Source organism: Pituophis catenifer, unplaced genomic scaffold (assembly GCF_029215685.1).
Source record: "Pituophis catenifer annectens isolate HBS135680 unplaced genomic scaffold, rPitCat1.0.hap2 SCAF_1, whole genome shotgun sequence".
NCBI lineage: Eukaryota > Metazoa > Chordata > Lepidosauria > Squamata > Colubridae > Pituophis > Pituophis catenifer.
Window position 1 is genome coordinate 151277195 of NW_027256881.1, and position 72089 is coordinate 151349283.

Sequence of the window (72089 nt, forward strand, 5' to 3'; positions counted from 1 at the left end):
TTTATACTCAATAAAAATTATTAAAAAAAAAAAGAAGCAAAAGGATCTAGAAGCAGAAAGAGAAATGTGAATGAGAGAGCTGTGAAAAAAGTGCCCTGACCCTAACACATTTCCTGTCCTTAGACATTCCTCCCCCAAATGGAGGGGGAATCTTGTGAATCTCCACAGAATTGTGGAGGTGAAAGGGATCCCAAGGACCATCTATTCTAGTCGAACCTTCTGCAACATATAAGAAAACCATTTTAAACTTTCCCTGAGAAGTGGCTGTCAAGCCTCCTTTTCCAGTCTTCCAGAGATGGAGACCCTGTAATCTTTCATCCTTCTATGGGATGAAATTGTTCAAAGCTTTCATTATTGATGGTGTGGAAATAGCAGCAACTTTTTTTCCCCATCTAATGAATGAATGTTATGTCTCAGTCTGTCTTAGGCAACAGTGAACCTCCTTTCTCTTCCCTATATAGCCCTTTTTCAACCCAAGTGGGAACTCTGGGTGTTGCAGCTTCAACACCGTTAAAGAGCTAATGAAGAAAAGCTGTTTTGCCTCCCAAAAAACAGGCCTCGCAGACGGTTGTCCACTGACTTGGTCTAGTTTTTATTTATCTCTTCTTTCATGATGGAGAGGCAATAAATATAACCCAAGTCTAACAGGGTTCATTTCGGAATCTATTACCCATGAATATTAATCACACCGGGAAAGATCCTCCTACAGGTATTTTCCATATTATGCACAGGAAAGAATTATGGACTGTACTACTTCAGACTGCAGACAGGAAAGGTGCCAAACTTTCAATGCCGCCATGTAAGAAATTCCATGTATATAGTAAACTAGCAGGCAGAGGGGAAAGGACGCCATATAAACATATCTATTCACACATCATAAAGTAGTAGAATCTGGATGAAACAACTTTACCATTTAGGACTTTCTACCACGAAGGCTCCCTTGTTCAGGATACTGTGTGTACAACTCAGTCAAAGGCATGTTTACTTAGAAGACTAAAATCCTGGCTACTCCCTTCTAACGATGCTGCACCCACTGCAGATCTCTGCGATTTAAAAATCCAGTGGGCTGGCTGTTGACTGGGAAAAGATCACCCAACCACTATCACAGAGGGCCACTGGGAACATCTGGTGAAATGAAAATTGAACTCGGAGTAAGGCAGCTTTCCACATCCCACTCCTAAACCGGGTGATTCACAACAAATCCGTTTTAATGTATTCCTCCATTTTAAACTGCAGTGGGTACAGGTTGCAGCCAGGAAGAATCAGCTAAATTGAAGCCGAGACTTTAACCAGTTCTCTTTGCTTTGCCTGTTTGTTTTTGCAAAGAAAGGGGCACAGCTCTCTGAAACAATGCTCTCTGATCCACTGCTTTGTGTCAATGAACTCATCTTGTGTGCTGCTTTTGATTCCAAGTCAAAAGTCATCCTGTGTGGGCTTTCCCATAGACAACAGAGCAAGACTGTACAGTTTATACTGTCTCCTGTCCTTTTCCATTTCTACTCAATCACCCTTGCAATGCCACTGGCATTGAATCTATACAAGGGAAGCTTTTTTGTAAAGCGATGTCAGCTCAGACATTTTTCCTATAATAAGAGAATGTCATTTCTAACTGCCAATATTAGTGTTTTACAGCCCTTTACTATCATTGCACAACATCTTGACACATAAAAGTTAACAGTGTATCCCGAAATGCATGCCAAATACAAGCTTGACTTAGATGGATTAAATATGTTTTTTTGATTCATAGGATCTCGTGAATTTACATTACCCAGAAACCAGCTGCAGATCTTATGTGCAAGAAATTCTTTTCACCACACTGTCCCTTAATCTGGTATATATTATGATATTTCCATCATCCTAGCCATCAATTTGTAGCCTTTAAATAAATCGTAACATACTCAACATTTCTCCAACATTTCACATGTACCCAGAGATCATAGATCAAACTTGAATGTTCCAGAGAAGGATTCACCAAGATTTTCTTCATGGGGATCATCTACACATTCCCCCACACACACACTGGGCTTCAGTGGGGCCTCATTTTGTTTTAAGGATGTACCACTATGCACATGTTTGGTCTCATCCATAAATCATAGCTGAGGCCACCTATGCATATTTAGTAGATTGATAAAAATGGTGTTTCCCATCTTTTCTCAACACAAGTCTTCCTCTAAACACAATATGTCCTGGTTCGTTATGGCAGAACAGGGATTGGAGTCTACTCAGATCTTTTTAGCTTCAGAGCACAGCCCTTCCTCTCCAATCCCTGGTGAATTCCCTCCATGGCATTTTAGCAACAGGAACACCAGAAACTGGATACAAAATGCTGGCAAGATATTTAATGGGCCTCTCATTAACCCAGCTAGATCAAACTGTCCGATCAAGCAACTTGCAGAGTAGAGTAGGAGAATTTGCCCATCAGGGTCTCCCAACATCCCTGCCAAAAAAGCAACAGATCAAAAAGTGATGCAGTCAGCAAAAGAGAAAAAGAAAAACAAGACAGAAAGAGCACTGAGTGTATGAGACAGATGAGCAAAAGAGGTGAGAGCCTGGGAGAGATGAGGCTTGCAACAGAGTGAAAAAGCAATTGAGTAGGTAATGGAGCCACAGGGCTGATGGAGAAAGGGATGATGTGAGAGATTTTTTTCCCCTGGCTTTATGGAGAGGAAGAAAGCATATTAAATCTAATGTCTGTGTCCTTGGTATGAGCATTTTAAGGATAAAGGATACTGTTTGATCAGTACTTGAGTGGGAAATGATGAGGGCCACCTAGAGCTACAGCTTTGACCGGGTAATCAAGCAAAACTCCAAGATGGCAATAGCAAATTTTCCATGCTGTTGTTAGTTGTATTGATAGATGTACTGTCAACAACACTGTAAGGCAGGGGTGGTATTCACTTACCTTCGCTACCGGTTTGCAAATGTGAGCGCCCAGGACCTTCCACCCATGTGCAGAGCATCAAAAACAGGACATGATTACATCCGGGCGGGTGAGTGGAGCCTTCCGCTGCCACCGCTACCAGTTCACCTGAACCGGATAGAACCAGGTGAATGCCACCACTGCTGTCAGGTATGTTGGGCTAAGAGAGGGAGTGAGTGGTCCAGTCATCCTAGAAACTCTGAGGGTAAGGAAGGTCTTGACCGCCTGTCTTCCTAGGGCAAGTCCAAACCCTTAGCCAAGAAAACTTCACCACCAGGAGATCAACTGAATTCAAAGGAGATTGCATTTGTTATTGTGCTCCTTCACAAAATTGGTTGGTGCTTTATGACAAGGATTATCACAGCTCAATTTATTACATAATTGCTCTTATCTGTAAAGCACATACAGCATACAGCACCTTACATATGTTTTGGATTACAACTCCAACTCCTATGAGCCTCAGCCAGAATTGCCAACAGATTTTCTTTAAGGAATTGTGCATTACTGAAATTCTTGTCCATCATTTCTGGAATGAGCAGATTGTTTCTCCTTAAGACTTACCGGTATATCCAATAGGGATCTTTCTACTAGCAGAAGAGACGTTGCTGACAAATTGGGAATCCTCTGGGGTGTATGTGAACTATAAGTACTTGCATATATTGGACTTTACCTCTTAAGTCTGGATCATTGCTCCCTGAATGGGAAATGACTTTTAATTGCATTGCCATTTTTTTCAGTTGTCCCTGACATTTTAACTATTGCTTTCTGTCCTTAAAAGTGGCTTTAAAATATTTTACGTTAAAAATTAAGTAAAATTTGACAACCATAAATTTGGATAGCTCACAAATGCACTCAGAAGTCTGACTTTTTGCACAAATATTTCTTGGAGAAGCTGAGGTTGACTGATTTCCCAGAAATAAAAACAGAAGGAATATCTTGTAACATTCCAGGGAGCATGGAAAAATTTCATCTGATTCAGTTATGAAAAGTACCCAGTTCTGCTTGACTATAGTTCACTGTCAACAATGTTCACTATTGCTAGTTCACAAACATACATCTGTGGTGTTACATTACATATTATTAGCCATGAAATAGATTTTTAAAAATTATCCATATCAAAGTCCTCAAAAGAATTCATATATGCTGTGTTCAGCATGGTTTATAGATTTTAAGCAGCATGGCACATTGTATTTTACTGCTGGGCTAGGAATCTTGTTAATATTTGCTCAGAATTAAAATCTGCTGATTTATATGGTATTTGTTTTCAGATAGGTAGGCTGCACCCATTTCTCAGCGGTACAGCAGGGGAAAATGCATGGGACACTCTGCAGGAAGATAAACCAGGCAATATTGTAAAAATTATTGGACTCCTTCTTCGTTTTTACATAAATGAATATAACAGACAGGCAATTAGTGCAACCCTGCCTATTGCACCTAAGACTGCTGTTTGGAAATGCAAATATTAAGAGGGTTCTAGCTCATGCATACTTCGGGCCCCCAAAATGATGTTCAGTATCTAGTGTAGGAGTGGTCAACTGTGGCCCATTTACAACCTGTGGATTTCAACTCCCAGAATTCCTGAACCAGCATGGTGGGCTTGGGAATTCTGGGAGTTGAAATCCACAGGTCAAAAGGGGGCCATAGTTGCCCAATCCTGATCTACGGTCTTCAGCTAAAGCTGTGGGAGAAGATCTGGAGAATCAATCCAAGTACCAATTTTACTTAGTAAAGTAACTTTACCATCTTTGTAACCTGCCCATTCCCCAAAGTCTTGTACTATGAAATGCACAGAAAATATAAAGAGCTAAATCAGATGAAAGGCCTATTTAGTTCAATCCTTCTGTTTTCACTGCATCCATTCAGATGGTAATAAGAAATCTACAGGCAGTTTAGGGACCTCTGGTTCTTTCACAGAACCTACATACATTGTGTACCTCCTGATTCGTGTTTTAAACAAATCTGTAATGTACTTTCTGCTGATAATATCATCCATATATAAGATGGAAACAAACAATATGGGATTAAGAGCCTGTCTTCAACAGTACTGAGCAAAGTGGATGGAAAACACAACTAAAGAATTAACCTGGGGAAGGAATTGTCTTTGCCTTTGGTGTAGAATTTCCTTCCCTTAAGGAGGAAAAATCTGTTGAGTATCCAATGGGGAGTGTTGGCTCCATTCGAGAGGGACTGCAGGAGCCACAAGGGACTATATTAAAAATGCAAGGGAGCTAGCAGCACGGTTCCTGCTGATCTCCTGGCTTGTAACTCTCCAGGTTGGCAGCGAGGGGCAAACAAGAAGTTAGCCACAGGGAATAAAACGCGAGGGGAGGGGAGAAAAGAGCTGCTGTGATGAGATCAGAAGGAAGAAAACTTTAAAAGGAGGGGAGGGAGAAGGGGGGGGACAACAGCTCAGCAGAGAAGGGAAAGAGCCTCGTATAAAAGCATGAGACACACGCAAGGAGAAAACCAGGCTGGACTGAGAAGGGGAGCCCGCCTTTCAGCGCGGGCACCAGCGCTGCTCCCTCTCTTCGTCATCCCAGCACCAGCGGGTCAAGGGAACTGGCTGGGCTCGAGTCCCCGTCCCCCTCAGGCGCCCAGCCAAAGACTTCGACTGTCCCTTCAGACTGGATTTCCCTCTCGGCTGTGGATCATACCCGCGGGGACGAAGAGGCTGAGAGGAGCCGCGGCAGCTCTGCCTGGGAACTAAGCCTCGGGTCGGCCACGGCCGTAAGAAGAAGCAGGGAAGGGAAGACCGGGGGAGATCCGAGGGGGTGAAAATTTGGTCCGGGAGAAAATAAAAGGAGGCTCGCGATTCGCCCTCGAACGGAGCCGGGAAAACTTCGCGCGGGGGCTCCCAACTGACACACGAGCCGAGCCTGCACTGACAGCCAGCCGCTCTCGGGGCTTAATGGGCTGAGGAGAAAAGCGCCCCGCGAGACTCAAAGCGCACCCGAGTTGAAGGGGCAGCGCAAAGGCTTCCGAAGGCTGCTGAGGGTGTGTGTGTGGGGGGAGGCACTCTGAAGGACCCGGGTGGCGGGTCTGGTTCTCCTGAGAGACATTGGGGCGAATTCATCCCGGAGGCGAGGCGGGGAAGAGCAGAAATAGCCCCTTCTGGCGCGGACAGCAAGCGATAGGACTTCGCGGGAGGGGGACCGACTCCTCCAAGCGGGGCTCTCTCCCACTCGCCGCCAGCAGGGGCGGACGCTGCCCGCCCCCTTTCACGGTGCCTCCGCAGACAGGCCGGGCATCTACAACACCGGAGCCCCGATTTCTCCCGAGGCGAACCAGCCCAGCGGTTCTCTCTCTCCTGTGTATCTCTCCCCCCCGCTCCAACCCGAGGGCTGCCCGGCCACGTCTCTTGGGTCGCGCGGGGCGCGCTCGGAGGCGGGGGGGAGAGAGAAAGAGAGAGAGAGAGAGAGAGAAGTCCACGGCAGCTCACCCCCCACCCCCGGCGTGCGGCCACTTTTCGCAAGGCGGGCAAAGACCCCATGAGAGCGCCGGGCTGCGAGCGCAGCAGCAGCGACCCCTGCAGCCCGCCCCGTCGCCGTCGGACGAGCGTCCTCAGTCGTCCTTCTCCGCCGCCTCGGAAACCTCCTCCCATCCCGAAGTGGCTCCGCCGTGGTGGTGGCGGTGGCGCGGCGGCAGCGGCGGCGCTGCCTGCGACGACGCTTCCTCCCCTGCTGGCCCGGACGATCCCGAGAGCGGCGCTGCTGGCGCGGGAACTCCTGCTCTCGACTCCTTAGCGGCCGGGCGGGCGGCGGCGGCGGCGGCGGCGGCTGCTGCTATTCCTCCTCCTCCTCCTCCTCCTCCTCCTCCTGCTGCTGCTGCTCAGTTGCCGCCGCCGCCACCGCCACCGCCGCGGAGCCCTAAAGCCGTCCTCTGCAGGAGGATGGTGCGTCTCGTGGCCGAGCTGCTGCTGCTGCTGGGGCTCCTCCTGCTCACCTTGCACATCACGGTGCTGCGAAGCAGCGATCCCGAAGCGCCGCCGGGCAACCACAGCCAGCGTCAGCAGGTGAGAGCGCGGGACGAGGCTGGGCTGTACGTAAAAGCCAAAAGGCTCTTCCCCCCCCCTCCCGCCACTCTTCCCCACCCCCACTTTTCCCTTGGAGCTATCCCGCCATCGGCAGAAATCCCCGGGCGTCCAGCTGGCGAAAAAGCATTCGTAAAGCGCGCCTTCTTGAGGGAAGCCGCCTTCGACCCACTTCGTTGCAGTTCCTCCGGCGAGCACGCCCGGAGCGGCTGGCTCGCTTCGGGATAGCTTTTCTCACCTTGGGCGCCCCAGAATTCCCAGCCATCAAGAGCCGTGTGGGTTGGGAAATTTGGAAGCTTAGACCCAACTTTCTCTTAAGAGTCCCCCCCCCCCACACTCCATTCTCTCTTATGGCTCTGTTGAATTGGGATTGTCAAGAATTGAAGGCAAGTTTTTTTCCCCCCACCTACTGTTTGTGCAGATTAGAAAGAATTGAGGTTGAAGTCTAAACTGGCAAAAGATTCCCCTAGAATCTTTTCCCATCTTCTTTTGTGCCATTAAACTGCGAGTTTTAAGGATTGTTCCTTACTATTTTTGTCTGCAAAGCATATAGGATGGTCCACCTCTGAACTGTACACCAGCCCTGTGCACAAAAACTTAACAATATACTTCTCTTTTCTTACATTAGTTTGTCACCTATATTTCAGTTGGTTCACCCTTGCATTGAATGCTCATTGTTTCTTGGTCCTGTATCTGACCTCCACATGCTCATTTCAAAGTCAAGATATGGACCTTTCTTGGGATAGAGAATTGGCACTTCTGACATGCTGTTAGCCCATTTACTGCGTTTCCCTGAAAATAAGACCCCATCTTATATTTTTTTGAACCCTGAAATAAGCACTTGGCCTTATTGCGCTCAATGGGCTTATTATCGATTGGGCTTATTATCGGGATGTCTTATTTTGGGGGAAACAGGGTAGAATGGCCAAAAGAGAGGTGCTGGGATTTTTGGTCTGGCAACAAAGCCATCATTTTCTCTTGTTACTGTTCTCGTTACTGCTGCATACTTAGGCTGCCTATGTTCTTGCCTCCTTCAAATTTTCCTGATTTTAAAACCAATTTGCCTGAGATTTCTTTCACCCATTGAAGGTATGTGTGTGAGTGTGTGTGTGTTTTAAAGCATCTTTTGATTAATCCTTTTTATTCATTGCAGTATAAACAAATTACATTCTTTATGAATAAACAGCATTAGTAATCCAGTATAGACCAAATGACCTAATGAAATAATGGCCAAATTCACATTTAACAATAAGCCAAAAAGAGTATTTTTATTAGAACATGAATGAGCATGGAGGTTATTTGTACCATCAGACGAGGAAACCAGGCAGGCAAAACTTTGCTTGATGCACAAACACGAGGTCATGATTTATTATGGTTAGCTATGCTACTATGAAGGTATCAAGAATATTCCCTGGTTTGAAGCTGTGACAGGGGGTTGTTTGGGCACATAAGAAACTATAAATTTAGATGTCTTATCATGCCATGTCATACTTGTCTGTTTACTTGCTTCCTTGTTTATATTAGTGTTCTCAAAGCTTCCAGGTTGTTGGGGTTAAAGGTTACAGAATTCCAAGGGAGACCTGTTTTGACCTCTTCTGGTTGGGAATTCTGGCAATTGTAGTTCCAGTCAACCATTTTTTTAATTTTATTTTTTTATGATTGTAATCCACCCAGAGGTATCTTGAGGTGAGATGGGTGGTCAATACATTTCATAAATACATAAATAAATACTTAAACAAACAAACAAATACATAAATCTTGGGGGCATCTGGCTGGGAAAAAGTGGGTCTGCAATTTGATTTAATAACAGAGAAGTCATGTCATATCATTATGGGGGGTGCGGACCTGGCAGGTATTACAGAGACCTGGTTGGGCCAAGAGGGGGGGGTCCCCCTCGTTGAAATGTGCCCACCAGGTTTCCGTGCATTTCATCAGCCAAGGGCCCAGGGGAGGGGTGGGGGAGTGGCGGTGATTATTAGGGAGAGTCTTTGTCCGAGGGAGACCACTGTTCCTCAGATAGCCGGATGTGAGTCCCTCTTTGTGAAGTGGGGCCGTGGGGTGCAGATGGGTTTGCTGACTGCGTACCTGGCTCCCTGCCACGTGGCAGCGACCCTGCCCGAGCTACTCGACGTCATTGCCGGGGTGGCGGTTGACACCCCCAGACTTATTGTCATGGGGGATTTCAACCTTCCGTCTGCGGGTGAGGCGTCAGAGGCGGCTCGGGAGTTCATGGCTTCCATGACGGCCATGGACCTGACCCAGTTAGTTCAAGGCCCAACTCACATAGGGGGACACACTCTGGACCTGATTTTTGTCTTTGGTCAGTGGTTGAATGATCTTGGTAGAGGGGATCTAGACATCAAACCCTTGTCATGGACAGATCATTCGCTCCTTCACTTAGACTTTCCTACCGCTTTCCCCCGCCGCAGGGAGACGGAACCGACCAAATGGTTCCATCCCAGGCGCCTGATGGACCCCGAAAGGTTCCTGATGGAGCTTGGGCCGTTTCCTGAGACTCTGGCACACGACTCGACTGAAGAGCTGGTGGCCGCCTGGGAGAGTGCGGCCGCCGGAGCTTTGGACCGCGTCGTGCCTTTGCGGCCTCTGACCCGATGCCGATCTCAATTGGCTCCTTGGTTCTCTGAGGAGCTGAGAGAGATGAAGCGTCGGAAAAGACGCCTAGAGAGCATTTGGAGGACTAGTCAATCCGATTCCGACCGGACACAGGTGAGGTCTTATATCAAGACCTACCTAGTGGCGATAAAAGTGGCGAAATCTAACCATTTCTCTGCTCTTATCGCATCTGCAGAGAACCGCCCAGCCGCCCTGTTTAGGGTGACCCACTCCCTTCTTCCGGGGGGAGTGTGGGAAGATCCCTTGCAAGGCCGCGCTGAGGATTTTGTGCAATTCCTGCATGATAAAGTCGCTCGGATTCGGGATGGCTTGGACTCCGATTGGATGAGTCCAGGGGAGGAGACAGGGGCAGGCCTTGAGAATATTATCTGGGAGGAGTTTGATCCTGTGGCTCCCGAGGATGTGGACAGGGTTCTGGGTAGGATTAGTGCCGCCACATGTTTATTGGACCCGTGTCCCTCCTGGTTGGTACTGGCCTCCCGGGAGGTTACACGAGGCTGGCTCCAGGGGATTATAACTGCTTCTCTGAGTGAGGGTGCCTTTCCCGCCACCTTGAAAGAGGCGGTGGTGAGGCCCCTCCTCAAGAAGCCTTCCCTGGACCCGGCTGAATTAGCTAACTACCGTCCGGTCTCCAACCTTCGTTTTGTGGCGAAGGTTGTTGAGAGTGTGGTGGCACGACAACTGCCCGGGCACCTGGATGAAGCTATCTATCTAGACCCGTGCCAGTCGGGCTTCAGGCAGGGGCACAGCACAGAAACGGCATTGGTCGCGTTGGTGGATGATCTCTGGAGGGCTCGGGACAGGGGTTGCTCCTCTGTCCTAGTCCTATTAGATCTCTCAGCGGCTTTTGATACCATCGACCATGGTATCATGCTGCGGCGGTTAAGAGGGTTAGGAATAGGGGGCACCGTTCTGCGGTGGTTCTCCTCCTTCCTCTCCGACCGCTCGCAGTTCGTGTTGGCAGGGGGGCAGAGGTCGACCTCGAGGCATCTCGCATGGGGAGTGCAACAAGGGTCGGTCCTCTCGCCCCTTCTGTTCAACATTTATGTGAAGCCACTGGGTGAGATCATCCGTGGTTTTGGGGTGAAATGTCATCTGTACGCTGATGATACTCAGCTGTACATTTCCACCCCAGACCACCCCAACGATGCCCTTGATGTGATGTCTCGCTGCCTGGAGGCCGTGCGGGTCTGGATGGGGAGGAACAGGCTCAGACTCAACCCGTCCAAGACCGAGTGGCTGTGGCTGCCGGCGTCCCGATATAGTCAGCAGGTGCCATCGCTGATTATTGGGGGTGAATCTTTGCCCCCCACAGAGAGGGCTCGCAATCTGGGTGTCCTCCTGGACGCACGGCTGTCTTTAGAAGAGCATATGACGGCCGTTGCCAGGGGGGCCTTTTATCAGGTTCGCCTGATCCGCCAGTTGCAGCCCTTTCTGGACCGGGACGCCTTGCACACGGTCACTCATGCCCTTGTCACCTCCCGGCTGGACTATTGTAATGCTCTCTACATGGGGCTCCCCTTGAAGAGCACTCGGAGGCTCCAACTGGTCCAGAATGCGGCCGCGCGGGTGGTTATGGGCGCAACTTGTTGTGCCCACGTGACACCCCTCCTGCGCGAGCTGCACTGGCTCCCAGTGGTCTTCCGGGTGCGATTCAAGGTGTTGGTTACCACCTTTAAAGCGCTCCATGGCATAGGACCCGGGTACCTTCGAGACCGTCTTCTGCCACCAATAGCCTCCGACCGACCAGTCCACTCCCACAGAGAGGGTCTCCTCAGGGTGCCATCAGCCAAGTTATGTCGGCTGGCGACACCCAGGGGGAGGGCCTTCTCTGTGGGAGCCCCAGCCCTGTGGAATGAACTGCCCCCGGAAATACGCAAGATCTCCGACCTCCGGGTGTTTTGTTGCGCATTGAAGACCCTGTTGTTCCGCCAGGCCGGGCTATCAACTTAATAATTTTAAATTGGGGTATTTTAAATTTTTGGGGTTTTAAATCGGCCAAATCTATTTAATTATTTTAATTTTTAATTATTGTTGTGTCTTGTGTTTTTAAATTGGCTGTACACCGCCCTGAGTCCTTCGGGAGAAGGGCGGTATAGAAATAAAATTATTATTTATTATTATTATTATTATTATTATTATTATTATTATTATTATTATTATTATTATTATTATTATTATTATATGCGACTGATGCTAATACATCCACAAGGCTAAAAAAGAAAATAAACCCAAGGGTTTTTTTTTCTTCTATGCCTATACTATGCTGGGTTAGGAACTGCTTCCTCTCAAATATATAATCCCTGGACAAATGACCTTCTATATTCTTTCATAGACTTTTACCCTTGTTATCTCTGCTAAGCACAGAGCAGGTGAATAGTTGGTATCGGTCTTTGTTCCAGTTATAACATATTCAAAAATCACACATTTAATCTGGTGACATTATAAATAAATTTGAGAAGAGAAAAAGTTCTTTTCCAGATTTTAGATTGCAGTAGTTCTATGTTATTGACTTATGGCCAAGAAACGAACCCAGGAGACAGTGTCCAAATTCAACTATAATATAAAATTAAGAAAAGGAAAAGTGCTAGAAACTCCCCATTGTGCAGTGAACATGAGCTTTTCTTACCTGTTCAGTATCTCTTAGAGCTGTACAGCACTTTGGATTTGAAGTCCAATAGTTACTTCAGAGCATGCAGGAGTTCAGAGAGCAGCTACACAATCAAGGGAAAAGACATAACTCTTGAAAGAGTTGCAAATATGTCAGAATGTCAGGCACTCTGGAACATCTTTGTGCCTCTGACAGCAAAGCACAGCATTGCTGGAACATCCATGGATGATAGATGGGCAACAAGCAGTGGCATCTGTGGGTGGGACAAAGTCGAGGGTGTCAAAAGTCTATAGTTAGGACCGTCAAATGACGGTCTAGATCTAGAGCCCTGTAGATGTGTGAGATGATGATTATCCACAAAATACATGAGGCTTTGGTCATATAGATGGGACCACTAAATTGACTTTTTAAAACGTGTTCCCCGATGGATGCATAGGGCACTGGACACTTATGGAAATGACATCTCCTCAACTTTCCTACATTCATTAGGACATCCAATGAATGCTCTTATGAGTATGTTAACAAATCACTTCTTTCCTTGACACACATTACTTTCTCATTAAGTTCTGAATAATTCAGTGAGTAATCATCTTTTGTAAATGCAAAGAATTCTTATACCAATCCAGCTTAAGTTACATTCTGCATCAGGTTTTCTGGATAGCTGATATTAGTGGATAAAATCAGTGGTGAAATCCAAATTTTTTTACCACCAGTTCGGTGGGCGTGGCTTGGTGGGCGTGGCAGGGGAAGGATACTGCAAAATCTCCATTCCCACCCAACTCCAGGGGAAGGACACTGCAAAATCCCCATTCCCTCCCCACTCTGGGGCCAGCCAGAGGTGGTATTTGCCAGTTCTCCGAACTACTCAAAATTTCCGCTACCGGTTCTCCAGAACCTGTCAGAACCTGCTGGATTTCACCCCTGGGTAAAATGTATGAGATGCCCATGAGAGTGACTGACATATTGGGGAGCTGAGCTTCAGGAGCCCAACCAACACTTAGCAAATTCCTAGGCTATAATTCAAGCCATGAAAGCAAACTTGCTGACCTCCATGGACGTTTTAATTTTTATGATGTAAAAGGAATATATGGGTGCCTTTTCTGTGCATCAGTACAACAGAACTTCTCTTCTCCTGTGTAAACTACGTAACCAGAAAATGTTATCTGCATATTTAAGACAGATCTTTGGCTACTTAAACACATAGACAAATTTAGAGCTGTAAATTAATATGAATAAAAATGAATTACTTTTTTCCTACCTTGTTCCAGATAATCTTACAGCATTGTTTCCATAAGAGAAACAAAGAACAAGGAGTGTGAACTGAGGGGGTGGGGGGGGTGTCCATAGGCAAAAGATAGCAATAGCAATAGCAATAGCACTTAGACTTATATACCGCTTTACAGCCCTCTCTAAGCGGTTTACAGAGTCAGCCTATTGCCACCAACTATCTGGATCCTCATTTTACTGACCTCAGAAGGATGGAAGGCCGATGGGACCTTGAGCCACTGGGACTTGAATTACCAAACTGCTGGCAGTCAGCAGTCAGTAGAAGTAGCCTGCAGTACTGCACTCTAACCACTGAGCCACCACAGCTCATCCATCTTTTATTACCTGTGACTTTCCAGGTGTCTTGGTTGAAAGCTTCCGTAATTTCAAACCACTGACCATGATGGGTGAGTGTGTGAAATTGATAAACCCAAAATTCTAAAAAAAAAACCCAAGATCAAAGAATGCTTTTTCAAAACTCTTTGTTGTGTATAGAAGATGATGAGCAGAGGAAAGGGAATCTACCAATTATGTGCATTCATAGAAGGCAAAGTAAAAATCCACTCCCAATAAATTGTTTAGGCAGACTGAAGAAATGTCTATGGCGATTCTTAATCATCCAGGTCCCAAAGATGCTTTTTCAAGAGGCAACTGGACTTTTTTGTTTTTCTTTGAAGATGTTTTGCTTCTCATCCAAAAAGCTTCTTCAGGTCTGGATGAGAAGCGAAACGTCTTTAAAGAAAATCCAGAAAGTCCAGTTGCCTCTTTAAAAAGCACTTTGGGACAGACTGAAGAAAGTAGCTAGAAAGTTTTTAATTATTAAGTATATTTATATGGACCCAAATCTAAAACATCTCAGTGACTCATGTTGAAAAATACAATATAAAACAAACCCCATCTCAGCCTCCCTCGGACCATGATCACAAACACTCAAGGAATATGCTTGACTCAGAAAGCGGAGTATCTTGGTTTAATTCGTGACATCAGCTCTTTACGGAAGCCGGAATGCAAAGCAAACCAAGACGCGGCTACCGGGAGCTAAACTTAGGGTTCTTTTATAGGGTTGTTTCTAAGCGCAGTGAAGATTCATACTTCCTGCCGCTTTAATCCGTGCGCACAGCGGTGATGTCATCCACGCTGTCCTCGTTGGAGCTGTTTGCCCGCAGTTCGTTCCACTATTCCCACGCGACCCCCATAAACACCCGTGCGCCATAAACTCCTAGCCGTTAGACCTAACCCCATCACCAACACCCGTGTGGACCACCTCCCCCCCGGCAGGTATGTTATCCATGGCTCAGCGTTCGTGGTCATGGTGTCGAGTGCTTCTTGATGCTCGACACCCCATACAAAATAAAAAATATTTCTTATTTTTGATTGATTTAAGAGAAATTCTTAATACATACATACATACATACATACATACATACATACATACATACATACTGCAATTTTCTTTATGGAGACTAGGCTATTCAACAAAGTTTATCATATTTTTAACAGACCAGGCATTTGATTCCTAAATTATATAAAAAAGGGCATTTATGGAGAAAAACTGAGAAGCACCTGCTTAATTTGGAGTGACTTTATTAGATTTACTTCTTGCAAAATCTGGAACTGTTCCATTATGCATGATCTTTAATTCAGAAATAGAGTTTTCTGTCCTCTTAGTAGCCTTAGAACATTTCCTTTACCCCATGATTGAATTTTAAGATGTGCTTACTTCCTGGATAGGAATATTGAGCAACAACCATTTGAAGGACTTCTTGCCATTGTGAAGCACTGTATCATCATTCCTGATTTAAGAATTTTCCATCCTGTGATGCTTCCTTCCTTCCTTCCTTCCTTCCTTCCTCCCTCCCTCCCTCCCTCCCTCCCTCCCTCCCTTCCTTCCTTCCTTTATTATATTTATGAATGTTTATAAAAATAAATTAAAGATGATTGTGCATTGTTTTAATAAGGCATTTGGGATATTTCTGAATTTTTCTTTCTTAATGGAGAGAAATAACTGAGGTAATGAAAAGTCCAAATGAAGTTACTTCCTGAAATAATTGCTTATAAATATCAACAAGAGAAGCTTAGAAAAACTGATTATCTAGTTCTAAAGGCAGATTCTGTTTTAACACAAGGATGTATACACAGATTTCTGACTTCATGAAATCACTCCACTTTCTCATAACAGTTTCTATTAAATTGACCTCCTGCCCTTAAACAGCTCTGAACATCTGATCCAGCGTATATATTTCATATATTCTGCCATGTGTAACAATTCAGAGTTACAGGCTCTCTAATTTAATTGATTTTACAGCTCTGAATTTTGGAAAAGCTGAAACTTGAAAACATTAAGGGCAAAAAATAGACTGGATGTCACAATAAAAACAGCAGTTGAACAGGTGGAAGTATAAAATATTCAATCTATATTTTACAACACAAAATAAATTAATGATTTTTGGAAGCTTTTGTTAGTTTAGTTGTTCAGATATTGCCCTAATGGGTTTTACAGTTTCCTAAACCTTTCTTTTTACCTTGTTATTCCATGCCACAACAGTGTGCTCATCTGGAATGTTTCTTTAAAAATGTCTGTAGAAAGAAACATTTTTGATCTTGCAGACAGTAAATCAAATGAGTAATGGTTTTAACTGGCTGGCAAATGTTTTCCACCTGAGATGGTACTCAATTTGATTTACATAGTATTAGGAAATGTATGTCTCTTGCAGCCCTTTTGAAGGGTTATTCAACATAGAGCAAGTGTTTGGAAAAACGGCAGGCTTTTCTCTCCCTTCCTTTTTGAGTAGATGCATCTGAATGAAGCAGTTTGGGCTTTAATAAACCTTAAAATAAAATTAAAAGATTGTATGTATATATGTGTGTATATATGTATGTGTGTATATATATATATATACATACATACATACATACATATACTGTCTCATATATATTATTAAATTATTAAGTTATTAAGTTATTAAGTGAGTCACACCTGATTTTATCCTACAGTCATTAAGCGAATAGTGCAGTTATTAAGCGAATCCAGTTTCCCCCATTGTCTTGGCTTGTGTGAAGCCTCCTGGGAAGGTCACAAATGATAACCATATAAATATTGTAAACATAGTATATGCACACCGACTGCAAAGCACCAGATTTTTATCATGTGACCATGAGAATACTATAAATGCCAGGGCCAGTCATAATTTATTTTTGTCAGTACTGTTGTAACTTTGAACAGTTGCTAAATGAATGATTGTACATTAAAGACTACCTGTAGTCTTAAAACAGTCACAATTATAAAGCCAAAACCAAACTCACAATAGAAACATTAAACGAGAAAATAAGTAGAAATAAAGCAAGCTGTAACACCTACCCATCTAAACAAGCTTGAAGAAGAGAATAATGTTACAGAGATTTATATATAAAGATGCTAGAAATGAAGCAGACCTTGCACATTTATAAACCAGTCTTCTGTCTGATGGTTGAGAATCCTTGAAATTGTAATCCCAACACACCTGAAGGATACCAGACCTGAGAAGGTTTTTACAAACTTTTGTTCACTATTCTTATTTTTTACTTATGAAGCCCAGATCCAAATAAGTGAACATTCACAATTCTGTTGTTGTTCTCTGTCATTAGTTTAGAATTCTGCCTTTGGATTATAAATGGAATTTGAGTATATAGACCTCGATTGAAAGGTCGGCAGTTCAGTAGTTCGAATCCCTAGTACCGCGTAACAGGGTGAGCTCCCATTACCTGTTCCAGCTTCTGCCAACCTAGCAGTTCGAAACCACTTAAAAAATGCAAGTAGAAAAATAGGGACCACTTTTAGGGGGAAGGTAACAGTGTTCCGTGTGCCTTTGGCATTTAGTCATGCCGGCCACATGACCACGGAGACATCTTTGGACAGCACTGGCTCTTCGGCTTAGAAACGGAGATGAACACCGCACCCTAGTCAGAAACGACTAGCACATACGTGCAAGGGGAACCTTTACCTTTACCTAATTCCCTTTCCTTACTTTGTTTGCTGCTATTATGTTGAAAAAATAAGCATATTTATACATGCATTATATAAATGTATAAATGAGACTCGTGGCTTGTTAACTGTTCATACGGTATTATCATGGCACATGGCTTGGGATATGTTCATACTGTTGCAGAATTCATGCCATAGTACCACACTTAATTGCTGCTTCTTCCAAAGATGCTGTTTGTATCATCTAACCTAAGAAAGAGTACTGGAAAGCCAGTAGTGGGTTTCAATTTAGTTTGCTACCAGTTCGCTCGTGAGCGTGCGTGCGCTTGTGTGTGCAACACTTCTGCACATGTGCAGAAGCATCTGGGCAGGTGGGCAGAACTCCTGCCACTACTGCTACCGGTTTGCCCGATCTGGGGAGAACTGGTAGCAACCCACCACTGTGGAAAGCGTGTACACTTTTTGGTAACATTTGTATTGGTTCAAGTGAAAATAATTCCCAACAATGAGTTTAGATTTTGTTTTCAGACCAGTAATGCTACCTTTGTTATGTTTCTTATGTGTGTTTGGGAAAGGAAAGGGTTACAAGAGTTTCCTGCCTCTAGGAAGAATATCATTTATCCTATGTGGTAATATGTATATAAAATGTGTTGTTTTAGGACCACAAGGGAAGCCTAAAGCCTTATTAAAAATATGGTGTTAAATATAGAATAAATATGAATGTAGAAGTAGTTATAATGCATTATTAAGTCCATAATATGAGAAAGTTGAAGGAAAGAGAGAAAAAGAATATCCAGCAGCAAGACACAAGAGGCTTCAAGTGCTTGACTTTACAAGCACCTGAGACATCAAAGCAATGTTCTCTTACTCCTCTAGCCAATTCCCTTTCCTTGCTCTATCAGTGACATATTGGAACAAACTTATCATTTTTTAAAACAGAACGCAGATCCTTTCTGATCCAACCCACTGGGCTGTACTTTACCAAAAGGTACTGACCTTTAATTAAAGCTGAAACATTGAAATCATGTCACTTTTCATGACAGCATTGAACTTCCTTAAAATAAGGTACTACACACATTTAGAGAGGGGTACATTGATATGGCATAATAACCAATGATATGTGCTCTGGTCTACTTTCTTTCAGGTATTTAGTGGTGGTAATATTAAGGTCTAAATATTAAATACGTATGAGATATTCCAAGCATTCTAGGTATTATGCAAGAATTAAAAAAGAAAAAGAAGTCATGGGCAGAGATATATTTATCTAATTCAGTTTTACAGTTCTCATACATGGATAATTTCAGAAGGTGGTGCTTCTGAAGTCTGGCACAATAAACATTGGTGCACTATGGCACCCTTTTGAATTTTACAAAGCTCCTGATAGTATTCGTTATGCTTATGAAACTGCTGCAGGCACTGCTGGTTCAGTGGCACCAATATTTTGAGATGAAAGCTCTTCCTTTCATCTCAGTCCCATGGGAGCTAATCAAGCCGTAAACAGGTGTAGTAAGGGACTGGGGGAAGGCATGGAAAGCTGAATTTATGCAAGAGAGAAAACAGAAAATTGAATTTGTGTTATTGGAAACCACAGATCAGGTAATAGGAACGCTCCCTTTGTTGAAATGAGCTTACGCCTTTGGAATAGGCAGGTTTGCAGGGTCGGCAACAGCCTGACTCTGAAACTGAGAATAGTTGCACAGAGAGGTATAATGGCCAAACCCACATATTCCTAGGAATGGGTGATATCGCTGTAGCAACCTTTGCCTTAACTATACACCATTTTGGCTGCTAAAACAGTCCGCATGCAGGTCTATTTTTCAAAACTGCTTGGAATCTTCAATTAGTTCAAAATGGTATTTTGGGGCTGGTAATTATTAACTAAGTGACTCACTTGTATAACAACTGCACCAGTGTTGGGTTGCCCCCAGTTCAGACCGGTTCGCAAGAACCAGTAGTAAAACCAGCGGGAGGCCCAGCCCACCACCCCGGATGTCGTCATTGGCGATCTGCACATGCGCGGTCCCTTTACGAATTGGTAGTAAAGGTAAGTAGAACCCATCCCTGAACTGCACTGCTTCCAATGTTTTTGGATCTAATGCAAACTGTTCGTTATAAAAATCCAGCATCCTATTGGAATGGTGGAAGAGTGCATGTGTGTGTGTGTGTGTGTGTGTACTTGCAGGCGCATATGCACATGAAGTTTCCATCTTGGGGCCCAATGGTATATAAGGCAGCTGAGCATCTTCTGCTTCTTAACTTCTGCCCTTGAACTCTCTTACTATATTTTATTATAATATTGTGCTGGGAAAATATAAACAGAATGTGCCCATCAGGTTGAAAAAAAACAAAGGATATTGAAATTGTATGCCACATATAACATTATGGGATAAGTGTTTTAAGATCAGAAGTGTATTGATCAGGAAATGTCTGAAGCCAAGTATTTGAGACAATAGAGTTAAGCCACCTGGAAGTTCACGTAAAGAATCCCGGTACAGGGAGTAAAAAGGCTTCTTGTATCTCTTCAAGAATTAAGCCATCTATGTCAGAAAATTTATGGTACGATTTGTTCCTATCAGGACTTCTTAAGATTGCAAAATCTTATTTTTTTTTAAAAAAAAAGATATTTGTTTGTTGCTGTGATATTATCTCTCTTTAGCATGTTCCTAGAAATGCTAATTATTTTGGAACAACTGTCCCAAAAATCCTCTCCTGTGTTGCAGTAGCAGCTCTCATGAAAGCTAGCACATCTGAAGCACACTTAGTTGGGGAGGCTTGTTCTAAGGATACAACCAAGCAGCTGCTGAAACTCTCTGCTTCGTTTTGCATCATATGTATATCTCTTCCTTGCTGTATCCATTCTCCAACCGAACTCTAGCAGGGCAATGGGAGGGCACCAAAAATGTTAATACTTCCATTTTTCCTTTCCCGCATTTGTTCCAACCTTCAAATTAAGAGGAATAAAAAACTAAAATAACAATCATTCCCCATTTTGTGATGGGAGAGGTGAAGCTCTCCTCTGAGAAATAATGATTGTGGCACTGTAACACAACTTTTGGGTTACAGGAAAAAAGAAGAAATTGCAGGACACTGTGGGAATTCCTGCCAATGGGAAGCCTACTTACAAATCCAGAGGAAATGTTGTAAAAAATAATGTATTTTCTCTGGGGAGCAGAAGCTGAGTCAGGTGCGCTGGTTGAAGTACCAGGCAAGATTCATATTATTAATGGGGACATAGGGACAGGATGTAGAAAAGATTCCAGATGTTTGCCAGCTCTTTGCAAAGTTAATTCAAGTCATGCCATGTGGAAATTTTAATTCAGGTTCATCTAAAGAGATATTTGGACGTCTTTTAGCTTTTCTTCACTTTTTCTCTTACTGCAGTCCTCACATAGTCAAACTACCAGTGCTATGTGAGACAACTTTCCCTCTGCAGAAAGTTCCTAACTTGAGACCATCTTATTTCAAAACACATTTATAAGCTTCTAAATATTGCATGGCGAGAAGGTAGTGAAGTTATTACATATCATAAAACAAAAGTCAGCCTCATTTATTGTATTTAAAGCTGTTTATTTCCAAAGCAAGCAGTCTATATCCAAACTATTTCGGATGTATTTTAACTCTTCGAATTTTACACTTGTCTTCCCACTCGCATCATATCCATCCAGGGTTCCACATGTTTTGCTTGACATCCTGAATAAATACTTTCTGGAAAACATGAAGGTGTTTTCACTATTGATTCATATTTCAGTTGATCTTGGACTTAATCAATTGCTTTATTGTGATTTTTAAAAAAGACTACTTTTGATCAAGTAGATCAAGACTACTATGCCCTTTCTGACTCTGGGGATGTGGTTTTCATCCATCTGTATTGTGCCTCCTATCTGGAGCTACAGTCCCATTTTTAACATAGCTGTAGCATCTGCAAACATTAAAATAGCTCAGTAACAAGGATGGATTAAATTTCTTGTAGTGAATGAAAAAGTAGACTCTGGAGGCATTATGTGTAACCGATCTTAAGCTTTATTTGGACCAAGTAGTTTTCAAAACATTCATTGCTCAGATTGGAAACAAAACAATTTAATAGGGGGCAAGATTTTTTCCGCAGCAAAGCTCTTCCTACTTTATAGGTCAGAGATATGTCATGATTAAAATTATTTAAAGGTAAAACCATGTTGGGGAAGGGTTTTTTAAAAATACAATTTGATTTTTTTCAGTGAGTAAATTTATGGAAATGCCTTCGTAAATGATTCCAAGATTTAAGTATGCCAAAGCTGTCTAGTGTTTAAAAAAACAAACCAGTTCAGAATATCAAACATGAAAATACAAACTCAGCTAAATTATAATTCAGTTTTTAAAAAAACCAGATAAAACAGTTAAATAACATCATTGATAAGCTTTGAAGCATGGATGTAATACACCAAAGATTTTACAAACTGGTAGCCACAGTGATATTTATTTATTTATTTTAAAATTGGAATGTTCACCTCATGGGAAATCTTTAAAGGTGCTTCACCTTGTTTGTTGTTGGGTTGGGTTGTTGGTTTTTCTGGGTTTTGTAAAGTTACAGCTTTGTTTTATTGTATGTGATGTCCTATAAAGATGATCTATGTCTGGGATACCTCCTTTGAAAGAGGACCACGGTGCTATCCATTTAAAGAGAATGCAGCCAAGCAGTAAATTTAGGGGGCCTTCTTCTCTTTTCATATTGACTGTATCTGAGCCAGCAGTTGGTCTTTGATGTTGTAACAATAGAGCATCGGCAGAGAGGAGGGTTAGGGCTTGAACAATGTTGAAACGAGGCTGCATTCATTAATTTTCATGCCAGAGGCTTCTCTGCTTTGTTGCTTGCAGGAAGGAACCGTGTACTGTGGGTATTACAGTTCTTACAGACTTTCATCTGAAGCCTCTGTGTTAAATATTTTTAATTATAAACCAGGTGTTCTGGAAACCCAGACTATCACTTAGAGTCCATTATTAACTCCAAAAAGGCTTCAAGTCTACTGTTTCACCTCTCAATGGTCCAATAATCTGCTATATGTGGCATAGGAGTAATCCAGGTGCACTTGTAACAAAATTTCAAAGCTAGAAATTAGAAATTGTTTCATTAGCCAGCTACAATTTAAATTAATTGATACCTTATTAAAGATAATATAGGTTTAGTCTCAGAAATTATGCTAAGAGGTCATAAGCATTCATGATGGTTCTTATATTTTATATATTCTAGAAAGCAGGATAGTTATCATTCTTATGGAATTTATTGAATGTAGAGAATTACTCATCTTAATGTATTTTGAATTTGTAGCATGAACTCTTGCATTTAGTTTGATGCAGAAGGCTGAAAAGTTAAAAAAGAGGTTAAAAGAGATAAGAGTTGAAAAGAGTTGAAAAGCTTTGACCAGCAAGAGGAGAGACCACTTTATGAAAATCCTGCAACATATTAAATATTTTATTTGTTTCTTTCATTAGATTTATATCCAACTTTTGTGCTAAACATGACAGTCAAAACAACCAACCTACCAATGAATAAAATACAAAGAAAATTAATTTTAAACGAAACCAGAATGACATTGTACAAGCATAAAATCTAAACAGCGGAAGGCTACTAGTTCTGTCCCTCTAATTGCCTTCTAGTATCATCTGGAGTTTTGCAACTAAGTTATGCCTAGGCAAATCAATAAAAAGAATTGTCATCATTGTGTTTTTAAGGAGGGAGGAGTCTCTGTCTATCTCTATATCTCTATCTATCATCTGTCTGTTTATCTATCTATCTATCTATCTATTTATCTATCTTGTTTTCTCTTAATGTGGGATCTAAACATGAAAAGTGGAACATTGGCTTAGATCTTAATTAGAGCCCTTGGAAACAAACTTTATTTCACTTCAATTTGCTTTCAGGCTCAACTATGTCAAACTTTAAATGAAGAATACCACCGATGAGACTTCGTATCTTTTGCTTAAACAGGTTGCTTGTCCCAGGATCTTTCTGTTTCCTTTTCTTTTCTTTTTGTAAATGTAGCATTTTTCCTACTGCATACTTAACGTTATTTTTAGCTTCTAAATGAATAGTGAACTCTTCTTGTTTTTTGTAAACCATATAAACAAAATGTTTTTTTACAAAATATTATTTGGCAGATGATATTTCCAGAAATAAATTTGGGACAAGATGTTGAATATTTTAAGAGATAGGCAGGAAAAATAAAAATGATTACAGAACATCTGCCTGCTGGAAACGTGAAACAGCTGTGCAAAATCTTTGAAATAGGTCACATTGATTTAAAGCAAATTGTTAACTTTCATGGCCATCATTAAAAGCCCAACTGAAATCAACATGAGGAAGGACCTTCTAGATCAGGGCTGTCAAACTCCCGGCCCGTGGACCAGATGTGTCACGTGCTGGCCACACCCATGCCCAGTTTAGTGAAGGGGGAAAAAGTCCTGATACAACATGTGACGAAGCCGTGATGCCGTGAATTCGACACCCCTGTTCTAGATCTTTAAAAAACTGCCTCCCTCATTAATTAAATTATAACTCTCATCCTCCCTAGTCAGAGTAGCCAACAAGGATTATAGTGCTACATACTTGGAGAGCACCAGATTGGGAAAGATGGTTCTAGACAGTGACGGTATACAGTAAAAAAGTATTTAGTCAGCCACCAATTGTGCAAGTTCTCCCATTTAAAAAGATGAGAGAGGCCTGTAATAGACATCATAGGTAGACCTCAACTATGAGAGACAAAATGAGAAAACAAATCCAGACAATCACATTGTCTGAATTGGAAAGAATTTATTTGCAAATTATGGTGGAAAATAAGTATTTGGTCACCTACAAACAAGCAAGATTTCTGGCTCTCACAGACCTGTAACTTCTTCTTTAAGAGGCTCCTCTGTCCTCCACTCATTACCTGTATTAATGGCACCTGTTTGAACTTGTTATCAGTATAAAAGACACCTGTCCACAACCTCAAACTCCACTATGGTGAAGACCAAAGAGCTGTTGAAGGACACCAGAAACAAAATTGTAGACCTGCACCAGGCTGGGAAGACTGAATCTGCAATAGGCAAGCAGCTTGGTGTGAAGAAATCAACTGTGGGAGCAATAATTAGAAAATGGAAGACATACAAAACCACTGATAATCTCCCTCGATCTGGGGCTCCACGCAAGATCTCACCCCGTGGGGTCACAATGATCACAAGAACGGTGAGCAAAAATCCCAGAACCACACAGGGGAACCTAGTGAATGACCTGCAGAGAGCTGGGACCAACGTAACAAAGGCTACCATCAGTAACACACTACGCCGCCAGGGATTCAGATCCTGCAGTGCCAGACGTGTCCCCCTGCTTAAGCCAGTACATGTCCGGGCCCGTCTGAAGTTTGCTAGAAAGCATTTGGATGATCCAGAAGAGGATTGGGAGAATGTCATATGGTCAGATGAAACCAAAGTAGAACTGTTTGGTAGAAACACAACTTGTCGTGTTTGGAGGAGAGAGAATGCTGAGTTGCATCCAAAGAACACCATATCTACTGTGAAGCATGGGGGTGGCAACATCATGCTTTGGGGCTGTTTCTCTGCAAAGGGACCAGGACGACTGATCCATGTACAGGAAAGAATGAATGGGGCCATGTATCATGAGATTTTGAGTGCAAACCTCCTTCCATCAGCAAGGGCATTGAAGATGAAACGTGGCTGGGTCTTTCAGCATGACAATGATCCCAAACACACCGCCCGGGCAACGAAGGAGTGGCTTCGTAAGAAGCATTTCAAGGTCCTGGAGTGGCCTAGCCAGTCTCCAGATCTCAACCCCATAGAAAACCTTTGGAGGGAGTTGAAAGTCCGTGTTGCCCAGTGACAGCCCCAAAACATCACTGCTCTAGAGGAGATCTGCATGGAGGAATGGGCCAACATACCAGCAACAGTGTGTGCCAACCTTGTGAAGACTTACAGAAAACGTTTGACCTCTGTCATTGCCAACAAAGGATATATAACAAAGTATTGAGATGAACTTTTGATATTGACCAAATACTTATTTTCCACCATAATTTGCAAATAAATTCTTTCCAAGTCAGACAATGTGATTGTCTGGATTTGTTTTCTCATTTTGTCTCTCATAGTTCAGGTCTACCTGTGATGTCAATTACAGGCCTCTCTCATCTTTTTAAGTGGGAGAACTTGCACAATTGGTGCTGACTAAATACTTTTTTGCCCCACTGTACTTGAGCAGCAAAAACTCATAGAGGACAAAGTGCCACATTGCTACATGACCGATAATTGCAGGACACAAAGGAACAGCTGGCCTGCCAATCAGCTAGCAATGCTGGCAGCAATAGAGCTGGCAATGTCAATGAGGCCTGGAGATGTGTGACAAGCATTCAGTAGCATGTCTTTCAAGGAGGAGGTGGCAGTGAAAAATTAAGTAGCAGCAGATCCTTCCTGGCAATAGCAACATTTAGTCTCAGTTTAAAAAAAAAAAAAAACATCAGTAGGCTGCATAAGGATGCTTGGTGGGTCACAAAGTGAGGACAGGAAACTTTGTGACCTGTAGTTTCTATAGCCAATGGCCGGGAGCTTTAATCCAAAATATATAAGAGATTTAGAGATACTGTGGCTGAGATTAAATTATACTAGTACATGTGAGATCCAAGTTCAACTATTCAATCAAAAAGACCTTCGCAGATCTTGAGACAGTCATCTTTTCATTAGACAGCTCATTTTATGATGTTTGTCTGTGGGTATCTAGGGGAAAGAACCTTGCCATTCTGAGACCTCTAGAAGTAAGCTAAAATGTAAACATATGAATACACACTTTGATAGTGAGCCAAAATTTATCACTAGGACCATGTCTATCATACAACAGATATATATGGATTTTTGTTCATTCCTGCTCTTTAGTATCATTAGAAATATCTTTAAAACACATCACAACCTTGTTACATATAACTTTCCCCCTTCTAGATTTAGGTCCATCTCTAATTGTACTGGTTTCCTGAGATTTCTAATTTATGTTTAAAGTCCCAGCTTTTACCCAAACACAGATTTTAGAAGAGGGCAATTGTTCCCAAAGTTGAGCTACTCCTTCAAGACACTTTATAGAGTATGGAGAGTGTTCCCTTGCCTGCTTTTCAGCTCCAAATTGTGGAGAAGGGGAACAGTGCAACATGTTTATTAGAAATAATAGCACCCTCCCCATTGTAATTGTTATGTTTGTGCCCATGAAGTAAGTCTCACCATTTTCAAATAAGTCAAATGAATATTGACATAGAGTTTGAACCTTTGGATTTTCTTGTTCCTTTTCTGTACCCCATTCTAGTTGTGTTCACCTCAAGTGAGCAACCCATAGCTTTTATACAAGCACTAAGGTTTCTTTAAAATGCCTGGCACTCTGTTCCCCTTTCTGCATCTGTCTCAATTTAACCTTCATATTTTCAAGAATGTAGCTCTCATATTAGATGGCAACTGAAAACATCTGGGTCCAGCTGTTAAAAATTCCAACTTTTACACCAGCAAACTAGCAAGGGTAAAACTTCCACTTCCACTTTCTATTAATTCCTTGCTCTGCCAATGCAAAAGTCATATAGATGTACTGCCAATTTCTTTCTTGTATTGCTAAACATCAAGTGAAGGGACAGGGTTGGGATATACTGAGGAGCAGTACAGTCTATGTAGTATGGTACATGAGGTATCTGCAGAGATTTCATCAAAATAATATGTGTGTTGTGATGCCACAAGACAGTAAGCTTGGCACTTTATATATTTGTGAGCAACATAATAAATCAACTATAATAGGAGGTTGTTCCATCAACAACATCACAATGCACATTTTATTTCCCCTCTCTTGCCTCCTCCAGACCATGTAGGTGATAAGGAAGCTTGTTGTACTGTTTGACATGTAGTTTGTAGCTTTATTTTTTCATCAGTGCCAAAGTTTGTAATACCTTTGAATATATACTGTAAATGTTATGGACTTGTTTTCTTGATTGTAGGCACGCCATTGCAAAGGCCATGAGCTTGGTTCTTTTCTGCTTGTGCCTTTTCATTTCACCAGCACAAAGCTTTTGATAGCTTTAATGTAAGCCACTCTGGAAGACGGATCCACTGGTGCCCTTCTTCAGTGATTGAAGGATTCTTTTGCACTCAGAAAGATCTTTTCCAACTTAACACCAGAATTTGGTATCCTAAAAGAGCTGAAACCCATATGAAGTCTCTAGCTCAAGATCACAAAGCATTCCATAGGGCATGGGATCTTTCATTGTACAACATTCATCATTTTTTGCAAAAATGTACACAACAAAGCACCTCTGCCAGAATCAGTTGGGTGTATAGGAAGCCACAGTGAGTTCCAGATCATGACTTAGATGTCATACAAACGGTGCAATGCTCCTTCATATTGTGTCATTTGTGTTATAAACCATCACACACGTTGTCATTTTCCCTTTAGTCTTCCTCAACCCATAGAATTCTGTCCACAACAGAATTACTTCTGCTAAACCTTGCTGTATCCAGCCTAATATCTTTCTTGGATCTACAACAATTGAATTTCTTTCCTTTTTTCTTTGTCCTCTTAGGAAATCCTCCAGACAGAGAGCCTTTCATCTCTTGAAAGCAGCTTCACGTTAGATCCAGAAGATCGGCAGAATTATCCTGGTCACCAGGCAGCACACCGGTCATTGGCCAAACAGCGATTCAGGCAGCAGAATGGGCATACATCCTTGCAAAGAGATGGACCCAGATCTTTCCTTTTCGATCTTCCAAATTTTCCTGACTTCTCAAAAGCAGATATCAATGGGCAAAACCCTAACATCCAGGTAAAGATCTTCTGATTTATTCTTTGAATTTGATTTTAAAGCGATCATGGACTTAACATGTACCTTTTTTAAAAAAGCACTTTCAAATATCAGGAACAAAGATGGGGGAGGGGAAGCAAGGTAATAATTGGGCATTTCATACTATAAAGGAAATAAATAATGTTGCATGAACTCTATTAAATATTTGTGCATTATGTGAAAAAATATGAAAATGGTAGGTGCAAGAAAAGACTGCTTTGTTAAATTACTGTATTTTTGCTCTATGGTATAGCTGAGATCACTATTTGATTAAATAATGCACCTTATTGATTGATTGATTGATTGATTGACTTGAAATCCCATTATTAGTCTTGGTGTAATATCAAACAGACTACAGACTTATCTCCTAATGTGAACAGCAGAAAAGGAAAGTGGAAATTAATGTGAGAATGATTAACTTTCCCTTGGATGATTTTTTAAAAATCACTAACAGGGTCTCACCACAGTAGTGGTAAAATGTGCACAGTTAAAGGCATAGTTTCTTTCAATTGTAATTTAAATTGGCTGACTTCTCCTGAGGATTTTGAACCACAACTAAATCAGAGCGAACCTGGAGTCTTTTAGACCAATGTTACTTTGGAAACCAGCTTTGTATTTTTATTCAGATTATCATAAGTGGATTGAAAAAAATGGGATAACCATTAATTGGCAGCAAACAGAGATTTCTTTATCCTTTGCTGCTGTCTCATGGTCATCTGAATTTTTGTAGGCCAGATCAGGGACCTTAAATTTAGAATCACCATTAGATCTCAAGCAAATTCTTCTGGGATCATCTCTTAGAATATTTCCAGTATTCTAAAATAGAATGTTTGCCTGTGAATAGAACTGAATACTGTATATCTGTGCGATGTTCTCTTTCATGGTCCAGCAGATGCATTCAAGTAGATACAGGTAAAGTTGTCAATTTCTTCCTCTTTTGTCTTCTCTCTACCCATTTTAGGCTTAATATGAATGAGCATTTATTTATGCCTGCCTTGCCCATTGCCCATTCCAGCTGGGAATTCTGGAAGCTGTCACTCTAAATACATCTGGAGACTGGGGAAGGGCAGCTTCAATATTTCCACTTTAAAGTAGCAATCATCCACCACTTAGAAAGATTTTCTAGGATTGCATTAACCTAGTGCCAGTGGAAATGAGCACAGTGCCTATCTGTTTACTGATTGTTTGCCTGCATCTGTTTCAGTAACAAAATATTTTATTCAGCTCCTCGGAATCATTTGAAAGGGTAACCCGAGCAGCTGTTACTTTTGTGCTACAGCTGCTTTTTTTAATTTTATTGCCAAATCAGCAGCCAAATGCACCACTGCACTCAAGTAAACGAATTCCCAGGAAGTTCTTGAAAATGAGGTACTTTTAAAGATATTTCTTTAGGGAGCATTGATTTCTTTTTCTTTCTCTCTGAGAAGCTCTTTTGTTAATGGGCACTGATTTGACACATGCCAACTCATGCAGTCAGGCTGGCATAGCAGGGCTATTCACCGGGCAACAGGTTCACTTTCTTCTCCCTCGAAAGAAAGGGAAGTCATGTGTAAGCAAAAGGACTTGGCTGCCAAGTCATTTTATGTGTGATGTACGTTTTTGCTTTTCAAGCCTATTTAAATAGCGCCTGAGTTCCAGGAGGTCCTGAAATTAGGTCCGATATTTCATTTCTTGACCTGAATGTTCCCTTTTTTCCAGTTTTTCAGTAACTATTTCCCATGCTTTCATAGAGGGAGCCCTAATAACCATTTGCCACAAAATCAAATATGACCTGTTGCACCTTGAAGGCCAACCAAATCACAGTATGAGGTAGGATTTCGTGAATCAAGGTCCGCATCTTCAATTATGTTTGAGGTGTTTCCTCTTTAGGCAGGGATACATCTCACTGTATGGTATAATTTCTCCATCAAATGTCTGTGTATGTTTAAATATACTGTAAATTTCTTTATTCCATGTAAAAACATGCATAGACATACACAGTGTTGCACTGAAATACAGTTGAACTGAAAAATGTGTAGGGTATTACTGGTAATTAGGAAGGTACTGTTAATACAAACATTGGTACGTCAGTGTACTCAATGAATTTTACCTAATCTGATGCCTTCTGGATTGCTGGGTCTGCAATTCCCAAACTTTGACCAGACTGGGGAAGAGTCACTTCTAGTACTGATAATGTTGGAGTAAATGGATCAGTGGTTTGATTGTACAGATAAAATTCTGTGAATAATATAAGTAGCTTGTATATTATTTATTTATTTATTAAACTTGTATGCTGTCCATCTTGCCAGAGCCAACTCTAAGTGGCATACAGGCATTCCATTAAAATTCACTATAAAACATTAAATCAATAAATAAAGACCATAAGTTTAAAATTCAATTAAAATAAAACTCAGGAATGAAGGTGATTATACGTGTCCCAGGACAATGTAGCAGGATCCAATCTGGAGCTAGAGAGAAGTTTCCTGAAGATGGACTCAACTGGACTTCTGGTGCAGACGGCCAATTAAACGACATGCCCAGGGAAAGATCCCTGAAGGTTTTTTCCTTGGTTGTCACTTTTTCAACTTAACAACAAAAGGAACTGGCATTCCTTTAGTTTATATGACTCTCCTTGGTTAGGGAGAGTCCTAGAATCATCCCATAAGATCCTCCATATAGCAACCGTCTGCAAGTAGCTTCAGGAGCTGTGCTTCAAAGTGCCAACAGCTGGGAGGGGGGGGGATGCAATCAGCTTGTTGTTGAAAAAGCAACCATGTTGGAATTTATTTTTCAAGCAGACAGTAAGTTGTGCCTTTTGTTTCTTACTCATTTTTAAGGACTATTAATCTTTATTAAACTAAGAGAAGCTCTCTTTAGCCACAGCCTGTTATTCCTTTTTAAAGATCTGTAACTTTTGGGAGATTTCTTCATTTAACAAGAAGGCTGCTAAGGCAAGCTAAAATGAAGAAGTGTGGAGTATCTTTTTTTAAAAAAAATTGATGGAGAAATATAAGGGTAGAAAGTTGTGGCTCTAGTTTATTATTTTTGGTTATTTGTAGCTTGGTCTACTTTGCTATGGGTGGCTAAAACTTTTCAATTTTTATGATTTCTGATTGGCCAGCAATTCTTCAGTGGCTACTCTTTCCCTAAAGAGAGAGTTAAGATGTTTTTTAAAAATGTACTCCAGAGATGTAAATATGTGTAGAAAGTTACAAATCTGCTTCTACATTGTAAATGTAGAGGAGTCAATTGCAATTTTGGAATATAAACCTGACACCAATCTCTGTTATCCTGGTTTAAATATAAACGTCCTAACACAGTTTGAAAGAAGATTTCCAAGAAAATCTGCAACTTTCAAAAGGACAAGTATGGGACTTTTTCTTCATGGAAAATAACAAAGTTGAGAAATTCTTAAGAAAAAGATAACTTTATAACTACGTGATAAACATTCCAGAGAAGAAAAAGATTTTATTTCATGAAGTAAGCTGGAAGGAGTGACTTAAACTTAAAGAATCAATTGGTATTAGGATGGATTTTTATCGGACTGATATTTGTAATTGAAAGTTTTAATGTAAAATGGGTCTGAAATTTTTCTCATTATATATAATGCTTAAGTAATTCTTAAAGTTTGTAAAATATTACTGAAAATGTATTTGAAGATATGTTAAGAAAAAGTTAAAGAAAAAGATATATTAGCTTAAAGAAAAGTTGAGTTTTAAAATTGATACAATTTTATACAAGAAGACCAAATTTATTTTATGAGGATAGCTTGGAGGGAGTGATTTAAATTTAATCAGTTAATCGGAGTTAGTTGGAACTTTATTGATCTAGCTGAAAGTGAAGTTTAAAGTATATAAGTTAAGAGGAAGTTAAAAATGTATTAGAACTTTTTGATCTTAAAAATGTTTTTAAAGAAAAAAATAGTGTTTTAAAATAGATGGGGGAAGTATTTTTTCCCTTTAATGTTAAAGAATTAAAGAATCGAGTGAATTTTGTTAATATAAATGGTGATAGTTTATAAAGATTATTAATTGCAAATAGAAATATATATTATTTCCACAACAAGAAGAGAAAGCAGGAATGGTTAAATTGATTGTTTTATTCAAAGAGAAAATACATACATACATATATATTATATGTCATCACTGAGGCTGAAATCACACTCAGAATGTTTTAGGGAGCTAATATAATACAGTATTTCAAGATAATTTGTCAAAAATTCCAAGGTAGCATTTTAATTCATAATAATATGTGCAAATATACACCAATACTAAATAGTCTGTTGATAAATAATACTGGGACCTTACAGCAGAGGGAAAAAAAGTAAGCTAAATAATTGTAAAAACAATATATGTTATTCAGAGCTACTTTGTGGTCCAATAACATCTAAATTTTAATAAAATTATAAACTAATGGCCTATGGAAAAAGAATATTAATCATGTATTTCCTATTTTCTTTGACTTTCCATTGGATCCAGTCTTCATTTGTTCATCTTTCCTCTTCTCTGCCTTGTACATGTCCTTGTTCTGTGCCTTCCTCTCCCTAATCTATTCATTCTGCCATGTTTCCACTCTGTAAAATGCGGGAATTTTTGAACATACCTACTTGTTATGGTTTTAAGAAAGTTAAAATGACTATAACAAATTACCGAGGGGTATTGATGGAAAATATGCAACTCTTTCTTCTTATGTAATCACAACCATAATTGTTAATGTGTCCCACTTCACAGCATCTGTAACTTTTCACCCAATTTACATGGGGACTTTTTTTCTCCGATGTATTCCTTACTAGATTGCAGCTGTCTTGTACACTTTATAAGATTTATTAATATATTAAGAGTTTTTCTGATCTGAAGGAAGACAGCCTTTGAGGCCTGAATGCCGTTTCCTCTTGAATTCTCCAGGTGACTATAGAGGTTGTTGATGGAACAGAGTCTGAATCAGAGAAAGGTCTTCAAAGGGAAAGCAGCAAAACCAGCTGGCCTGTCCTGTCCCCAAACTGGAGAAACTGGTGGCAAAGATCCGCACCTTCCATCACTCGCATGAGTAGTGGTGATCAGGATTACAAATACGATAGCACGACTGAAGACAGCAACTTCCTAAATCCCTTGAATGGCGGGTGGGATAGGCATCCATCAAGTCATCGGATGTTTGAATCAAAGGAGCAGCCCGAATATGGTGAGTGAGCAAAAACCTCACTGGCAAATGTGTGGACAAAACAGGTGTCCATAACAAGGGCGGAATGTTTGTGCATGCGGATAGCGAACAGAAAGGGCAGGAACAGTCAGGTAGAAATCAGATTCAAAAGAAAGGCAAGTGGATGTGATTCTATTCACAAACATCAAGGCTTCTGTACTGACAATGAACTTGTTTAGTAGTGGAACTTTACAGAGTCAAAATGGTACCACCCAGGCAGAAGAAGGATGTGTTAAGCAGTGCTGTTGGAATTTCTCCAGAAAGAGAAAGATGGGACCATGCTCAAAAACAAAACAAATTAAACTCACAAATTATTAGAAAAGGTTGAAAAACAATACAAAGTGGGTAGGAAAGGGCATGACCGACTGGAAATACATTTAGTAAAAATCTGCATTGCAATGTTTTGCTGCAGGGCTGACTACAACATACATAAATCCCCAACCAGCATGCGGCTAGCAACCCAGATTGGGTCTACTTTCAACAGCCAGGCTTTCGTGGTGTCCACTTCCATTTTCCTAATTATTATTATTTTTTGTCTCTTCCCTTTCAGATTACATAGAGGGTGAAGGAGACTGGAGTCTGTGGTCAGTTTGTAGTACAACCTGTGGAAGTGGCAATCAGAAACGCACCAGGACCTGTGGATATGCCTGCACAGCCACTGAATCAAGGACATGTGACCGACCAAACTGCCCGGGTAGGAAATAGAGAACAGAATTGTTCATAGCCATGACCCATGTACAAGTATACTTCCCACCCCTGTGTGTGTGTGTGTGTGTGTGTGTGTGTGTGTGTGTGTGTGTAGATCTAGACTAAATCATTTGTAGTACAAGAAGGAGCTGCTGAGGTATCTGGAACTATTTCCTTGCTTGCATCTTTGTAAAGTACATAATAACATAAAGTCAGTGGTGAAATCCAATTTTTTTTACTACCGGTTCTGTGAGCGTGGCTTAGTGGGTGTGGTGTGGCTTGGTGGGCATGGCTTGGTGGGCATGGCAGGGGAACGATACTGCAAAATCTCCATTCCCACCCCACTCCAGGGGGAAGGATATTGCAAAATCTCCATTCCCACTGCACTCTGGGGCCAGCCACAGATGGTATTTGCTGGTTTTCCGAACTACTCAAAATTTCTGCTACCGGTTCTCCAGAACCTGTCATAACCTGCTGGATTTCACCCCTGCATTAAAGTGTTTCCCTGCCTCAAAAGGCTCCTCAATCACACTTTTTATTTAAGTATCTTCCATTTCTCAGTATGGTCTACAGACAGTTGGCAGGAAAAAAAAGTGCATTTCTTGCAAAATGCACTAGATGGAGTAGTACTGGAATTAAGAGTCTCATGCCTCTTCTAATTGTTCCTCCCATTTTATAATATTAAGCTAATATGAAATCTTGAAGGTTGTGTAGTTTAATCAGATTTCAGAGCACTAAGAAAAGTTATACTCTACAGTGTTTTTCAAGGAAGAGTGGCTGAGATCAAGTTAGCACATGCCTCTTTTGTGCTGTCTTAGGCTCCTAACTCTGAAATAAGCATTCTGGTAACTATTGATGAGTTCAGCCACTGGAGTGCTCCCTTTCTAATACTTTTTCCTCATGCCTCTATCATACTGTTTGAAATGCAATTAGAGAACCTCCTCTGTGACTCAGACTGTAACACTTGCTGTACTGAACAATAGCTTCCCAGAAACTAGCACACACTCATCTAACAAGGGTAATCTTTCAGCAAGGGAGAATGCGGCTTATTTATTAATAGCAGGATGGGCCAACTTTTGAAGATAGCTCTGGTAGATTGGCTGACTGGCTTCTCTTTTCACCAAGAGAGCAGGACTTTCCACACTGCATACTTCCCCACTGCACAGGCAAACCAAATGCAAATTTTCAGATGGCCTCTTTAATCACCATTCAGAATTTTGAAATGTCCTAGGTCAGTGATAGCGAACCTTTTCAGCACCAAGTGCCAAGAGCACTTTGCGTGTGTGCGCACTCATCAGGGCCACGACCAGGAAGAGGAGCTGCCCAGGGAGTATGCACGCCCCAGATAAGGTACTTCCGACTGCCATGAATGTGCATGTGCCGATTAGCTGGTCGGCGTGCATGTTCACACCGGAAAACAGAAGACCAGCTCTTCCGGTTTCTGGCACTGTTGCACGTACAAAGGCCAGCTGATCATCATGTGCGCATACGCTCCAGAAACCCGGAAGAGGAACGGGCGATGGCACATATGCCAGGCGACATGTCTCCATGTGCCACTTAGGGCACGCGTGCCATAGTTTGCCATCACGGTCCTAGGTAAATATGGTTATGGCTATTTTATGATTTAATGCAAGCAGTAGAGTTACAGTGAATTCTAATCTCTTGTTGGGCAGAAAGTACAATATTCACAATTTCTGTATGTGAAAATGTGATATTATTTATAATTTGGCTGCTCCAAAAAGCTTCAAATAATAGGCTTGCATGAGGCAAACTCAAGACGTAGAAGGAGAATACAGAAAATGATACATTGAAATGATAAGAAATCATTTTGCTGTTTCTTCAAATTTCTCCATGCAGTGTAAAGGAACTAAACTGCAGAACATTGAGTAAGGGCAGGGTTTTTGACTGCCTTAAAAGTTACATACTTCTTATTGGGAGTACTGGGACTTTAGTCCCTGTACCTTGGGGATGGGATCTGAGTGAACTCAGGGGTTCATGGCTTCCATGTTACCCATGGGCCTGTCTCAGAAGTTTCAAACCTGTTAATAAAGACCATCGGACTTGGTCTCTACTTCAGAACAGATTCAAAATAAACTGAAAATGCAAGACATTGTCATCTGTATTTGTAATTTGTAGTCAGATCCCTTTCTGATGTATGCACTCATTGTTAGCATACTGGACCATTGCAAAGGTGAGGGACCAGTCAAGATGGTCTGCCCCAGGCAACCGATGGACTTACTGCATTTTCTGAGACACTTGGGAGAATTACTCAGCTTTCTTGTGGGCAGTTCTGCCATGCAACTTGCTCACTTTTGAAATTGAAAGGAGCAAAGGCATTGCCTCTGCAGAAGATTGCCTCCCTTCATGAATCCTGAGGGTTTTCAGTGAGATGCTATGGGAGATGAAGGAGATGAAAAGACACCACCTAGAGCAATGGTGGAAGAAAAGAAAGGGTGAATATATAACCAAACAAAGTAGCATTCCCATGTTTGAGAGAATATCATGGATATACTGTAAGAATTGTGAAGTGTGCACATTTCTCCATTGTTACTGCCTTTTGCAGATTTATATCCAGCACCTTTGTTCAAGATTATATTCCTTCCTGGAGAGGGACAAGTGTGAAGATATTCCTGCAGGCCCATGTGACATGTTAACAAAGTTCTTTGCAAATCAAATCATTCTCATTTACTTAGAGATGGATGCAATGGCACACTGGCAAGGGATAGTGAGATGAACTTTGATAGTGATTTTTGAGCTGTGAAAGCAGATATGGATGTACTCTTGTTATCTGTACATGTAAGGATTCATGATCTACCTGTCTTACTCATGCAGTTAGATGGGGCATGTAATTGGATTTGAGAGGTAGTTAACACCTTTTTAAAGAAGGGGGAGGCCATCTATCTTTAAGGAGGCAATGCTGAACCGTCTTCTGAAGGGATCATTTCTCAATCCAGTTACCTTAGGCAATGATCTCCAAACTTCGCTTTTAAGAAAGGTTTTGGAGAAGATATTGGGGCGTTAATTACAGACGATCCCAGATCTCTTTTAGCCAAGTTCCAGACCTGAATATGGAAGGGAACAGTCCTGATTTCTCTCCTACATGATCTTTGTCAGAACCATTACTACTTTTATAGCCTTCCATAGTTTCAATACTTACATAACTTCTTTCACAAGATTTGGTGTGTGTGTGTGTGTGTGTGTGTAGGAAGCATGTATTGATGATTCTCACCCTGCATGTGGTGAAGGGAAAACACTGGCATGCTTTCTCAGAAGCTGCCCACGTACTCTGGAACTCCTTATTTCTTCTGAATCTCCTGGCCTACAGAAAAAATGTTGAGCCCTGCTATTCTACACTGTATTGGGGTGCCAACGGTGTGAGCATTGCCTTGAGGCTACAGATAGTCCTCAATTTATGACCACAATTGAAAATTGATGTTGCAAAGCAAGACAGTTGCTAATTTTGCCTCATTTTATGATCTTTCTTGCCATAGTTGTTAAGCAAGTCGCTGCAGTTGTTAAGTGAATCTGGCTTCCCCATTGACTTTGCTTGTAAGAAGGTCGCAAAAGGTGACCCCAGGACACTGCAACTGACTTAAATATGAACGAGTTGCCAAGCATTTAAACTTTAATCACGTATCCATGGGAATGCTGCAATAGTCAAATAGTCATAAGCTTGAAAAATGGTCATAAGTCACTTTTTTCAGTGCCACTATAACTTCAAACGGTCACTAAACGAATGGTTGTAAGTCAAGGACTACCTGTAGTTCTCTAGTGTGTTTTTTTTCAATCTATCACAGTATTTGCTATATTTTAACATTTTGGGTTGATTGTAAATTACCCAGAGTTCAAGGAACTAGTTAGCAAAATTCAGTTAACAACTGTCTTGCTTAGCAACATAGATTTTCAGTTGTGGTCATAAGCTGAGGATTTATTGTGTATAAATATAAATACACAATGACTTTTATATGATAATCCTAAATTGCATTAACAGAGGGATACAATCAAGATCAAGTGAGGTACTAATACCACTCTATAAAGCCCTAGTAAGACCATACCTAGAGTATGCATCCAGTTTTGGTCACCACACTATAAAAAAGATGTTGAGACTCTAGAAAAAGTGCAGAGGAGAGCAACCAGGATGATTAGGGGACTGGAGACTAAAACATATGAAAAATGGTTACATGATCTGGGCATGGCTAGTCTAGTGAAGAGAAGGACCAGGGGAGACACGATAGCCGTCTTCCAATACTTGAGAGGCTGCCACAGAGAGGAGGGGGTCAAATTGTTTTCCAAAGCACCTGAAGGCCAGACAATGAATAATGGATGGAAAATGACCAAGGAGAGATTCAACCTAGAAATGAGGAGGAACTTTCTGACAGTGAGAACAATCAACCAATGGAACAGCTTGCCTTCGGAAGCTGTGGGAGCTTCATCACTTGAGACTTTCAAGAAAAGATTGGACTGCCATTTGTCAGAAATGGTATAGGGCCGTGATGGCGAACCTATGGCACGCGGGCCACAGGTGGCACACGGAATCATATCTGTGGGCATGCAAGCGTTGCCCTATGTCAGCTCCGCCAGCTGATTTTCAGGCCTTCCGGGCCCACTGGAAATTGGGAAATGGGCTGTTTCCAGCCTTGGAGGGCCTCCAGGTGGAGTGGGGAAGGCCATTTTCACCCTCTGCAGGTTCCTAGAAAGGCTCTGAAGCCTGGGGAGGGCAAAAAAGTGGCCTTCCGGTCTCACCGGAAGTCAGGAAACAGGCTGTTTCTGGTGTCCGGAGGGCCTCCGGGGGGGTGGGGAAGGCCGTTTTTGCCCTCTCCAGGCTCCCAAAACAGGCCTACCGGGCCCACTGTGCCACCGCATGCCAAAAGCGAGAGGAGTGCGGGGGAGTCATGCGCACATGAGCAGGGGGTCAGGAAGCATTGAATTATGGGTCTGGGCACGTGCACATGCAACCCCCCCCCTGCAACCCCCACTTTTGGCACGCGACAGCAAAAAGGTTAGCCATCACTGGTATAGGGTCTCCTGCTTGAGCGGGGGGTTGGACTAAATGACCTATAAGGTCCCTTCCAACTCTGTTAATCTGTTAAAAAAAGCATACACTTATAAAGCAGAAAGGTGACTCCTTCCTCTAATTTCCTGGCTGGACCAGCCAAACATAAATAAGTTCCTCTTTCCTAGCTGAGGAACAGTGTTCTCTTCTGAGGGGAAGTAGCCCATTGCTTACGTAGACTAAGACCTAAAACAGCCCTCTCTGGTGCCCATCATGATGAGAAAGTTGAGACACAGCAGCAGAGAGACTCCTACTGCTGTGTCTTCCCTAGCATTGCCACAAAGTAGGCCTGAGTCTTATATGGGGTTTGTCCCATATAAGAGATCCCTGAACAAGGAGAAGATAAAGGGGACGTGGACTGCTACTATGGTTGCTGACGAGTTGTATAATGCCAGCAAGAGGAGATAAGATTGTTCCTTCTTGACATGCCCTTTGCTTCCTTCCATGCTATTTCTCTGCTATGTGTGTTATTTATTTATTTATTATTTAATATGCTGCCCCTCTCACTATCCAAAGTGACTCTGGGTGTCTTACAACGTGATAAAAACATTTTTTAAAAAAACATTAAAATAGGAATGAAGCTTCTGCTAGGCTTCAACCCTATATGGCTAGAATTGTGGTTCTTGTGAAGTCTGGCAGTGAGGGTAGTCTGGATCCTCCATGTGTGTGGATCCCAAGGTGGCCTCCTTCACCGCCTTCTCTAATTGTACATCCTTAGGAGGAGGCCTCCCATACAATGGTGGTTTCTTTAAAGCTGAAGATGAATATCCCCAATATTTTCCCTGCCAAACATCTCAGTCACATTGTTTTAATAAGACGTAACATCAAGAGCACATCCTGTTTTTAAATAATGATTTGCTAATAATGCAGTTGGAATGCACAGCGTTCATCCGCTCGCACTTCAAGCATGCAATAATGAAAAGCTTTACTACTTTGTAGTTTTTGTCTTTTTCCAAATCGTTGTAATCTTTAATGATGCCTGAAAATACGGACTTCAAAATACCAAAAAGAAACGTGTTTCAAAACCCTGTACTCATTTCAAGACAATTCTGAATATCAGAGTACACAAACACTGAGTTTATAACTGATTTATGGTGCTCTGGCAAGCAATCATTGTTCATGAGTTTATTACATATGTCTGATTTTTAATGTGCTGGCTTTCTTTTGACTTTGTTGTATCCTTCCCAGAGGCTGTAAATAATGTTCAATAAATCCTTTTTTTTTTTTTGCAAAATAAATGTGTGCATATGCTCTTGCTCTCTCCAAGTACAGTGGGACTATTTGAAACAACCCTGTGTTTTCCTTCTTCCAAATAATTTATATAGGTCTCGAGGACACATTCAGAACAGCAGCCACAGAAGTGAGCTTACTTGCAGGAAGTGAAGAATTCAATGCCACAAAGCTCTTTGAAGTTGGTAAGCAGATAATAGCAAAAAGGGTGGGGTTTTTCCTATCTTAAACTTAGCGTAGGTGACTTAGGTAGGCCCAAGTTCACTCCCTCAGGAATATTTTGACAGTCATGATCTATACCACTATATATCGGCTGAGGGGGACATGAATTGTGATTGAAAGCATCCAGGCAGTGCTACATTTAAGGCAGCTACCTCAGATTGTATGTTAGTGGCTCTGTATAAAAAGGGCCTCTAGTGTGAAGTGAGCTCTCAAATCTCGCTCTGCCAACATTTTCTGGGTTTGAATGGAGCCTCCATCAACCTTTTCCAGGAGATCTGTGATTTCCAATGCAGAAATTCTAACAAAAGTGACTGTTTTCAGCTGTATCATGGGCGTTCCAAGTTAAATAACACAACGAAGACAAAAGGCAAGAGCTGAATAATACAGCTGAATATAATAAGTTCAGGAAGTCTTCTTGAACAATAAATAGCTTTATAAGATCTATCCACAGTGGTTAGGACATCGTTAAGTCAAAGGATCACTTAGGAATGCAAACGAAAGCCAAGGATTTCCCTGAAATTTGCAAAATATTTGGACTTTAGATACATATTCACCACCTCATCACTCATGACCATTCCACTTATGGCACATCCTGACTTGGCCAGATTTCTTGCTATCTTACCAAATATTATAAGAGGAATATGAGTCATTTCTGGATTCAGTTATAAGAGGCTATTTTAATATCAGTTAAAAGAGAATAATAATTAGGACTTAATGCAGCTACTTTTTAAAAAAGAAATAGTGCGTAGTAGACAAAGACAAATTCAACTTTTATTTTTGCACAATAATAAGAAAGCACGTGAAATGTTATGTTCTGGTATCAGTGCATTACAGTATTCCTGCTTCAATTCCAGTACGGCTCAAGAATGTGTTTTGTTTTAAACCAACAACTTCAGCAGCAACAAAAACTTGAGAATATAAGCATTCAAGGAGAAAGGATAGCAAATATATAAATTGTCACTGACATTGATTCTAAGAAATTTGCTTTGAGGCTCAAGAATGTGTTCTTTGAAAATAATATTGAAAGCATACATTGTTTTATTGGATTACTTTTAAATATTTTAAATAGCCTTTGGGGGCCAGATCCTTACAAGTCAGCTTATCAATCAATCAATAGAATTATTTCTGCAATAAAGAATACTTGTATAAAATAATTTAATTCAGCTTATGACTTTTTAAAAACAGAAACAGTTAGATATCAATCAATTAATTAAAAAGTCCTGTCATAATTCTTGACTAAAAGTTTTGTTTTATGTTGATTTAAAGCTTGTACTAAAGGGATAAACATCCAGCCCTTGTGAAGAAATTGAGGAAAACATTACTTTACTAAAAAGTAATGTAACTCTTTGTTAAAATGTGACAGTTCTACTCGTTATCAAAACCTGCCTTTTGATACTTGAGAGATACAGTAAGACAAAGAAGGAGAACCTGTGGTCTTCCAGTTGTTGTCACATAACCTTAGCACATCCAGTGGGTGCTGGGAGTTGTAGTTTAGTAACATCTAGAGGGCCACAGATTACAAACCAATCAGTAAATCATGCACTTACGATTTTAATATGGTGTTTGATGTGTTTTTCCCCCCTTTTGTCCTCCTTTCTCTTCTTCAGATACGGATAGCTGTGAAAGGTGGATGAGTTGCAAAAGTGAATTCTTAAAGAAGTACATGCACAAAGTAGTCAATGATCTTCCCCCTTGTCCTTGCACATACCCCACCGAAGTAGCTTATAGCACTGCAGAGATCTACGACCGTCTGAAAAGGAAGAACTTTCGCTGGAAAGATGCAAGTGGGCCAAAAGAAAAACTGGAGATCTATAAACCCAGTGCCCGCTACTGCATCCGGTCCATGCTGTCCTTGCAGAGTACCACCTTGGCAGCCCAGCACTGCTGCTATGACGACAGCATGCAGCTGATTACCCGAGGGAAAGGGGCTGGCACCCCCAACCTGATCAGCATCGAGTTCTCTGCAGAACTTCATTACAAGGTGGATGTTTTGCCTTGGATCATTTGCAAAGGGGACTGGAGTAGGTACAATGAAGCTCGGCCACCTAACAATGGTCAGAAATGTACAGAAAATCCTTCGGAGGAGGACTATTACAAACAATTTCAGGAAGCAAGAGAGTACTGAAGACGAGTGTGGAGGAGCAGATTTCTTTGAAAACTTCAAAAAGATGTGTGGTGGCAAACAGGACACTCCAGTGAATGAACCTTTGAAAATGGGATTTATCTCCCCACTCACTGTACATAGTTGTACAAAATATACAATTTTTCTAAAGTATTTTATTTATGTTTGCATGTAGATACGGCATATAGTCCCTCTCACCTTTGCACACATGAAAGTATCTCAACAAACCTTTATACACATTCTGCTTCCATTAAGATGAGTTTACACTCATATATCCCCATAGAGACTACATTAGCTGTAGTTAAAAGTGAGTATCATTGGATTTCACATGAAAAGAAAATTGCTTCTCAGTGCCTCAGCCATTCAGAATAAATGTTTGCTATTAGAAAGGTCTACATATATTGAAAGTAGTATTGAAATGTGGTTTTTAGGAATACATTTTGAGGATAACATTTTGGCTCACTAAGAAAATAGTGACCAGATTCATTGCAGATGTGATGAAAGTTAAGTTCAAATCAAATTGTTCCTTTGCTTTGCATCAAAAGGCTGAACCTTGTGGCTGACTTCCAGAGAAATCCTGGGCTGGAGCATCTTGACATTGGAGGCTTTGACTATTCCAAAATACTCCTAGCATCAGGATGAGATTAGCAGGACCATAATCTGAAAGGAGTAGTTGTTATTGCTCCTGGTATTATTATTGTAATAGTTTAATTTTTCTCATGATTGTAAAGAGGCAGGATGAGGACCAAAAGCACTGTGGATTCTCAGCCCCTACTAGCCTGCTGCCACACACATCCTTATGACCCTTTTCCTGTGTGGTTTTCTGACATCGGAAACAACAGAGAGAGGTTGATAGAGTGGATGGAAACAAGGATCCGGTGTCAAACTACCCAATCTGACATTACAATTCTGTCTCTGAGCCTGGAGGCAAAGAAAAAAACCCAAACCCTTCCCATTCTGCTCAGTCCCCACTCTGCAATCGTTCAAATGATTGCAGTTTCCCATTAATAAACCCCTACAGTTTACCTCTGATATGGGATTCCCTTATTCTGCCAAAAGCATATGCGTGCCTTCCAGATAGGATTGCTAAGTCAAAGCTAAGGAGTAGCAGAAATTTAAAAAAAAAAACATAAATTAAATGATCTCTTTAGAGATAGATATGAATAAAGAAACAAAACGCACAAAAATATATTTAGACATATTTAAGGGAAGAAGAAAAGGGCAGAAGGCATGGACAATTATTTGCGAAGCAGGCAGATGCATTCATGAGCAAAGATTTTAAGGAAGCCTCAGAGCGTGGAACAAAATTGTGGTTCACATCTAAAGGATCTGGAATAGCAATACACAGTAAATCTGACTAGCCAACTGGGAAAGCATCAAATGTGTTTCGGCCTCCAAAAGAGGGTTTGTGTATTTGATGAAAAGATGATGTGTCATTTTATGGCTGATAGGGCTTATTTCCTCTATCCTAACTGCTCATAAATAAGCAGTTTCTGTGTTCATCCTCTGGTTTGGGATCTGTGTACATCAGGGGTGAAATCCAGCAGGTTCTGACAAGTTCTGGAGAACCGGTAGCAGAAATTTTGAGTAGTTTGGAGAACCGGCAAATACTAACTCTGGCTGGCCCCAGAGTGGGGTGGGAATGGAGATTTTGCAATATCTTTCCCCCAGGAGGGGAGGGAATGGAGGTTTTGCAGTATCCTTCCCCTGGAGTGGAGTGGGAATGGAGATTTTGCAATATCCTTCCCCTGCCACGCCCACCAAGCCACACCCACAGAACTGGTAGGAAAAAAATCGGATTTCACCCCTGGTGTACATGATACTCATCCTCTCCATTAAAGGTGCTTTAAATTCCTCTTTGCTAGCAGTGTAGAGACATGCTCTCTATGCCACTGCAATGTAATCCAGATACAGTAGATACAAATGTACCACTGGCAATGGGATTTAAATGGCATTCTGATACATTCATAGATATACAGTGTTAAGAAAAATAAGGCCCCTTCCACTGCAGAGCTTGCCGTACACATACTGCTTGGTGTTTAGAGAGATCTATTGCAATTTGAAGCAGAATCCTTGTGAGGCTTTAATTGTATGTATAAGCACATCTGAAAGGACATCTTTCTGGAAGAGAATTGATTTTAAACATCTTGCTCTCCCTCACTTTTCTATTATATTGCAAATACATGCAGTGTGTTATCTTTTATCTTTTTAAAAGATTGATCAGTTCTGGGTGGGGATTGTCAATTCTTTAATTTAAACATATTACATTTGTAGCATACATATTTATTCATCTTTAGTTAGTAAGAATTTGTAAAGTTAAATTTGAAAGGTTAGAAACTTCCTGGTAACCCAAGATCGTTCCATAAGGAAATTACATAACAATCCAAAGCAAACTTACAAATGAAGCAATTCTAAAACATACACTAGTTTGTGTGTTCTCATTAAGTGAGTGCTAAAATGTTTCTTTTAAAATGCTCCACTGAAGAAAGCCAGCAGAACTGGTGAGAACCAGCCCACTGACTATGTCTCTTGATAGAATAACTTAATGGCCAAGTTTTATCTATGCAAGAATAGCTTCATTCTTAATGTTACTCTGTGTGTGTGTGTGTATGTGTGTGTGTGTTTAAAGCAAACAGCTAAAGAAGGAAAAATAAAGTATTCTGTAACATACTATTAATGCTGCCTATTGTAACAAGACTCATTAAGGACAAACAGAGGACATTATTTTAATGTATATCTTTCACCTCATTTATTTGAACTCCAAGGGCATTTAACCTGCCAAGACAGAAATCCTTTGGCAGTCTGTAGCAATGTGTTTTCAAAATCATAGCAGCTTTTTCCACACCAGTTCTGGAACATTTTAAAAAGAAAACTATTTCTCCATCTGTGGTCCTTGGTGATTATATTTCAAAATAATATCATAGTTACTGATTTTGCTTGGAAAAAATATTTTAGCTTGCTAGGTTTTTTTTTTTTTTTTTTAGTATCTCATTGACTAATGTAACAGAATATAGTCTGCTTAACTCCAACATGCAGGATTAAATTCACATCCAAAACTCCGGAGGTTTTAGGTAACGAAGTGTGAGCCTGTGTATAAATGTAATGTGATCTTTTGCTACATAAGTGCATCAGAAAACCCATAATATCAAGTAGTATCCAATTCATGGAGATTTACCTGAGATAATATCCTTCACTCCTCTCTCTGGAAACTGCAATTATAGTGATGTGCCATCAAGTCAGGTCCAGGCCCTGCCTGGCAAATGTTTGACAATTGCCTTTCAACTTGCTCTGTTCCGACTAATACAGTAATATAGAGTTCTTCCAAAGGTATTCTTGCAATCTCATCGATTCTATCCACCTTCCCTTATGCATTGTCTTCCTCTTTGACTTCTCTCAAACTTCCTAATTTTTTTCTAGTCCCTCAACAAAAATACGTGAACCCCTGCTTGCTATTCACCTGGACAGCCAACAGTCAAGTGTTAACTTCATCTTGGATTTAGAGATACTTTTAGGAATTACCTTCAAATCCACAATTCAAAAGCATCTTTCTTTGAACCCTTCTCAAAATCCAGCTTCCATAACTATATATTAACACTAAAAAAAATGTCATTCTTTATTTTGGTTGATTTAAAAGTATTGTGGTCTTTCATGATTTTGTTTATGATTGTCATTGTATTCCTCCCTTGGATTATCTCTTTTATTTCTCCAGTATATTGTCTAACTTCATTCTTTAGCACCAAAAAGAAAAAAAAGAGGAGATATATCCACACACACCCCTCTGCTTTCCTGTCAAATGTGAGTTTATTCTATATGCTGGATTTTGTTTTCATATTTGTCATTAACTCAAAATTTTAATGTGCCATTTTTATGCTCAGAATAAATTCTTCTATGTCTCTTTGTGTTTAATTGTCTATGCCATGATTGAGTTTATATACTTAACTATTTTAAACCAACTGTGGATTTTCTTTATAAACACTCTGCAACAAAATGCGTACTCCTGCTATGTGCATTTTCCCATTTATCATAAATATCTGCCTTTCAGTGTATCAATCTTCCAGTCACCGTCATGGGAAGCAGAAAGGTCAAGATGCACGTAGGAATTTGAACGGACCATTTCCAAATCAGGCAATGATATGGCGAGAAGAAAAGGGAGGAAGAGTTGAAGTTTGGAAAAAAACAAGGAGAGTTCCAGCATTACTTAGCATGTAAACTATATACTAGGTTGGGCAGCTGACAGTCCTAAAGCTATATACAGCTCTTGGAATTATTCCAAGAGTTCTCCACAAGCAATCTGCTTCAAACACCGGCAAACACAAACAGAGAAAGAAGGAGGCCTGAAAAGGAACATCAGAAAGAGGGAAGCAGGAAAGGAAAGAGAGAGATAAATTACCTGCTTTCATGCCTGCCACACACACCCCCACACCCCCTCCATCCCCACAATTTGGACCAGTGGATTAGGCTGTTATAAATTCCTTAGATCAATGGGTTAAATCCAGATGTAGATATATGCAAAAGTTATGGCAAAATGTCTCCTCCCTTACTCCTTTTTCTAAAAAAATCCCAACAACCCAGAATGTTCTAGATTAAAGGGATCCTGCTGTATGGAATGAGCCACGTGCCAGGGAAATCTGACTGAAATCTGACAGGGCCTGCAGATTATTAGTGTGGGGCAGGGATTAAGACGATTCCCTTAATCCAGTTGGGAAAATTGGGCTGCAGCCTAATGAGATTATTGGTTTGAGTGATGGCCAAAAACAAAACAAAACAAAACAAAAAGATAATGACAAAACCAAATTGAAGACATAAATCACTGCTGAGCAAATAACCTTAGACAAGCTCTGTTGCCTTAATACGGAAGATAAAAGTAGGATAAGAAAGGCCTGATTAAATGACCCTCTAACTGGCCAAAGACATAAGCAGAAGGTATTTTTCAGCATGGAGGAAAAATGGTATACTCACCCTCCCCATCTCCAAAAGAGGAGAAATAAGAAGAAGATTTATTTAAGTGAATTTGTATCTGGTTATAATTCTTGTTTTTTTTTTTTCCAGTGGAAAGTTGCTGAGGCAGTTTCCATTCTACTATTCCCACACAGTACAAGGAAAATTAAGGGGCTGACATAGTAATTACTTGTCCATGTCTGTGCCTACACATTTGTAAATAAAGACAGGAAATCTTTCAGTCATTCACTCTTCAGTTCTCTCACAGACATGGGTATTGTTAGCAGCACTTGGAGAATCCACAAGGTAGCCACAACTACAACTCTTGTTTTATTCTCCAAGGAATAACAGTGCCACACTTTTGACAAAACTGCTTGAATGTCAGACTAATATGGAAATGAGAAGACTGCATGAAGAAATCTCCCTTTGAATCTGAAAGTTGCTTTAAAAATTCATATATTTTAGAAGTCAGACCAGCTTTGTAGCCCATCACAGGAGGATGGAAGGAAGGTATTGTTGGTTGCTGTGAATGGGGTAACTTGAGCAAACGTACCAATCACTGCTACTGACATTGGTTTTGCATCTTCAAAAGAGAACTAATGGCTTGCTTTTGAAATCCCCAAGCCATTGGGAAGAGTCTTTAAAGTCTGTCCATCCTTCTCAGCACATATTTATGATTAAGCTATATGGGACTTAACCAAATAAAGGTCTGTATTCCTAGTCAAATGATCCTCCAAACAGTCTCAGTTTGATGTGTCATCTTGAAAGTCTTTACTAGAATAAAACAAATACACTGCGCTATAGCTCAACTGTAATTTAGGTCAAAGCAAAGCTCTTGGTGATGCCAAAAAATCTTCCTTAAGGGGATTAAATTTTAAAATTTTCTTTGATCATGCTTGAAATTAATATGCTTGAGCTGGAAAATGCTGTAAAAATGTCTAGGAGGCTAAACAGATCACAGCTCTCTATGGTAGACAGCCTTTTAGCAAAAAAGTACAGAGACATGATTCCCACCACTTTGTATAGTTCACAACTATTTTCATGAGGCAAGACACTTGTTTTTGTTCCTTTGTTTCCCTGAACTGAACTTCTTGTCCCTGGAAATAATTTACAAGCACTAGAACTAGAAAGGGGAAACAATGGAAAATGGTTGCTTCTTTCTTTCTTTTTTTAACCTGCCAGTTCTTTTGCAAATAATGTGGGCTCAGGCTTCCATTTTCTAAGCATGGGAGGCATTGATAGAGGAGAAGGACTATTCTCTTACCATCCTGATCAAAGCCATGTTTCCTGGGTCAAAGTATTAATAGATGCCATCTGCTGCTATATATAAATTGTATTGGTCCTATGCCTTATTTCCATTCACGAGTAATGTTGTTGCCAAACATATGAAAACACAATAACAATTGCTCCCAAAGGCTGTATATAGACACGAGTTGTGTCCTACACTTCAGGATGTTTTTATAACTATAAAAGGAGGGAGAGGAGGGGAGGGAAAGGATGAATGGATGACTGAACAGAATTGGGGAAATTTGAATTGCACTGGACAAGTTTAACTGAACACATGGAAACCCTAGCCAGAGTAGAAAACTGAAATCACTTCTCTTGCATTTACTTTCTTGGTAAAAATCTACTTCTCAACAGCTCAGGGCTTCCACAGCCCAAAACTATGTGCACTCTCCTGCTGATGGTCCATGAGGTCTATTCTTGGTAGAGGGTTTGAACCCCACAAAAGAAGTTCTTTTGTATCTGTGACAAATCCCAATAAGGATAAAACCAATCCCTTGTTGATCAATATTCTTCTTTGAAGATATGTGGGTTTTACTGATAGAATTTTTGCAGGAGACCCCTCTCTGATGACTCCCCTCATCTGGCTACCTTTCTATCTGATGCATCCCCCTCCCCCCCCAAAAAACCCCTACAATTTTGTTTCTTCCTGTTGCTTGGGCTAGAAGTGAAGACTGGAAAACCTTTGGTCAATTTCATGCAATTAAAAATAAATCCACCATTTTGCTGGCCCACCAGCGTGTGAGGGAAGTCTAATGATTCACCAGTTTCTCTGATCAGCTACTGGTTGGCTTAACCTTGGTGCTGATGAACCTGAAGCTTTAGATCAAGGATGTCAAACTTGATTTCATTGAGGGCTGCATCAGGGTTGTGTTTGACCTTGGGGGGCTGGGTTGGGCATGGACAGCTCGACGTCACTCATGTCGGGGGTACCTATGGTGGCCCGAGTGCTCTGCCAGTGAAAATGGGCTCCCAAGCTCCATTTCGGCTGCAACGGCCTCTTGCAACCCCCTGCCAGCGAAAATGGAGTTCCATTTTCACTGGCAGAGGCACCGCGGGCCACTCTTTCACTGTTTCCAGGGTGGCCCCGCAGGCCAGATCTAAGCACCCCGTGGGCTGGAACCTGCCCCTGGGCCTTGAGTTTGATACCCCTCACTTATCAGAATTATAGAAGGAGTCTGCGTAGTGCCTAAAAGTTGCCTTACAATGCACAGGTGGGATTCATGTTTTTACTTTGACTTGTTTTCCTTAAATTCTTATAATGGCCACGGAGAGCTGCAATCAGAGAGAAGGACATGCCAGCAGCCCTGATTGGAGATTCCTGGGACTGCAGATGTTCTCCAGACTGAATGAAGGCACAGACAAAAAAAGCACACAGCCAGGCTTGTGCCAATGCAAGTCAGAAAACCTTTGAAGCAGAGCAGGAAAGCAGGATTGTAAACTGTTGATGATGTTATCTATAGAAGCCCACCTGCGTTTTATGGGGTTAAGTGGGAGAGCGCTGCACTGTTTAGCCTTGTGGCTATATTCAGTGCTCCTTTCTAGCCCTAGTGGTTGTATTTCATTTTATTGTATTTGTAGCAAATAGTTGGTGTATATGCAGTTTAGCTCCGACCAAGCAGGTTGCCCTGGCCAGGATTGATGGGAGTATGGTTCTGAGACATCTGGAAGGCCGCAGGTACATCATCCTTTTTCTAAGCAAACAGACCCAAGAATTTATTACACAACATTTTCTGGATCTCCTGAAATTTCATCCGATTCCCTTCAATAGCAAGTAAGAAGATTCTCATTTATCCATGAACTTAATTATTCCTTTCAAACGTTTGCACACGCTACACCTACAAGCTTCCTAACCCCACACTCCCAAAATCTGAAAAACAAAGTTCAACTAAACTGAACTTCTTGTTTGGAAAAAATATATATTCTTAGTATTAAGCAAAATAGTTTGGGACCCCATAATTCAAGTTTTTCTTTCGATTGTAACTTTGAAAGTGTTGTTACAGAACAGCATGACAACCATTCTAGTATTTATACCCAGTAAGTGTTATAAAAATCACATGGTCTGCTTTGATAACATTTGAGGCCCATTAAGTTGCAGATATGTCTGAGTATTCATGACAATGATCTGGCCCTGGATTTATTTGCTTGAAGAAAATCTATTTCACAAGAGACATGAAAGACTTTGGAGTGGCTGGAAAGTCACTTCTGATGAAATCATTCCTGGACCCAGGGCTACATTCTTAAAAATTTGGCATTCTGAGGATCAGTATCTTCTGATGATTTTTTTTGGCAAGCTTACACTAATGTGCAGAATCCCATCTGGAACAAAAGAGTGGAATATATACACAAGAACGTGAGGAGAACAAAGCTGGCACAGCTACCGGATGGAACCTCCTTTAAAGGAAAGAAAATAACTACTCCATTCATAGTCCTGGCTGAAATGCTAGTAATAACATCGAAGGCTCTTCCAAAAGAAAGTTGCACAATTGCAAAACTTTCCAGACAACATAACATCAGAAGCAAAAGCCCTAAGTCCTGCATAGTTCTTTCCCAAAAGGCACTGCTTGGTGCTACTTTTCAACCCCCAGATTCCAGCGATGTTCATACGAAATGGCCCATATATGAAGCTAATACTGAACTGCTGAAAAGAATCAGGGAGGGATTGGGCTCCTGGATCAGAAAGGCTACTGGAGGTGATCTTAGAGATGTTCCAGACTACAGCTCCAAAGAAGCCAGCAATGGTGAAGGATGCTGGCAATTTAGAACCTAGAGAGCCATTTATGCATATAGAATAAAAGGTAAAAAGTAAAGGTAAAAGTTCCCCTAGCACATATGTGCTAGTCATCCCCGACTCTAGGGGGTGGTGCTCATCTCTGTTTCAAAGCTGAGGAGCCAGCACTGTCCGAAGATGTCTCTGTGGTTATGTGGCCGGCATGACTCAACGCCAAAGGTGCACAGAATACTGTTCCAAAGGTGGTCCCTATTTTTCTACTTGCATTTTTTACGTGCTTTCGGACTGCTAGGTTGGCAGAAGCTGGGACAAGTAACAGGAGCTCACCCCATTACACAGCACCTTACTTTACTTGTAATTATCTGCTCCGCCCTTCTTTCCATCACTCCCAATGGAGTGTACCAGCCATCATTGCCAATTTAGAGGCATTAAAGTATTTTTTCTTCAACACATTAAGTTGAAAGGGCATCTCCTAACACTATACAGGTTTCTATCTATGCAGGAAAGGGACATTCCTATACTTGCAATGTGAGTAGGGTTTTCTAGTAGAAGCATATAAAAAATGGCAGGGAGAGAGAGATTAATGATCTAGTCATAAAATCTGGGAAAAATTCATCTTGATTCCCTAACTGCAAATTTATTCCTTTCTGAAGTCAAAGGAGGCTTGAGGAAAATGTTGCAAAACAGGTTCTACAGCTTGAAAATTACTTGAGTTAGTAAGAATTCTAATACCATTAGATTGAAATATCCATAAAGTAGAATCGTACAGGAACTAAGATTACAAGGGGGAAGATTACAAGATTAATCTGGCAGCACAGACTGATTGACTGACTGACTAACTGAATAACACCAAGGAAAAATTTGGTGAATGTGCCATGGAATGGATTCAGAAGTCTCAGCACTGGGCTAAAACTTTAGTACAGATTGACCCTATTGCTTACAATGTTTCTCTTCTTTGTTTCTAGACATGTGCCAGATATTGCTGTGTCCCTTCCCTTCAAGCAAAGCTGTCTTCTTAGCCTACTCATCAATTAATCATTAAAGAGCATGGCACCATTTCAGTGCCAGAGACCCTATTGTGTTTTCTCCCAATCTAAGTTCTGGCAAGGTACATCATGCATCAGAAAGGGCTTGGAGAGCAGAATCATCAGTAGAGCTCAAGTCAAGACACTGGAAAACCAAATTGAAACTACACAACACAAGGGGTACTTGTCTGATCAGATGAAGAACATCAATCCCACTGTTTCTAAACCTTTGGAGCTCTGTGTTCATTCTGCACATCCTCCTCCTTCCCCACCCTGTGTAGCAGTGAACACTGCATTCAACAGAGATCTAAATAGTAAAACCTGAGGTATTCCAGTCTTTCCATGTAAAAACATTCAATGGCCCCACAGCCATTACATGAATGAACAAGCAAAGACCATTTGCAGAAACATCCAGCCAAAAGAAACTTCAAGGGCCGCACAGAGGCTACTGCTTCATATAGTGTAGGTCATGTTTCCCAAGTGCAAATATTACTTTTGGCACAGAGAAGCCTTTACTTCATGAGTTATATGGCATTTTCTTGTTGCTCTATTTGAGTGCATGCAAAGTAGAGGGGGCATAAATAGCTTGGGATTTTTCCCTGAGCCAACAGAAAAACCTAGGACACATCCTACGCTAGAAAATTTCATCTTTTTAGAAACTTCTGAAAATTACCATTGCAGATGTTGAGTCTATTAAAAAAATATCACGCCAGCCGAAGATCAGTCAAAAAATAACATCCAATTGAAAGCTATAAACCTTATCAACCCAGACTAAACTGTTTTTTCTTCTTCTAAGTCTATGTCAGAGTTCTGTATAATTATCTCCTCCCAATTTAATTTCATCTCAGCTTTCCCTAATCCATTTCTTTCAGATATATTGGGATTATAGATCTCAGATTTATAGGGTGATTTACAGTCCCAACACATTTGGAGTAACCCAGATTGTGGAAGACTGCCCTAATTTGAAATCGACATCAAATTACGGTAAGTCATACTGAGATATATTGGATCTTATCTTGGTCTTTGAGCTACACTTGTATACAATCTGAAAGAAAGAGCTCATGAGGGCCAATCCTTAGATCATTTTTGTAATCTGAGAGGAAATAATGGTAGTGGTGGCTACCCAATATTGGGTGTTCACCCAATATTGATGTATTTAATGGTGTTGATGTATTCGCCCTTGTCAGATACTAAAGCTGACTGGACCAATTATTGAAATTTAATTGGAAATCCACAGTGGGATAATATCCTTTCCAAGACATCAGACAAATTTAGAGGAGAATCAGATGTTGTGATGTAATCCTTTTGACACAGTTCCTCAGTAGCTTGCTACTAGGGGGTGTGCATTGATCTAGCTTCCAAGAGGAAGAGGTGATTCACAGCATGTGTGGGCACACATATTGGCACTTCCTTAAATCAAACGCATGCCAGGAAAAGACACAACTACTTTAAGGAGTTGCCAAAGGTGTGACACACATGACCACCTACACAGTGATTCACCACTAAAGCTTGGAATTTGGATCGTTGCACATTTCTTGCGCCATTTCCCATCCTCAGGATCTGCCAGCTATTCCACTTTACCTCATGACAGAGTCAGCCCTGCAGCTAGTTTACTGGTCACATTCTTACTCTTGATTGCCAAAAGGATTAGCACCATGAACTAAGTAAAGTAATTTGCCTAGATAAACGGACATTTAACCAATATATCATCTAACTGAATTTGCTTACTACAGGCAAATACTTCTACTTGATAGTAGCCTGTGGGTCAGATATGTCCCTAAAACTATCATTTGGCTACTTCTTACAGGATAATAGCAGGCTTCTGTGGAAACAAAATTCCATAAATATGGAGTCTCCACTGAATGAATTTGGTTTCCCCAGAATCACACACCTATCATCACACCACATTTCAAGCAAGGAACAGTCAGATGATAGGGGGACAGAGTAACGTAACAATAAAGTGTCTAAGAGCCGAGGTGGCACACTGGTTAGGGTGCAGTATTGCAGCTACTTCAGCTGACTGCTAGTTCAGCAGATCAGCGGATCAAATCTCACTGGCTCAAGGTTGACTCAGCTTTCCATCCTTCCGAAGTGGGTAAAATGAGGACCCAGATTGTTGGGGGCAATATGCTATTTAGTATACTGTCTTTGGTGTAAGCTGCCCAGAGTCCTCTGAGAGTGGGCGGCATAGAAATATGAATAATAATAAAAAATAAAATAAATAATAGTAAGAGTAGAACAACCTGAATTAAATTCCACATTCAGCATGAAACTCACTGGGAGGTATTTGGAGAATAAGACAGACAGGAAGTATGGAACATGAAATACAATTGCACTTGGGAGAGTGTCATTCTTAATGTACCCTGAAAATATTGGCTTTAATATAAAAAGTCTTCAAATTAGATTTGTTTCTACAAGCAGCTGATCTCTGACAGCTTAAATAGCTTTTGAAGACTTGGCCATTGCACTTTCAGCATGACTTTGGCACAAGCATATATTGTTTTCCCCCAAGAGTCTTACCAATGTTTTTTTTAAAACACTATACTTACGCATTTTCAAGGCAGCACAGTGAATACAAGCAACTGGGGGCCTGAAACAGTAAAATAAAAATGAGACTGTAGAAGTGGGGCAGGTTTAAATTTTATTCCCATTAAGAGGTAAAGGCAGGGGAAGTTATTATATATTATGTCATTTAATCTTGTACTGAACTCTCCTTCCAAATATATTTTAAGAGAACTAGAACTTTGGATGAGTGCCATTTCATGAGGCTTGCTGGAGATTAACATCTCAATGAACAAAACAAATACAGTCTATCTCCATTTACTACAGATGAATGGACCAAGATATCCAGTGTTTCCATGTCATGCTTTTGAAAATATGGGACTATTGAAATAATTTTGACCAATATACTTTTTAGGACAAGTCTCCACACATTTAAAAGGTGAGGTCTGCTGTTCCATTGAAATCTTAATGATGAAGTCATTGCTCCAAGCATACAGCTGATTTAATCATTGAGCAACCCTACACAGCCCTTCTGCCTACAGAAGCAGGGTGAGCAATATTTTGCAGAGGTGAAAATGGGTTTCTTAAATACTGGAAGTGGGCAAACTCCAGTTTGGAACACGAAAGAAGGGCCTGAAACTTCTGTTGGAGCCCAAATGTTTGTCGGGGCTGAGAGATCTGGAGGGACACAGGTTTGCTACTCTGTAGTGATTTGAAATAGCCAATTCCTCACAAGAGAGATCACATGAAAGGAATGGCTCAATGTCAACAATTCACAATGCAAATGGGAGGAGGAGGAGGAGTGACTCACCTGGTTAGGATGCTGAGTTAGATGTTAGTAAGCCCACTTTTGAGACCTGAATGTTGCTATGTGGTGAGGTGAGCTCCCATCTTCGTCCAGCCCCTTGATGGGGACATGAAAGGAGCCCCCACCAACATCACTTGGGCAACAGTAATGTCACTGCCTAATCCTTTTAATTCAAAAGTGCCTTAACCAGTGCCTCGAACACAAGAGAAATGAAACGTGAATGGAAGGAAAGGAAGGACATTGGCAAATTTGATCCCTAGAAAAGAGAGGTGGGCCATCAAACTGAGCATTAATAGTCAAGTTTCCTAAGTGATACATATTATACTATTAATACCTTAGTATAATATCAAGAGTTTTAGTCTTTCAGAAAGCATCTATTTACTAGTTACTATTTCTTCAGTTGATAAAGTTACTATTTCTTCAGTTGATAAAGGAAACAAATCTTCGGTAAACAGGGCACCTTGAGTTCATTCAAAACCAAAATGGGAAGGGTGTTTTATTAGCCTAATTGTTAGCTCCCTTTTGTACAGCAACATGACAACTGTTTGAAACTGCCCTATGAGAAATAAACCCATTCTGCAGTATTGTTCTCCCATACACTACTCATCACATCTTACCCATTTCCTTGAGTTAAGAGAGAGCTGCTACTTATGTCTTAGAGCTTCCAGCTGTTAATCATTTGGGAATGTTTACACTTCCAATAAGAGTGATTTTGTACTAAGAGGCTGGCTTTAAGCCACCATGAACCATTGCCAAATGATCTAAACTGTTCTTTAAAGTCAGTAAACAGAGGTATTAGCATGGGGATTAGCATACAGTATAAAAACAGGCACAGATTGAGATGGGTCAGACTCCAGAAAGATGTTGGTCAATGGAGTGAAGATGAATGGATTCATTCAATGGTATTTTGTCCCACCGGCTGACTTTTGCAGGGAAAGGAGGGGCATCACTTTGTAGTGAAGAAATCCAACATCCTGATCTCAGCATGTGCTGAAAGACTTGGTAAGCATGGCTGCCTGCAAAAGGAGTTTCTGAAGACTGAAAAGGGGACGGGAAGGCTGCCTGCATTTAGGCATCTTGCTTTTGTATAAACACATGAAGCCATAGAGCAAGGATTTTTTAAAATCTAGCCTGAAGGATCTGTCAAGCATGACCCTGTTTCCAGCCGGAGATGATTAAGATCATGAGGTGATGGCAGTCATCTGTCCTCCACACATGACTTGCCATGGCTTCAACAAAGATCTTTCCTTGACTGTTCTCTGATCCTGTAAGCTCTGGCCCACGTGACACAATGAAGGGAGACACCTGGTGTTTAAATCCAAGCTTGCTACAATTCCCCAGTATTCATTCCCCTGTTCTGAACACAAGTTGTATATAATCAGCCACATTCTGGCCTTATCCTACTTAGTCGGCTGCGATGCATCCTATACAGAAAAGGCCTCTGAAAACCGTCCCAGAACCTTACTAAGAACGTCTTCTAATAGGCTTTCATTGGCTGTCCATTCATTCCCAGGCTCAGCTGAAAATACTGGCAATTATTTTTGAAGCTCTAAATCAGGGATGGGGAAAACCTGCAGCCTCTAGATACAATTGGACTGCAATCTCACTATCAGGAGATGAACAGCATGTATGCATATGTATATGTATAATAAATAAATATACATATATGTATATGTATAATAAATAAAATAAAAATAAATGTAATAAATTAGCAAGGTTAGGGGGAAGAAACCACCTAGGACCATGATGGCGAACCTATGGCACACATGCCACACAGCGCCCTCTCTGTGGGCACATGAGCTGTTGCCCCACTTCAGCTCTGCCGCGCATGCGCACACGCCTTCCGCCAACCAGATGGTCATTAGGTGTCTGCTGTGCATGCGTGGGGGCAGGGCACGTGGAGGGGGGTGCATATGCATGCGTGGGGGGGGTGGGGCGGGTGCATGTGTGGGGGCCACACACACATTGCATTTTGACGGTTCAGGTGCAGGCGTGCACATTCACGCGCACGCATGCGCTTTGGGCACTTGGTCCGGAAAAGGTTAGCCATCACTGCCCTAGGATGATGGGTTCTTTTCCTGTTTTCTTCTAGTCAGGCTTTTCCTTCATTTTAGTTCATTTTTTCTGCCTAAATCAAGCCAATTATTATTATTTTTTTGGTCCTTTCTTTTGCCTGATTGAAACAAATGCATTGGTAAATGCAATATGCATAATGCAAATGCATTATGGAGCATCAACTAGTTATTTATATATATCTTTTAGAAAAAATAAACAATTCCTGCATTTTCAAATTCTTCCACCTTTTGTGGAGAATCTAATGCATAATATACAGAAATCCATCCTCATTTTTACTAAAAAAAAAAAAAAATCCCAGCAGGCAAAGAGAAGTGTAATTCGAAAAATCATCCACAAAGGCAAACACATTCTTAGTGCAGCATTTAAAAGGTCTCTTCCTTTGCCTAAAATTTGCTTGCTTATGGATAGCTGCCACATCTTTCTGATATGTTTCGGTTTTTTTTCTGCCAAGCATCATCCCACTCCATTTATTTATTTATTTTATTTATTTATTTGATTTGATTTGATTTCTATACCGCCCTACTCCCGAAGGACTCAGGGCGGTGCACAGCCAAACAATAAAATACATACATACAAAATTTAAAATTGGAATTAAAATCAAATTAAATAGTTTTGGCCCAGACAAATTTAAAACCCCAATCAATTTAAAACCAATTTTAAAATTTGAGTATATAAAATACTAAAAAATATTAAAAATTAAAAATCTTTTATAAAAGAGGGAGAAAAATTAGGCCAGGCCCGCCTGGTGAAATAAAAAGGTCTTTAAAGCGCGGCGGAAGGTGTGCAGATCCGGGATCCTCCGTATCTCCGGGGAGAGCTCATTCCTGATAGTAGTTGCCCCCACAGAGAAGGCTCTCCCCCTGGGAGCCGCCAGTCGACATTGTTTGGCCGACGGCACCCGGAGGAGCCCCCCTCTATGGGAGCGTACTGGCCGGTGGGAGGCTATTGGTGGTAGTAGGCGGTCCCGGTCCCATTTAAAACAAAGGCGTGTTTTCTAGCAAGAAGTGGCTCCAACCTCAATGAAGAACTTACATTCTAGAATGGCTCCTGAATCCCAGAAGTGAGAGGTTTAACTTTATCAGCAGGAACTACCTTCACCACCACACCGTCCAGATGTTCCTTTGCACAAGGATAAGCAAAACAAGCCTTTGGGCACCACCTTTAGCCCTTGTGCCTTTAGCAATGGTTCAAATGAGCCAAAGTAAGCAAATGAGCCAAAAGCACTCAGCTCAGTGTAGTTTGGAACCCACTCACCCATCCCTGACATTATCAAAACTGTTTATTAACTACTTTCTACCTCCGTTTCTTAACTTCACCTGCTTCCACCACTTTTGGCCTCTCAACTAAATACTGATCCACAATAAGACTTTATTTCAAGACTGTGGCATTTCAGGAGAGAGAATGTATGAGAAAATGTTTCAATGGCCAAAAACACGTTTACCAGATTGCTGCTAATTACATATTGGCTGCTAATGTCCAAAGTATTTAAGCGACTGATGAAAACTTACTAGAGGCTGTGGCTGATTTTGCTTGGCCAATTATTATTTAAAGTAAATCAAATCAAACCAATTATTGTTAAAGTGTCCCTGTAACTAATTACCTTAACAGACATCAAGGCCCTCCCCAAAGAAAAAACAAAAAATACATTTTGTTTTTTTCTTTGGGGCCCTCCCTGAAGGAAAAAAAAAATATGAAGGTAAGAATCCAGGTCAACAGCTGGCTTCACCACTCAGCCCACCTAGGATTGTTGATTCCAGTTGAAATCAGTCCAGGAGATCTCCCCCCCACCTAAACTATATCATGACCCTCACAACCACTCCTACTGGGACTGCCAGCAGCTGTGTTTTCATTCCTATGCAGATTGCAGGGGGCAGCCTTTGAACCAGCCACATGGGACATTTTAAAGGTTGATTTTAATATTTTGAGGAAAAGGGCTTTGTTTGCATCAATGAGCTTTGGACAGCGCCAGTATATGTACTTGTTAAAGCTATACTCCAAACAAAAAGTGGGGGAGGCCATGACCATCTGCCCTTATGAGTTTTTTTTTTTAAAAAATCATTCCGTAATAGTCCACTTTGCCTGTGAAATAAGGTGTGCCTTTTATAAAAATAATTCATCCACCTGTTTCTTAAGTTTGCCAGAATACTGCATGGATATTCTAATTGATAGGATGCAGGGAATAGTATGCTGGCTTGCAAAATATTTTATCTATTTTTGTATCCTGCCTTTATTATTTTTACAAACAACTCAAGATGGTGAGCATATTTAATACTCCATCCTCCTCCCGTTTTCCTCACAACAACCACCGGGTGAGATGGGCTGAAAGTGACTGGCCCAAGGTCATCTATCTGGCTTTCATGGCTAAGGCGGAACTAGAACTCATAGTCTCCCAGTTTCTAGCCTTAACCACTAGACCAGTGTTTCTCAACCTTGGAAGCTGGAAGATGGGTGGAGTTCAACTCCCAGAATCCCCCAGCCAGTGCTGCTGGCTGGGGGATTCTGGGAGTTGAAGTCCACCCATCTTCCAGCTACCAAGGTTGAGAAACATTGCACTAGACCAAACTGGTATTAGATTCAAGATTCTACTTGCCTAGAATGGCAAAAGTATATTAGGGGTAAAACTCGGCATTGAGCTTGTGGAGCTTATGGTGTACTGGTCAAAATGAAATTGACTGGTAATGTGTCCTTAACATAGCAAGGATGGTCACCTACCTCCTGTTCTACTATTGAGTGTTACATTGAGCAAAGCTACAATGGCTAATGAAATTCAATATTAATGATTGTTGATAACCAATGGCATATTGAAGACTTTGAATGTAAGAAATACATAGTAAAAACAAGAAGGAATGAATGAAAGGAAAGTAAGTACACTGTGTGTTTGTGAAATTAAAATAAACAGAAGCAGCATTAGAGAGAGAGTGTTTTTGAAGTTGGACATTGGAGAAAACTGCTGAGACTTCTATGGAAAAAAACAAATCGATCATGAAATAATTTAACCCAGGTTTCACTCAAGGCACAAATGATCAGGCTCAAATGATCCTGTTTTAGACACAGTCTACAAAGACCTGGCTTTCTGGAAAAGACTCTAATGCTCAGAAAGGTGGAAAGAAAGAGGATGATCAGCAACAAGGTGGATTAATTCAAATATAGGGGTGATGGGTGCACCGTTAGAAGATCTGAAGGACCCGATCATCATGGAGAAAATCTATATGGTCATTAAGAATCAATTTTTTTCCCTCTCTAGTGAAGGCTTACACTTTTTTTTCTTCTTCAAATCAACCAAGTGTTGATTCATTGGTTGCAATAGGAATTGACTGACTGGCTTATCGCCCAAGCCTAACGTCACAGGCTGAGACAGTGTGGCTAGCCCAAAGTCATTAAGTTAGCTTTCATGCCTAATGCAGGACTAGAAAACAGTCTCATTTCTAGCTTAGTGCCTTAACCACTAGACAAAACTGACTGCCCATGATCACATCAACTTAATGGTATATAATTAAATCGGGAAGAAAATTAGTTAAAAGAGGAAGCGAGGGCTTTCAGGGTCCTAGCCAGCCCCACAAATCTGTGATCCTCAGGGCTCCCCATGCGTGGCCATGCAGTCATGTTTTGACTTCTTTTCAGAAGGCCAGAGGAGTCGGAATCTGCCTCACCTCTGGAGTAAGAGTATTTCACAGGGCAGGGGCAACGGCAGAAAAGGCGCTCTTCCTAAATTCCACAAGTTGAAGTTATTTAACTGATGGGGTCTGCAACATACCTTCCTTGCCTGACCCAGTGGGATGGGGAAATGTAATGTTATGATGAAAGCTTGAACGAAAGTCATGGATATAATGGTGATGGGAGATTCTCAATGTGGTACAGGCACATTGGTAGAATTTGGTAGCATCAAGGGAGAAAATGAATAGAACAGGACGGAATAGGGAATAAGAACAAAATAGCTTAAGAACTGCATGAAGAAGTAGTACAAATCCTGTATGTAAAAGTGGAAAACTACTGAAACAGATTCTCTCAACAGAATAAGTAGAAAGTGCATATAAGGAAAGATGAGGTGGAAGCCACCTAGAACCATGCAGAATAACAGTTGGAAGGGACCTTGGAGGTCTTCTAGTCCAACCCCCTGCTCAAGCAGGAGACCCTATACCATTTCAAACAAATGGTTGTCCAATCTCCTTATAAGCCTCCAGTGATGGAGCCACCCACAACCCCTGAAGCAAAAGCATGATATACATATAAATTTGTGGTTACTAATGAAAAAGGGTGTTTGGTGGTGAAATGATGAAGTGAAGAAGATATAAGAATATAATTGCTGGAAAAAAATAGGACAAGACAAAGCTGTAGTGTAAGTTACATAAAGAAAAAAAGGGTAATTGCAATGAATGTGGTGGTGGGGAAAAGAACAGCAAAGATTAAAAGAAGCAAAGAAAATGCAGAATGTCAATGAATGCAGAATGGCTTTAACCAAAATAAAAATATTGTTTTGGAAGTGGATCTATAAAGATCTATAAAAGTAGCTACCTGCAGAGTTAATGACAGAAGAGAAATGATGAGTTTTATTTTATTAACTTGTACATTGCTGAAGCCAAACACTTCAGTGATACTGTAGGTGCCAAGAAAAACATTAAGTAAAAACAGTGTACTTAAAAAAAAATCGTAGTAAATTAAAAGTAAACGGCCATAAAAATATTAACAATAATCTATAGTTAGTCCTTGACAACGACCAAAATTGAGCCTGCAATTTTTGGTCATGAATCACTGTGATCACTAAGTTGGTCACCATGTGACCTGACTCAATTTTATCAATGTTTTCACAATGGCCTTTAAACAAGTCACTATGGTTGATAGCAAATGATATGATCATTTAGCGAACCACATTCTGATTAGTCAAATTCAGCATATCCAATGGGCATTGTTTTGTTGTCTTCCTGTGACCATGGGACATGGCAACCAGTCATAAATGTGACTGGTTGCGAAGCCCCCCAAATGTGATTACATGATCATGGGGGAGTGTAGTAATTGTAACTCTTGAGGACAGGTCATAGCTTTGAGTCTTATCATAATTTTGGTGATTGAGCAACTGGTTATTAAGCAAGGACTGGCTCTATCTATAGATTTTTAGAGCTATATAAGGTAGTTCTGAAATGGTTTGCCATTGTCTCATTCCTAAGATTGAGTGGGTGGGCACCAGGAAGTGCAGGCCAGCTGGTGAGAGCTGTGGGTAGAAGTGAGGCTGCTTTCTGTGGATATGTACTATGGAATATAGGTGGGGGGGATGTTTTGAAGAGGTGCACAATATAGAGGGTAGGCGGGGATGCTATGGGGCAGGCACGTACTAGAGTACTAGTGAACAAGGAATACTGCAGAGTAGGAGACCCGGGGATCTCATACTCTGTAGTAGGATTCCTCAAGCGACAAAACGGTAGCAATTTAATGGAGCAATTTACAACTTTCCCTGCTCTCTTCCTGCTGACTTTGCTTGTGGGAAACCAACAAGGGAGGTTGCGAACTTTGAACAACAGTTGAATGAATGGACGTAGCTTGAGGATTACCTGTAATAATTTGGGGTGAAACTAAGAGAGGGAATGGTGGAAGGACTATTCCAGTGACATATATGGAATCAGTGATATGTCCAAGAGCAGAGCTGAAATAAATATTATAAATATGTTAGCATTCAAGACACTGATGAAAAAGACAATATAAATGCTGGGAGAAAGCTGAAAAATTGTAACGCTGAGGATTGTAAATGGTACAATTGGGGAAATGTTAAAATTTGATTGTGGTTTGCTCATGGAGTGCCATGTAATTTGTTTGGGAAGACTTCAGTCCGTAAAGATGGGGAAAATACTGTGATTGTGTATATATAGGGAAAAATAAGAGTGAGCACACAAACTTCGGGGGGGGGGGGATTAATTTATTAAATTTGCCTGAGAAAGTGTTTGCAGAAGTCTGATGGAAAGAATATAAAAAATGAAAACAAATAAAACTTAGGGCATGGCTTACTGCTTTCTGCAGGCATGAAAAGTGAACTTTTTGCTCTCCCTGGGCTCCCCGAGAACTGTATTAATATGAGAACATTTACTGCATGTCAGTTGATTTAGAAAGAGCATATGATAAAAGCAGACATACATTCTATAATGCTTTGTGCAAATTTGCAGCTAAAGACTAGTTGTTGAACCTGATGATTGATATACAATGAAATAAAGTACATCTGAAGATTAATGATACAGTTGTCAAACTCGCCACGTCACGTTGCCATTTCATAACATTTCCCCCTTTGCGGAGCTGGGGTGGGCGTGGCCTGCACGCGACACATCCAGCCCGCGGGCTGCCAGCCTGACACCGCTGATTAATGGAATGCTTAGGAAATGTTAACATTAAAGTAGAATGATGTATGATATCTCCTCAGTTTTTTAGGTACTTATATGCTCATATGTAAGAAACAGGGATCTTTGAGAGCTGTGTTGATGAAAGACATAAATGTGGATGTACCTTAATATGCAATCAAAGTTATTTCATCGGTGAAGAATCTGTATGATTTGCAGTGGACTGTATCATAAAATGAGGACACTGAAAATAAAGCTACTTGTATCAGAAGTACCTAAATTGATATAGAAAATAGAGTGAACAATTGTATGTTATATGTAGATAAAAGAAAAATTAGAACATGTAGATGAATTTATGTATCTCGGTAGACTTCTTGGTAAACATTTGAATAAATTAAACACTCTTCCAGAAACTATTCTTATTTAATTTATTGGAAACCAGCATAGTATAATGGTTAAGGTGCTGCACCAAGGTCAGAGGAAATTCAATGTAAGGATTAATCCAAATTATCATTCTGGATAATTGACACTCCTCTTAAAAAAGGAAACTCATTTATTTCCTGGTTAGGAAATAAATCTTCCAATTGTTCAAATAATGCTATGCCAAGGTTTACTTTACTTGAAAACTGCCTGAATTGGTGCAATCTGGAGAAAGAATGGAATTCTCTGCAGTGTTCCGTATCTGGGGAGGGAATGTTTTTCACATGCTTAGTAGACCGGTTTGCCAACCCACAGGCGGCAAGTACATGCTATCTTTAAATAATATTAAATAATGGGTGAAAAATATGCAGCGATTATACTCAACAATGTCCTACAAAGGGGCAAAGAGGGACTGCTACTAAATTTAACTTGTTGCAGCTAGCCAAGTCTGATGATAGAGCAAAAAAGAGACCACATAACAAAGTTTAGCTTAAAGAGAGCAATTTACATCCTAAACATTGCTATTTCTAGATGGCATCAACACCAAAACTATATTTAGGATCTATGTGTTTTATGTTGTGAAGACTCAGGAGAATTAGATAGCTTTTATTTAACTTCATTAGAAGTTACGTGTTTGCCTTAAAATTTAGTGACTGCCTGAATCCGCCCACAGAATCAGGATGATTCAGACCTCCAATCCTACACAGATTGTTGTAGTTAAATGCAGTTTGAGACTAAATTAATTTTGTCAAACCTAATGCTTTCCAGAAAAGAAAAAAGAAAAAAAGGTAAAGCCAGTATTTCAATTTGGCTAAACTTTATAAACCACTTTTAATATCTGCATACAGAAGATGCTGTATAGGAGTTGAAAATGTGTAATTGCCTTATTTCATTATATTAAAGCTGGTGCCTCTGCTTTTATAAAGAAATAATGAGGAAAATGTCTTTCAAATACATCTGACTCCAGATGTGACTTTGAGCATTATGCAACCATCTCCATTAAGGGAACATGATGTTCTTAAGGGGAAAGTTCAATTGAGGACAGGCAAATGTGTTTAAACAGATTTGTTTCCCCCACTCAATTCCATTAATCTTTATTTTTTAGGATTTAGCCAGAGTAGAATCATCTGGTATGTAGTTACTGTCTCTCCCCCCCCCCCTTACTTCTAAGCAAAACTGCTTCTAAATGAAAATATGGCTCTTGTTAATACAAAATGAATACTGGAAGGGGCCCAAGTTTGAAGAATGTTTTCCCCTTAACTAAGAAGTTTTTGCCAAACTGCCCATCCTCGTAGATTTAATGGATTAAAAATTTGGCCACACTGGCTGGTAATTTTGGAAGTTACAAACCAAGCACGTCTAGAGATAGCAATCTATCATTGGTGCTAATCAACACAACTGATAACTAATGCATCCACACTATCCACAGATTATAAACCTCCTTGGAATATTACTCTTTTTGACACTTCTAAATCCATGGACCAACTGCAGTTACCCATCAGCCTCTATGTTTTAATCCTTACTCGTCATCCGCTGTGCCACAAACTCTGCATCAAGACAAGGTGTTATTTTAAAGTGACAAGTATACAACTACACTCTTAGGAGTGCGGCACACAGTTTCAAAACAACATCTTAACATTGGAATATCGAAATCATTTCAGAGGTAATTGTATACTGTCAGAGCTCTTAGCAGTTGTGGATGTCAGGAAGATTATATACTTTTGCTGTCTCTCCAGGGCCTTGTCAAATACTCCAGTTAATTATAATTCTGAGAAAATACCTTTTCTTCAAGAGATACAGTAGTAAATGGTTCATCCAACTGGCTTTCTTCCCTCCATTTTCAGCAACTGCAGTTGCTTCCCCTTCCATTGTGGTCATCTTCTTTTCATAGTCATTACACTCTGGTCATAGTGAACCACCCCTCAGGTTGGCTATTGGTTTTCTAAAGGGCTGTGAACACTGACATTTTAATCTTTCTGTGTGTTCCTTTGCCAGTTTTATATTTATTCCTTCCTCCTCTAGCAGACATTAGAGGCAGTATGATTTTCTTGATTTCTTCTCTGGCTGGGTGTAAGTAAGTAAGCAGATCCTGGTTTGTTTGTTTGTTTTCATACAATTGGTTTCCTCAGCGAAAACGCAAACTGTTTTTGTCCAGACAAAAAGTGAGAATGATGTAGCTTTCAAACTGGGACAGACTGAGGCCAACTTTTTAGATGAAACATTGAAAAGATGGTGTGAAAATTAAAATGTAATTTCTCCAACCTCCAGATGTGCTTCCAACTTCCAGAACTCCCTACGGAAGTTCAGCTTCCAGCTAGACAGAATTCACTGCAAATGCAAATTCAGCAAATTGCAGCTAACCAAACTGCATTCTAATGGCATACATCAAATCAATAAATGTTATCATCTAATGAAATTTTAAAATTGCATTGGCTTACTATGATAATATGTGATGGATTGGATAACTTGATAACTCTATTGCAGAAAATCGTTGTGATACTAATGGAATTCCAGGTTACAAATTATATGCAGAGGAGAATATAGTATTTTAGAGTAACATGAGATAACTGTTTTGCTTTAAAAGTTTAGCATAACAATATAATGATAGTACAGAATAGGTAATATTCAGGACTGGTCTGCTTTGTTATTAACATTCTCTGAGCTAAATTTACGGGTTGCAAATATTTCATTACCATATTAGGTATTTTCATCAGGGCAGGATATTTGGCATGTGTGATTCATTGGTTGGGAAGATTTATATAATATAATCTCAAAAACATGCAGAAAATAAAACATCTTTTTTCTGTGCATCAACATCCCCAAAATTATACTCGCTGTTACAAATATCAAACATATTTTAAAACACTATCATCCATCATTTACATTTTAAAAACTTTAATATACATTCCATGAGATTTCCTTAGAATTCCATATTATTTTCTTTTAATGTTCACATATATTTTTACTGTAGATGAAATATCAGATTATATTCTCGTTAAAAAAAAGTAATAGAACATGACAGCTCCAACCTGTCCACTGCTTCTACCAATGTAATTGTTTGATTAACCTAGATCAACAGTTTACAATGTGTATTTACATGCAACGTCACATATTGTCATACCTTTAGCATTTCAATTTTCATGTATAATTTTTCACTGAATTACATATTATTTGTTTAGAGTAAAAAAATGACATGCTATAGAGACTATGTAGCTCCCTTCTGTTGGAATTCATTCATCTTTGATATTTCTATCTTGTTCTTAAAATTAAAAAACAATCCCTGGGGGTCTATGACAATTCGCCATGGTCAAGTCGCCACAGGACAACTCACTACAGGACAAGATTTATTTTAATATCAAAGAAATTGTGCAATAGAATAGAACGGGTGTTGGTCCTACCTGATACACCCATTTTCTGTGGGGAAGGAGAGACTCCAGGCATGGGGATCCATTTTGTCGTCTGGCTCTATGGACTGGGTTCAAACTGAAGAGACACCCCCTCTGCAGACACTCCCAGTTTCAACGACGTCCCACGAGGTCCCAGGATACCGCACCTGTAATTACACCCCATGGACGCCCCCTGACCAGACGCCTGTTTTAGGGTGGGGATGGAGTATCTCCTTCCCCACAGAAAATGGGTGTATCAGGTAAGACCAACACCCGTTTTCCTGCTGGGGAACTCGAGACTCCAGGCATGGGACTTACCAAAGCTGGCAATCCGCATGGGTGGGAAGTCGTCTGGTGCCGTTCTCCGGGCGTCTCTAACACACGCTGTAGAACTCTCTGACCAAAGGCAGCCTCCGCCGAGGTGTATGCATCCAGTTGATAATATCGTATGAACGGCGATGGAGTCGATTAAGTCGCCGCCCTGCATATTTCTTCAACCGATGCTTGCGTTGGCCAGGCCGCGGTCGTGGCAGCACTCCTGGTGAAGTTTGCTGTAATCGCCCTAGGTCTTGGCAATGACTGTGCATCATAGGCTCTGGCAATGGCTGTGCGGAGCAACCTGCCGACCACCGAAGTTGTAAACTTCTGCCCCATCGTTGATGGCAAAAAGGACACAAAAAGGGCCTCCGTGCATCGGAACAACTGGGTCCTCTTAATCTATATTTTCAGGGCCCACCTTACATCTAGACATGCTCTCTGGCGTGCGATGCCAGACATGCTCTCTGGCGTGCGATGGCCTAGGGCAAAAGTCTGGGAGAACCAACTCCTGCGCCCCATGGAACCAGGAGTTGATTTTGGGCATAAAGGCTGGGTCTAAACATAATACAATGCGATCCAAGTGAAAGACACATAAGTATTCTCTCACAGAGAGCACGGCCAGCTCAGAAATTCTTCTGGCCGATGTGATGCCCACAAGAAAAAATGTCTTATACACTAAGAAGCTGAGGTGGACCATCCTAAGCGGCTCAAAGGGGGCTTTAAGGAGCACCTGTAAGACCTTCTGGAGATCCCAGGTCAGATAATGATGAACCACCACAGGTCTCAAGTTGGTGGCCCCCCTGAGAAACCTCCGTATGTCTGGATGTTGTGTCACCGACAGTCTCCTCCCACAGGCCAACACAGACACTAATGCCGCAACCTGCCTGCAAAGTGTTGCTGGTGCCAACCCTTTCTCTAAATCTTCTTGCAGGAAATCCAACAGCTGCGGGACAGATATCTTGGTTGCCTGGATGGTCCTGCTAGTACACCATGCACTAAATGCCTGCCAGATAGAATCATAAATGTGCGTTGTGAACGGCCGTCTGGCAGCCTGCAACGTTCGTATCATGCCTGAAGAGAAATTCCGCTCCTCCAGCAGTCTCCGCTCAACCATGTGGTCAAATGTAGCCACTGGGGTTCTGGATGCCAAATGGGCCCCTGGCTGAGGGACACCCTGTCAGGGGGAATCCTCCACAGCGGAGCGATCGACACGGTTACCAGATTCATAAACCACGGGCGTCTGGGCCAATATGGAGCAATGAGGATGACTTCTGCCCTGGTCTGCTGAATCTGACTGATGACACTTGGTAGAAGTGCTATAGGGGGAATGCGTACAGCAGGCCCCTGGACCAAGGACAATAAAAGGCATTGACTCCCTCCGCCCCGAGCTGAGAACCAGGAGAAAACCCGTGGCAGTTGGCTATTCATCTGTGACATGAAGAGGTCTATGATCAGCTGACCGAACCGACTCACCATCTCCTCGAACAATGCCGGATGCAGGTGCCACTCGGAGTGGTCTATGGTGGCTCTACTCAGCCAATCCACCTGTACATTGTCTGCCCCTGCAATGTGCTCCGCCTTGATGGACTTCAAATTGCACTCTGCCCAGTGACAGAGGAGCCATGCCTCCTCCATGAGTGTCTTGGATCGCATGCCCCCCTGCCTGTTCACATGAGCCTTGGCTGCTATGTTGTCCATCAAGAGAAGTATGTGGCAGCCCACCAGACAATGTTTGAATTTCTTGAGTGCCAATCGGGCTGCTCTCAGTTCCAGCCAATTGATAGTTTGTTGTGACTCTGACCCTGACCAAGTCCCCTGGGTTACACAGTTCAGGCAATGAACACCCAGCCCTCTAGACTGGCATCCAATGTTACTATCACACGCTACTGATCCTTGAAGTAACATCCCTGTGTCATGCGCCGGGATGCCCACCAGCGAAGGGACGCTAGGACTTTCCTCGGAACCCTGACTCTGGCCTGGGACATGCCCCGGCCCGACCTCTGGGACAGTAACAAAAACCATTGCAGAGGCCTGGCGTGAAGTCTTGCCCAAGGGATGACATCTATGCAAGAAATCATTTTGCCTAACAGGGTTGACAGAACCACTCGCAAGACTGTTCTGGTCGAACGAACCTGAACCATCAGTTCCTTGATACTCTGTATCCTCTCCGGGGACAGGAACACCTGACAGCTGAGGGTGTCTATGATTGCCCCCAGGTGTAATAAGCAATTTGTTGGCCTGAGATTACTCTTCCCTACGTTGATGAAGAAGCCATGTGCCTGCAGACAAGGTACAGTTATCATTAAATCCTCCTGTACGTAAGATGTTGACTGAACCAAAATGTCATCCAGGTAAGCCTGAAGACGGATTGGTCTGCCTCTGAGTGAGGCCCCCAGCACTCAAGGAGTTTTGTAAAAACCCTGGGTGCTGATGTGAGGCCAAATGGGAGGGCTCGGTAAGGGAGGTGTCTGCCATTGTAGTAAAACCTCAAGCACCGTCTGTGATCCCGATGGATTGGGATGTGTAGATACGCCTCTGTAAGGTCGATGGAGGTCAAGAAGTCTCCCCACTGGACATTCTCTAGGATTGACCGGAGCGAATGCATCTTAAACCTCCGATACCTTAAATACCTGTTTAGACCTTTTAGGTTGAGAATCGGTTGCAGTCCCCCCGAGGACACCCGAGAGTGATCACAGACAAGCCGGCGAGAAATTAGAAAGGAGAGATCTGCAAGCGGAGTGGCGGCGCTACTCGAAAGTGGATGTAACTTGCTGATTGGATCAAACGAGAGAGCTTTGGAGACTCAGGAACGTGAATCTGCTGATCGGGAGAGGAGAGCGACTGGAGATTGGGACCGGAAGTGCAACCATATTGTAAATCAACGAAAAGAACAACGAATGGCTAGAGAGGCAGGAAGGAGCACCAGGAGAAGCCAAGTGGACTAATCGAGCTGAAATACTTTGACAGTTTAAGACACTAAGAGACGGGAGAAACGAAAACTGGTGATATCTGACTACTATCCTCCCATATTTAGGCTCTCATAAGTGTTGCCACTGAAGGGATTAAGAACAACCAAGTAACTAATCACATTGACATAAACTATTATTAACACAAGCTTACTAACATATTTATACTGTATTGTTTTATATTAAGTTTCTTATTTGCTTATATTTAGAGTACCAGAATAACATATTTATATAGCTGGGCATAAGTTTGACTGTATTAAATATTTAGCCTGTTGCATTTATTTATCTTTATATCTAAGGCATATTCCTGTGTATAAATTATATTGTCCAACATTACTATTGATTAATACCTGATATAGTGATTTATTAATTAATCGATTAACTGACTGTTTACTTAATTATTTATATATATACATATCGATACTTACTATAAATAAGAATATATTTAATTGACACTTGAGATTTAAGTTAATTAAGAATCATTGCTTTTTATATTTGATTAATTATTAATAGTACTGTAGTGGAATTAATTGACTGTGATATATGACTAGCTGCTAGTTGAACTGCAGTTTTTGTTTTTTTTTAAA

General features: G+C 41.0%; 1 protein-coding gene across 3 annotated transcripts; it reads left to right on the top strand.

Annotated features, from left to right (window-relative positions):
• Positions 1-6809: 6809 nt before the first annotated feature.
• Positions 6810-42734, top strand: ISM1 (isthmin 1). 3 transcript variants are annotated; one of them, XM_070956439.1, is made up of 6 exons: positions 6810-6968; positions 27985-28224; positions 33126-33399; positions 33968-34111; positions 40483-40572; positions 42217-42734. In XM_070956439.1, the coding sequence occupies exons 1-6, from the start codon at positions 6810-6812 to the stop codon at positions 42732-42734; spliced, it is 1425 nt and encodes a 474-aa protein (XP_070812540.1). The 3 variants fall into 3 exon arrangements, with proteins under 3 accessions (XP_070812540.1, XP_070812548.1, XP_070812555.1); XM_070956447.1 differs by having other exon boundaries at positions 6810-6932; XM_070956454.1 differs by having other exon boundaries at positions 6810-6932; positions 28003-28224.
• The last annotated feature ends 29355 nt before the right edge of the window (positions 42735-72089 follow it).

Coding starts and splice junctions, on each gene's coding strand:
- ISM1 (XM_070956439.1), top strand. CDS start 6,810: ATGGTGCGTCTCGTGGCCGAGCTGCTGCTGCTGCTGGGGCTCCTCCTG. Junction 33,400..33,967: donor AAAGGAGCAGCCCGAATATG/GTGAGTGAGCAA, acceptor CTTCCCTTTCAG/ATTACATAGAGGGTGAAGGA. Junction 40,573..42,216: donor CACAAAGCTCTTTGAAGTTG/GTAAGCAGATAA, acceptor TCTCTTCTTCAG/ATACGGATAGCTGTGAAAGG.